We start from the raw sequence: 69,740 nt of genomic DNA on the forward strand, positions 1-69,740 counted from the left end.
TTGCTCCAGAGATTCTGCAAAGGCTCTGCTACTTGACGGTTTTCACTCTCCTTCGATCATAATCACTATCAGCATACAGTCGTTCCTATCTAAAGTAGAAATGAAGTCAGAATACTACCCCTGACTCTGAGTTAAGAACCACCAGCTACTGTTCCAATTATTGATTCCCCTTTCACTCGTAGACTCTTCATCCTTTCTAAACCTATTCCAGTCAGCTTCCCTGACCCTAACCCCCACCTCCACCTAAGCTGCCTGCACTCTAGTCACCAAAACCCTCCGTGGACTGAATCCGTTGATTCATTATCAGTCTTTCCTTCACTTGACCTGTCAGCACCATGTAACGTAGGGCATTACTGCTTCCTCCTTGGTAACTTCTCTCTCTTGGTGTTCAGGATGCTATCTTTTCTGAGTGTTCTTCCTGCCTCACTGGCTGCTCCTCCTAGTTCAGCTTTGCTGGTTTCACCTCTTTTCTCAGTGTCAGGTGACCCAGGGCTCATCCTTGGTCCTCTTTTTCGGTCTGCACTTACTTCATTGGTGATCTCACCCAGGCTCATGCCTTTAAATACCAACTCTGTGTCAATGTCTAAATTTATATCTCCACGCCAGAGCTCTCTCCTGAACTTTAGGCTTGTGCATTCAATAGCTTATGTGATATCTCTACTAGCACGTTCACAGATATCTCAAACTCAACCAGCCCAAGTTGCACTTCGGATATTCCCCTACAAACCCCACGGCCCTCTCCATCTTGGGTAAGGGCAACCCCAATTCTTCCAGTTTCTTAGGCCCAGCATGTTGGAGTAATTCTTGAATCCTCTTTATTTCTGTCACCCCACAAATGATCCTGGAATCACAACAATCCTCCAGTCTCTGCTTTCAAACTATTTCCAGCAATCCAACCCTCCCCACCACCTCCGTTCCTACCACCCTTGTGTGAGCCAGCATCATCTCTCACTGGGATTGCTGCCTCGAAGCTGGCCTCCTTTCTTCTGCTCTTGCGCACTCCTGGTGAGCCTCGACACAGCAGCTAGAGAAGACTTTCAAAGCATAATTGAGGTCCGAAGCCTGCAGTGGCTCCCGGTTTATTTGGAGTCAGAGTCCTCTGAAAGGCCTTCCATCTTTAGGGCCCTGTACTTCTCTGACTTCACTGCCTTTAGTTCTCTCCCTCCCTTTCACTTCCCACGCGGATCTTGCAGTTCCCAGAACACCCTGTCATGCTCCTGCCTGAGAGCCTTTGCACTGTGGGTTCTCTCTGCTTGCATAGCCCTTCCTCCAGATATCTGCATGCATGGTTAACTCTCACCTCTTTCAGATCTTTGCTCAGTTAACATCGGTTCAGCAAGGTCTCCTCTGTGCACGCCCCTCCCCCCACGCTCAAAATCTCCTTCCTTCATCTACTTTCTTTTTGCAATGCAATTTATTACCTTTGGGCATACTCTACAATTTACTTATTCATGTGTTAATTTTTGATGTCTTTCTTCCTCAGCTTAAAAATAAATTTCAAAGGGAAGGATCCTCATCCACTGATTTACCGCAAGCACCTAAAACAGTGTTCAGCACACAGTAGTCATTAAACATTTGTTGCTTACTTCTTAATGAATGGAATATTGAATCAGGTCTTTGGCTTTTCTGCCTTCCAAAGGCTGAGGCTGAAAAGTGATCTTTTTGAACTATAAAGGCCAACGATGAAGTTCAGTGCATCCCTCCCCAATGCATACAGACAGGTCCCTTCCAGTCCCACTGACACATCTCTTGGGGTGAAAAGCCTTGACTACTTCTCTTAACTTGGATCTGCTTTCTTTTTCTCTTTCTAAGGCCAAAATCACCTTCCTGGGACTTTCTATTTTCTTTTTGTCTACGGTTGAAATTGCCCTCATTTATTCCCAGAAATTCCCCCATGTTCTTAATTTCTTTGCTCAAGACTCTTTGGCAACTTAACATCATAACTGGTCTTGTCCTGTAACCTGGAGCAAAAGAGCTGGAGAGGGTGGGTGGAGAGGGCTGGTCCAGGCATCTGTCTATAAGGAGGAGGGTGAAGAAGAGCTGGTTGTATCATGGTCCAGCGGCCCAAGTAGTTGCTCTATCACAGAAGCCACAATTTGCATCTTGTTCCCATGACTTTAAGACAGATTTCATCAAATGTTTTTCTAAAATTCAGATGCATTATACTTAAGGCATTATAAAAAATAAGACGTGAATAAATGAATAATTGATCTATAAACCTGTTTGTTACCTATTAAAAATAAAAATAAAACAGCCAATAAGGTTAGTTTGATATGATTATTTTTCTTGAGAGCCTCCACTGTACTGATTCTGAATGACTGTAACTTTTATTCTGCCACCCCCCCACCCCGGGGTGGGGGTTCTCGTTATACTATGTGGGGTAGGTGACTTCTCAAAAAAGGAACTGTGCTCTCTGGGACTGTTGGAGCTCTAACTTAAGGTCGTGGGCTAAGGATGTCAACAGGACTTCATTAAAAAAAAAAAAAAGTTTTGTATGTTTTCTAAACCAAAACCCTGACACCAGAAAGGTAGCCTGTAAAGATTGATTCCTGAACCTCAGGGATTTGTTGCCATCCCAAGCGCCTTGCCAGACCACGTTTTTACATCTCCACGAGGCAGTCATTTAACTGTAGCTTCTGTTCCCAGGATTTGAGTATTTCATTGTCTGCTTTGGGTTAAAGTCATTACACATTCTGCAAAGGGGTATTTTGAAGGAGTATCTTGCTAACATTTTAAAAACCAAAAGTCTCGACTCCTTAGCAAAACACCTCTCAGGTTAGTGCTATCTTTGTAAGACTCTCTGTGGTATCATTAAAGCCAGATAAAGTGAAATTGTTCCTAAATTGTGGATAGCTCTATTTATAGTTCTGAGCTTCCCAGAAAGTTAAGGATTAATGATTTTTTTTTTTAAAAAAGCTGAGTTGTTTATGTTTTCTTTCATAAATAAAAACAAGGGATACAGGGATGGGCTAAGAATTTCAGAGGTTTTATAGCTCATATTAACAGGTTTTTACTAATATCTGAAAAAAAATGGAGATGCTGGTATTGATTATTAACTTGAGGATCCCCTGATGTGTAATAGATTGTACTACTGCTCAGGAATATCATAAGGAGTGAGGAGTGAGCGTTGGGTATGTGTCAGGGAGAGGTCTCCAAAGGTAAAAAGGGGGCTAACCTCTGACACTTTCCCCATGTCTCATGGGCTAGCTTTTATCCCAATTATGTTAGAATATTTTTATGATAGTCCTAATAACCATCAAGCAATTATATGTCTTTTAAAAAATGGAGAAAAGGTGTTGATTTTATAGTGTGTGACGGGGGAGCTACTTCTCTCTCTGAATGTCTCCAGGAATGTTTCTGGCCCTGCTAGCCTCCCCCCTTGTTTGGTGGTTTTTTTCTCTCCTCGGTTTAACTTTTCATCCCTACTAAATATTTGCCTAATGCTAGTTCAAGGACCCTTCACAGCAAACTCTGCATGTCTTTGTTCTGAGCAGTAAAATCTCATTTTGCTCCTATCAGTTTCACAAGTTCAAAACTATGTACAAGTGTAGGAAGTGGTTTTGAAACATGCAACAGGGGATATTTTCTAGAAACTCGGATGCTCTGAAAAAACATTAGCCTTCCTAGAAAATGTTCCAGATATGCTTTCAGTAAAATCTGAATTTTGTTCTTAGGATGAGTTGGGTGTGTGTGATTGTTAGAAAGCATAGATTTGCCCAAATATTACGCAATATCCTTTGTGACATAATTCTGTACCAGAGTAAGAATTTTATTCGTCCTTTCATAAAATTTGAGGGTTTTATCTGGACCTTTTTTAAGATGAAAAATTGAAAGTGCTGGGAGTCAGGACCAGAATAAGACTTGTGGAAACTAAAGGCAAAAAATATTTTGGTGCTCCTTCCTCTGCACCTTACCACCCCCCATGCTATTCAAACGTGAACCACACTAAGCCATAAAATATGTCTAAAGGAAATTCTACAACGTTCTGACTTTTCATATGATACTTCGCTACTTCAAAATTTTTTTTCTTCAAATCTGAATTGTTTTAAAGCATTGTGTTGGCTTTGCAGGCGCCTTTAATACATGCTTGCTAATGTAGCGCGGTGGGGGTTGTGCTCTACGATGCGCAAGGACTGTGCAACACGCGCCCGGTATTTTTGCACCTGTTTGCATATCACGTGCAGGAAAATTGCAGAAACAGCCAGCGCCTCCCTGAGACTAGGGGGAGGTGGGCGGGGGAGACCCAGGGAGCCTCCCGTGAGCCTTTCGGGAGCCTTCCGGGAGCTGGAAACAGTCTGGGAGGCAGCCCACCCCGCCTCCGTTGCGGGCCCCGCCCCCGCCTACGCTGGGCCCGCGGCGCGAGGGGCGGGGCCGAAGTCCTCAACCAATGAGCGCCTGCGGGCCGGGCGGGACACGGGCCAGTCGCCCGGGAGACCCAGAGCACGGCCCCGCCCCCCGTCCCGAGCCTCTGGCGCTCAGCTGAGTGCAGGCTACAGTGCTAGCTGCGGTCCTAGCGCCCCGCGTGAACGCGCGATGGGCAAGTGGTGCTTCGGGCGAAAGCCGGGCCGCACACTCGGACTCCTGATGCTGGTGATCTTGAGTTTCCTGGTGTTCCGCAGGTGAGAGAGCCCCGCCCGGCACTTGCCGGACTCCAGACACCTCAGCCTTCCACACCCGCAGTTTTCGCCTCCCCTCTCACCTGAGGGAGGCAGCCCCAAGAGTCCGCGTCCCGCGAATTACGAGTCCCCACCGGGAAAGGGTATCCAGCCTCTTCTTTTTTGGGTTGGGCGTCCCTCTCCACACTAGGCGCTTCTGCTCCTGCCTCGAGATCCAGGCTTCCAGGTGACACTAGGCGCGGTCCTCTCAGTCCCCTGGCGTCTGTGCCCTAGAGCTTCCCCACTTGTGATGCCCGGGCTCTGCTTTCCTCGTGGATACTCCTAGCTCTCTGGGAAGGCCAGCAGAGCTAGCCTTCAGGTCTCTTTCAGATGTCCCCCGATCACTGCTCCGCCCCTAGTGCCCCTTGGGGAACCCGCTTCTACTGTTCTCCCGGGTCCCCACATTTCCTACCAAGCCTGCTGGGAGGCTTCTCTATTCACCAGAAGCCAGAGCTCCAGGGATCACAGCTATGGTCTATCTCACTTGCTCAGCGCAGTCATGAGATCGCTGTCCCATGGGTCCTCCAAAATTCTCAATCCTGGATTTATTTGCCCCACTTTAGGATTGATATGTCTTCTCTCTCCAATTTCCCACGTTGGTCAGTCATCAGCTCACTCCTTCCCAGCCCCCTTTTACAAAGGGTTATCTGTGCCGAGTGGTTGTGTTAGTTGTAGAAGGACTTACCCACAGCCTGTGTGGGTGCCCTAGCCCAGAACTTTTGTAAACTCTATTTATAGTATTTTACAGTCCTGACCATGTCTTTCAGGTCGATGGCTGGCACTTTCCATATTCAAAACCTCCAGTGTTGCTGGGAAAGCAGACCAGCAGTACCAAATGCTTTGGCACTGAAAATTAACGTGAAGCAGGTGATGTGGGGGCACACACAAAACCCCTTCAGCTTTATCTTTTGCTTCCTCCAATCCCCTTTGTTAGTTTCTCCGAATTTCCTCTGGGAGGTAGGGATGGTTTTGATGGAGACGAATATCTGAATGTTTTTGCTGCTACAGAACACATTCAGAAACTCTCTTTCCACCTTTTTAAGACTTATACTTTGTTTTACCTCTTCTTGGCTTTGGAGTTGGTGAGGATGTCATAATGTTGTTTGAGAGAAAGAAATGGTGCTCTTCTCATTCTGGGGCCCAGAAAACTTACGAGGCATTTTGTTTTCCGAGTTGTTCCCAAGACTTTTTTCCATCTTGTCAGTGATCTCTAATCCATTCCTCTTTGAAGACTGGTCCTGGCTCTTGTAGGATGCTCAGCCTTCCTCCTGACGCAAGGCTGATGCAAAGCCCAGAGGGATTACTCAAAGCAGAGTAATGCATGCAGCAGGGTATCAAGGAGCCCACACCCCAGAGAGAAAGGCTAGAGGTGTGCAGGTAGCGTGTAGTTTGCCCATTGTTGGAGGTCAAGGATATGATAGTCCCTACAGGGGCATTGAGGGGCAGCTCTGAGGGGCTTGAGTTGGGCCAAGCAGTGCACCCTAATAGTCCACAGGAAAAGGTGTAGGAAGGAGGCTGGGTGTTTGTTGGTGTCTGGCAGGAAAGAAGATGACGTGTCAGGTAGCCGACTGGCTGTGAAGAAGCCTGAGCTTCTCATAGGGGAGTTAACCATGTCCCTACCTGGGTTGGAGTGGCCATAGCAGGAGTCAGTCAGGGGCTTATGGAGGTGCCTGGGAATAGCTATAACTCAAGCCCGAGGAAATGTTTGAAATGCTTAGCAAAGTCGTTGTTATTCCTGATATCCCTCCTTTCTCAGCAAGTCAGATGGAGGCCAGAGAAGCTCTGACCCAAATTCAGGGCCATCTCTTAGGGTCCTTCAGAATATATGTCTTTGGGCATCTTTTAAATTTAATCACCCGCATGGTATTGGGCTTTTTGCCCAATTCCTCCTGTTTGCCATGGCCTGGACACCAAGGATTATCTCTGGAGGGTAGAGGAGAACACACGCTTTGTCACTTCTTCTTCTTCTTTGTCACCTTGCTCTAGCTTTGACTGGATCATTAACTGAGTGGGAGGTGGGGACCCCTCCCAGCTGTTGCTGGGAATGTGGATATGACAGTGGAATATAGGTCACATGGGAATTGGCTACTCAGCTGGCAGCTTTGTGGGGCTGAGCTGTCAGGATCAGCCCTTTTCCTGCACCTCAGAAGGCAGGTATTTGGGTGGGGGAGGGTGCTGCTGGGCTCCAGCTTTTGTTCTTTCCCATGAACTTTATTGGGCTGGTTCATGATCAATCATAGCTGTTTGATTATATCACATCCAAGAAATAGGAGGACCAAGATGACTTTTGAGGATGATTTCAACCTTTGGTATTTTTTTAGCTTGAACAGTGGTCTGAAATTACCTTTACTGCAGTGTAATTGTCACGCGATAAGCCGCACATGTTTAGCTTGTACAGTCTGATAAGTTTTTGTGCACATATCTACCTGTGAAAATACCACCACAATTTGGAGAGGGAAAATATCCATCAGCCCTAGAAATTTCCTTGTGCCCCTGTGCATCTCTCTCTGGCCCTTCTCTGCTCCCCCACTCCTAAGCACACTGATCTGTGGCTTTCTGCCACCATATATTAGTTTGCATTTTCTGGAGTTTTATAGAAATGTAATCCTAAAGCATGTACTCTGTTTTAATTTGGCTTCTTTCACTCAGTAGATTATTTGGAGATCTTTGATGCATATCAGTGTGAACCGTGTCTGAGCTAGTTGCCTTTCCTTGTCTTTCCTCCTCCCACCCCATGGACGCAAGAATGCCTGCTTGATATGATCAAGGCATGGTTTCCACTCAGGACTCTTTTCCTCAATATAAATGCATCACTGAGCAATAATTCAGTTAACTCTGCATCTCTTATACCTGATAGTTTAGCTGGCAAAAGTCAGGAGAAGAAAGTGGCGAGGTAGGCACCCTGCATCATGCCTTCTTAAAGGTAAGTTCATCTGTTTGCCCAGCTCTACGTCACTCAGTGCTCCTACACTGTGGATTCTAGACTCCATACTCTTCCTGAAGGAAAAAAGAGGAGAGCCTATCAAAATCTTCTCTTTATAGAAGGTGGATGACTTAGCAACATGATCTGGTCACTTTTTTTTTTTTTATAATGATTTTTTATTATATTATGTTAGTCACCATACAGTACATCCCCGGTTTTCGATGTAAGGCTCGATGATTCATTAGTTGTGTATAACACCCAGTGCACCATGCAATATGTGCCCTCCTTACTACCCATCACTGGCCTATCCCATTCCCCCACCCCCCTCCCCTCTGTAGCCCTCAGTTTGTTTCTCATAGTTGATCTGGTCACCTTTGATCCAAATCATGGCCAGTCCTGCCTTCCAAGAATGTGTGGACAAATTGTGCCTCTCTTCCTGGGCTTCTGCGAGGTCATTGGTTTTATGAGCTTTGCCTGTTCTGGGACTCTACCCTGCTTGAGGCCTGAGTCATATTCCCTGGAATGTTTGAACACTTCGAACACTGTTCCTTTCATCTTCTAGTAGTGAAGTTTTCAGCATCTGGGAAGTGTCTCTTTCAGCAGGTAGTCATTTCTCTGACACAAGCGGAGAAACATGGCTATCTGGGCAGTGCCTCAGTCAGAGAGAGAGAGGTAGGATGTCTGAGCCACCCTGTGCTGGGAAGATACAGTTGGCATTGAGATTCTTTCACTGCCATACTAGCCAACTGAAGGGTACCAGAGTATCTTAGAGCAAGAGCATGGATATTATTGCTGTATTTGTGATTGAAGGGATTGTGATAACCAGGAGATGCAGGGCAAAAGCTACACAGCCTTGGCAGCAGAAGTATTGGAAGGTTGGCCAAAGAGTTCTCTGTACCTTGGGTCAAGGAAGTAGCAAGTGAAATAAAAGCCCTTAATCTTTGATGAAATGACTCAGAGTTCCATTATATTGCCTTGAATGCTCTTCTAATAAAGATTCAGGAGATGCTGGAGTTTAGAGAGGTCTTTTCAGAACATTTAGCACCTGAAAAAGACTCTGGAGGCCAGCCCCCCTCTCCCTGGTTCCTCCCCCCTCATCCAGCACAGTTCTTCTGGTATAGGGATATTTGCTGCTTCCTCCCCACTCAGTTTTATTTCTTGCTTAAATCTTTTGCTCTGGATATTAAAGGCCCTGTTGAAAAAGAGTCCCTATTGTGTGAGACTTCTGGGAAACAAGGGCAGAGGTGTTTTTAGAGGCTAATGGTAATGAAGCAAATAACTCTTGACTGAGGTTTACTAGATAGAGACTCTTAGTAGATGGTACTCACTGCTTTCATGCTCCCACACTCAGCAAGACAGGTAGTGGCATTTTTCCTTTCAAGAACATGCTGTGTTTTCCTGCAAAGTTTATTTTGTGAGTAGGTAATCTATGTAAAGGATTAAATATTCAAATACTATAAGGAGGAAAATAAAGCCCCCACTCCTGGCCCTTAGGCAGCCCTCTCCACCCGACCAGAGGTGATTACTAATAATGGTTTCTCCCAGGGGCATTCTGTGCATATATAAGAAGGCAGCTATATGTATTACCCCATTTGTCCATTAGGGATATAATTTATTCAAACAATTCCCTATTGATGGGCATTGATTGTTTGCAATCTTTTATTTACTGCAAAGTTGCAACGTATGTTAACTACACTGGAATTAAAATAAAATAATATAAAAACAACAACAAAAAAACCCCCAAAGATGCAATGAATATCTGTTGGGTATATTTCTGTCCCTAGAATTGCTGACCATATGAGATATTCATTTTAAATCTGGATAGACATTTAAAATAAGTAAGTAAAAATAAGATAAGATAAGTAAGATAGCACATTCTATTTCTGTTGGATCAATATGAGGGAGATTCTGAGCTCTATAGTCCAAAGGGGAAATTCTGTTTAATCTGCATATGTATAGCTTCTTTGTGTCTTTAATAACTAGTCTGTCTCTTGTATATCTATGTGCATAAGTCTCATGTGGTGGATTTTAAAAAATATTGAACATATTTATGTTTCCCCTGTTTCATGAAGTCATTTTATTCTCATTCCACAAGCATCTCTAAGAGCAGTCTTGCTATCAGTAGAGTCCTCTGGGTTATCTAACAGAATTTTACCCCTTTCTAGGTTGAGTTTTAACCCTTTTTTATTTATGATGCCACAATGGAAATTTTCCCCCAAATGAAAAATTTCTGTTACATAACATCAGGATATTTTTATTAATATGTGGTTGATTACGACTGTTCGTATATGGTTGAGCAGTTTTATTGCTTCACCAATGGGTCTCAAGGTGTTGGTGTAATAAGTGTTTATTCACATATAAACTCCCTACATATTCAGATGTCGCCCTTTGAACCAGTAGCATGTCCCTGCAACATGTAGGCAGCCAGTTGGCCTGACCTGCTGGAGCCTGGGTGCTAGGCCATTTCCTGGCTTACCAAGAAGCCTTTTCAGAGGGAAGGACAGAGGTACTAAGGTTGCAGTAGTGCCACTGACCTGCAAAATGCTGCAACATGACCTCGCATCTCTGCAAAATGAGTATACTAGATTTTGTAATGGAAGGTTCACGCCCTTTGGAAATATTTAATGCTGTTCCAGCAAAGCAGGAGCCTAAAGCATTGGGCCCAAGCCAAGGATCACATTCAGGGAGCTGGATCAGCTACAAGGACAGAGTTCCATTTTGCTGGGGCTGAAGTTCTTGGGGTTCCAGGATTGATCCAAGAGCCGTTATTCTGGATTAGAGGCATTAAGGGCACTGGCCTGGGCCAAAGAGTGGGCAGCTCCTTCCTTAGGCCCTCAAGCTCCCTGGCTGAGGGAGGAGTGTACAGCCTGAAGACTAGTAAGGCCAAAATATCCTCAAGTGGGCAGTTGAAGGGAATGGGATGCCCAAGGAAATGGGACCTCATGGGAACCTGTAACCCTCTCAGAATCTTGGAGTGAGGACTAGGAATTTGTACTTAGATCCAGGTGAGGAGATTTCTATGCGTGATGATGTCTTTTGGGCAGTTGAACATAACTGCCATCTAAATAATGGTCTCTGGCATGACAACTTGGATGAACAAAGAGGTGAGTGTTTTCTTGATCAGTATCTTTAATGCGATGCCTTGGACTCACGTGCGGGGGAACCTCTGCTTGGGGTGGCCCTAGCAGGATCACAGTGCACCTGGAAATTGGGTTTGTAAGTTATCTCCCAAGTATACGTTATATATAGTGACAAAATCACCAATCCTTAGGGTCAGCGAAGACTTACGCTCTGTGAATTGAAGGACTATTTCTGCAGATTCCTACCTCATGCACTGAGTTTGTCCACACCCTTGGCCAGCCTAAAATGGCAATGGCGTTGCCTGGTCTCTGCTGGAGGCCAGTATGCCTCAGAAGTTGATGTTGTCCCTGCCACACCTGGTTGGGTGGGTACTGGTTTGTCTGAATCTGGTCAGATTGTGTTCTATGACTGGAGGCTGAAGGAAATGGCTGGGACTCCAAGTGAAGCCCCCCAGTCCTGCTATGGCCCCCATTGCTGATCAATATTTGCAGGATTTACAGGTGACATAGGGTTGCCTTCTGGCATGGCAAGAGCCTTTCAGACCTGCCTTGCTGAGCACACTCTGTTCAAGGAGATCATTCAAGTAGGTGACTGGATCTGTCTCTTCTCCCACCCCACCTGGAAGACCGTCTCTGAGAGCTGACAATCAATTCAGGGGCCCATTTCACATGAAAGAGGTTGTAAGCTTGTCACCAGCTCATCTGGCTTTTTTCCCACTCAAGCACATTAACCCAGCACTTTGGACCATGTCCAGTAACATCCGGCCGGTGTGGAGCTGGCACTGTGTCCTTTGTCTTCATGATCCACGATGGTGATAAAGTATAAGAAGGATTCGTTCCTCTACCCCCAACATCTTCCCAGTCACTGCCTGATGGCAGCTCCTCACCGTAGGGAACTCAGGCCCCAAGTCCTCTGCCTGTGGTTTTTGCCTATAGCTTGCACAGCCTATTATCACCTGCCAAAAGGGATGGTAGCGACCAGAAAGTGGAAGTCTTGTTACATGGTGTGAGGCCCTGTCAGAAATCGCGACACATGTGCCTTCTTCCAGGAACCTCACGTGGACAGTGGACAGGGTATGGCTCTGAGCAGAGCAAACCTGAGGACAAGTTAGGTCAGTGACCAAGACCTGCTCTTCAGTTATTTCTCAGACTGAAAACTTACTTAGCCTGCAATGAAACAAAGATACAAAGGCAACAGAATTTCCAGGAAAAAGTAATATACGCTCTAGCTAGAAAGAAGGCAGATGCCCTGGTCTCCTCAAAAAAAGTATCAACAAGGGGCGCCTGGCTGGCTCAGTTGGTGGAGCATGTGACTCTTGAGCTCAGGGTTTTGAGTTCGTGCCTCACAGTGGGCAGAGATTACTTAAAAGAAAGGAAGGAAGGAAGAAAGAAAGAGAGAAAGGAAGAAAGAAAAAAAAGCAAGCAAGCAAGCAAGCAAGCTTTCTGTAATCTAAATAAATAAATAAAAGCTTTCCAATAAAAGCTTTCTACAATCTAAAGAAAAAAAAGTTTCAACATGAATTACTTGCTCCCTGGAAAAGCCACAGAAACCAGGGTTTCCTAAGGATTTGGTTAGCTCCTTGGTAACAGGCCTAATTTGGAAGGAAAGTCTCTCTGACCTGATGTAACCACACAGTTTCCAGTTTCTTTATATTGTTATTACTAAGTTAATTACTCAGGAAGCATGGGGGTTGTTATTAATTTATGATCACTAGTACTAATGACTGTTATCAGTATTAATAACTATTTGCATGGTGCTTTCTCATTTATGAAGCTCTAATGTGTATTATCTCATTTTCTTACAGTGAATTCCTTGGAGAAATACCACATTTATCATCCTCATTTTCTCAATGAATTCATCCTTTTCATTAATAGATTAAAAACTCATTTAGTAACCTACCAGAACACTTTCAGAAAGGAAACAGTTGAATTCTCCAGAATTTGGAATTTGATAATGAGCTAGCTTTGTTGTTTGCAGTGTTAGCTTCATACCTCTTAATAAGCGCTGAGAGGAAATATGTTTTAAAAAATCTAGAAAATGATAGCACATAAAGACAGTAGCAAACAGAAGCTCTATCCAGGAAGAGATTATATATACATATATCAAAGGATGAGATACAGATTAGTGCTTCTCAAACTTTACCTTGGGGTCTGGTTGAAATGCAGATTCTGATTCAGGTCTCAGTTAAGGCCTGAGTTTCCGCATTTGTAGCAAACTCCAGATGAAGAGACTCTGCAGGTGCAGACCACATCTGGAGACATAAGCCCAGAAGGAGGTTTCCTAATGACTAGTTACCAGCTAGGGGACAGATTAGGGAGAGTGTGTTACTAGCAGGGAATGTGTTGGAACAAAGGGTCACAGAGAGTGCTTCCAACCCTGTCTACACCTCTGCACTGAGTGGGTGGGGAGAGGGAGGCTCTCACAGCATTCGGAAGACACCTTAAACAAAAGTTAAGGTCAGTGATGTGAGCTTGGTGAGTTGGAGATTGTTCTTTTGAAGTTCTGGCCAGTGAATAAGGAGTGCTGCCCAGTGGAGTGATTGCTAAATTGTATTTTCACTGTCTTTAAAAATAATGAGATTTTGTGTGTGCTTGTGTGTATTTTCACCACTGGACCGCCAATATACCCCCTGTGTTTAAGAAGAGAACCTGTCCATCAGTTCTTCCTCAGTCTAGCCTGGGGTGAGCCTGGAGGGTGGGGCACCTGAGGGGATGCCTGGGGGTGTCAGGTGGGGAGAGTAAATAAAGCCTAGTGAGTACATGAGGCAGGAAGGCAGTGTGTGTTCTTTGGAGCGGATACGGTGAAAACTAAAGGAGACCAAACTCCACTGTGTGTATGAGAAACTTCAGACACAGCCAGAATACCAGGAGCTTGTGGCCAAAGGAGAGAGTGGGGGTGGGAAGAGCCAGAGCAAGGAGGTGGCTAGGAGGCCCAGACAGTGGTCATGGGGGCCTGAAGCCTCTTTTGAGTATCCAAGGCCTCATCCTTTAGGGCAGAGTTGGCAGTTTCCTGTAAAGAGACACATAGAAGGGGCGCCTGGGTGGCTCAGTCGTTAAGTGTCTGCCTTCGGCTCAGGGCATGATCCCGGAGTCCTGGGATCAAGCCCCGCATCAGGTTCCTCCGCTGGGAGCCTGCTTCTTCCTCTCCCACTCCCCCTGCTTGTGTTCCCTCTCTCACTGGCTGTCTCTATCTCTCTGTCAAATAAATAAATAAAATCTTTAAAAAAAAAAAGGGACACATAGTAAATGTGTTCAGCTTTGCAGACTACACAGTGTCTATCATAGCAACGTCACTGTGCCCCAAAGTAGCCACAGACAGGACTGAAGTGAGTGGGCATGGTGGGGTGTCAGTAAAACTATTTATGGACATTGGAATATGAAGTTGATATACTTTCTTGTGTCCCAAAATCTTGTTTTTTTTTTGGTTTCTTTCCAACCACTTAAAAATGTGAAAGACATTTGTAGCTCGCTGCACAAAGACAGGACGTGGGGTGGCTTTGGCCCACACCGGGGGTTTGCTGACCGCTGGTCAGGGCGCTGGGTTGGTTTGGCCGGATCCCGGCGGATAGACATTTCACTGTAAAATTTTAGAAATTGTAATAAGATGGCACAAAATCTTGCATATAAAATGTGATTAGACAGTAAATTAAATGGTTTAAAGTGGAGAGATTGGGATTATTCCATATTAAGGACATAAAAAAAAACCCACTGAGGCTGTTCTCTCTAATATGCAAAGCATGCAAAAATAAACATTTCAAATAGTGACAAAACTTTTATAGCACATTACAGAATATTCCACTTATATCTGACCCTCACAGCAGTTAGGACAGGCATTCACCCCATTTTACAGAGGAAGAAACTCACGCCCACAGAGCTAGTGTCACTGACCCAAGGTGGCCATGCTACAAGTGTAAGGCCAAGATTCATGTCCAGATCCTCCTCTTACAGACACTGTTCTTGTTTTCGCTTCCCCATATTGGTGGTCCTTTGGAAGAACTGTATTATTATTATTTTTTTAAGTAGGTGCCATGCCCAGTGTGGAGCCCAACATGGGGCTTGAACTCATGACCCAGAGATCTTGATCTCAGGGCCTAACCGACTGAGCCACTCAGGTGCCCCTAGAACTGTATTCTGAAATACAGAATAAGTCACTTGGAACATGGAACTTTTCTCTTTAGAGAAAGAAAGCAGTAGTTAGGTCCCCAGGTTATCCACAAATGACTGTTTTAACTGTAATATAACACAACTGTAGTCCTGCAGAGCAACAGGAGTTCTGGGTCTCGGGGGCTGTGAGAAGTAGGAGGGAGGGGGTCAAATTAATTTTCTTTCCCCATGAGTGGCCGTTGACAGAATTCCCAAGTGGTCAGTGATGTCTGTGGCACTTCTGTCTTCTTGGCCTCCTGCTGTCCCATCTCTGGCCATCAGGGTCCCTGATTTGTCCTATGCCCTCCTGTAAAACCCTCCAGGGGCTCAGCCTCACCCGATCTGTGGGGGAGCTTGTAAAAACTGCCGATCCCAGTGCTCCAGCTCCACCGTCACTAACTGGTCAGGGGTGGGGCCTGCGCATTCCGTTGTTTTAAGCTTCCTGGGTGCTTCAGATACGGGGCCATCTTTGAAAACCACTGTGGCTAAACCCAAACTGCTCTTCTTGTCATGTGGCCAACTTCAGCCAAGTGCTAGGAAGGCTGCTGAGGAAGCGATGTCACACCATTTTGGTCTCCCGCGTCCTGCATCCATTTGGTTAATAAGCCTGTTAAACAGAACTGGTCAATATGTTTGTCCTGCCAGCTCTGATCACAACTGCCCAAGGCCAGACGGTCGTTTCTGGTCTCGAGCAAAACTTCTCAATCTCTCTGTGCTGAAGAATCATTTTCCTTTTCTTCTTTAAGAGTTTTTCCCCCCAGTGTGACTTTATCAAATACATCGAAAACACATTAATAGAAAAAGGAAATGAAGAGGTAAGATTCACAAAGTACATGCCCCAGTCTTTTATGATGAGCTTCAACGGACATAAAATGACCCTCATTGCTCTAAAAGTATCTCAGTTTCCATACCAGTGACAGACTAGTAGCAGGCGGTTAGGGGTGGTGCGTGCCAGTGTCAGGCCCACGCCCCGGAGGGGCCCCAGGCTGGGATGTGTGCTCACAGGGCCTCCTCACCCGTCTGCTTGCTGGTCCTGAGTACATATGCTTTCAGTTTTCAGTGCCTTTGCCCCAACTGCCCTCTCCTCTCTTATATTCTCTGCCTTCAAACCTGTGAAAATGTCATCTTCTGGATGAAGCTTTCTGACTCCATCTGGATGATTGAGATAATTTCTTCATTTGACAATTACATGTGTGTATTTATATTTATATTCATATTTATATTTATTTATTTCAGCTACTGTCCTCTGCCATTGCTAGGCCAGACTACCTAATCTGTGGAGCCCAGCGCATAATGAAAATGTGGGGCCTTTGTCTAAAATGCATTGAGAATTTCAGGATGGAGATAGTGTGTCTGAAACCATGTGTACAGTGTGTGCTCTGATACATTTATATATTGTAATGTGATTGCCATCGTAGCAATATTTATCACATGACATAATTATAATACAATATGGTCTATATTCATTTTACAGTGGATTGGATCTCTATGGCTTATTGGACTACTTGTTGCAAGGGAGCCTTCTGAGCTTGGGGCCCTGGTGGACTGCATGGGTCCCATGGCCCAGAGGCCAGCCCTGGCCTTATCTTTGTGTTTGCCTTACAGCAGCACTCATGACACTGACTTGTAATTATCTGAGTGTGCACTGAGGTGGAGAAGACTGTATGTGTCAGAATGCCTTATAGGGACCGTGAAGTCTGTGGTTTGGAGGAACTTTGGTAGGATGGGAGCCAGCTTTCTGAGGGGCATGCACACCCGCTGTGGATTGTCACTAAATGCCATGAAAAGTATTCCCAGGGACGCCTGGGTGGCTCAGTCGTTAAGCGGCTGCCTTCGGCTCAGGGCATGATCCCGGTGTTCTGGGATCGAGCCCCACATCAGGCTCCTCCGCTGGGAGCCTGCTTCTTCCTCTCCCACTCCTCCTGCTTGTGATCCCTCTCTCGCTGGCTGTCTCTCTCTGTCAAATGAAGAAATAAAATCTTTAAAAAAAAAAAAGTATTCCCATCATTAGCAGGGCTCTGGCTGCTTTACAGTGTCGGGTATGGAAGTTTATGTTCAAAGCTGAAGCACTTGGCATTGTAGGTGGAGGAGAAGCTGGCTGGCATGTAGGAAGGGATGCAGCTGGAGGACAGGGCTGTGGCAGAGATGGAGAGAGAGTGGAAGGCATGGCTTATCCCATGAGCAGAGTGGGAGAGTCAGCAGTGGGATGTGTGACGTGCATGTGCCCTCTGCCCCGGTGACCTCCACTACTGGTCCCCATGGCGACCAAAGCTCTGTGAAGGAGCTGCCCCTTTGAAGGACACAGAGAATTGTCGAGTCCAGAATCAAGATTGAAGCTCTCAGCCTAATTTTGGTTCATGCATCTCTGTTTCTTCTAAGAGACGACAGTCCCCAGTCCGTGTGTATCAATACTGATTGACTGGAGCAATTTGGGCCTTAACCAGAGCATGTCGCTCAGTGGCACAGTTTTAGCCGGTGTTACGAAATGAATGGAAAGACCACGGGCAGTGGTTTAGGGAGCTTTCAAATGCAGAAGAGCCCTGAGGGGCAGTATGCCCTCTAGTGTCAGGAACCGTAATGAAAAGTGGGTGCCGAAAAGGCACCAACTGAAATTTGCTTTCCCCTCAGACTCACTCACGCTGTTGTTTTCTGTCTCCAAACTCCTAAATTTCTTGGCTCCCCCAGCATCTCTTGCTGGGTTTCTCTCACGGCCTTCGGAGATTGGGGAGAAAAGAGAGGGAGGGAATTCTAGTCATGGGATCAGTTTGAGGGATCTCCCCTCGGTCAAGACCTGCTTTTTAGGGACTAACACTTTCCAACAGCCCTCCCAGGTGGGGCTCTCTGTTGTGCTGGATTATCTCTTGAACTTGATCTTTAGAGGATAGTTAAGACTTCGAAAGCTGGTCAGTGAACAGATGCTGATTCTAACCCAGATACCTCCTTCTAGGTATTTGCACCTCAAGCCGGGCAGCTGTGACCATGAGTTGGCTCAGAGGTACTATTTGAAGTAGCTGCTTCTTTGATGTTTAGTCAAATGGCCTGGAAGAGCTGGCCATTGTAGGAAACTGCGTGCCACACCTGCCCTGGGCACCCCGCACCCCTCTGAGAATACCCTTTCCATGCTGTTTGCCCCCACCTCATCCTCTGTCCTATTAGCACACAGTTTCCATATTGACCTTTGTGTTTATCTTGTTCCTGACTATGGCCTCAGCTTGCTCTTCCCCTGTAGTGGGATACAGATGAGTGTACTGAAGAAAGACTCCTCCTAAGGTTTGGCTAAATCGGAGGGTGGGGAGCCTTTTCTGAAGACCTCGGAAGCAGGACCTCTTAGAAATGCAGAGGGCCTGTGGAGGAGGAGAAAAAGCCTCTCTCCTAAGACTCTGTACCCTTGCTCACTGCTGAGGATGAGCCAAGCTTCTCGGCTGCCTTTTCTCTTTGCAGGTTGGATTGGTATAGTCTGATCCCTGCATGGCTAAGACACCGGCAGTCAGGGCTACAGGCCAATGGCCAATATTTCATGCTGGAGGACTCCACTTTCTGGATCTTCGGGGGCTCCATGCACTATTTCCGGGTGCCCAAGGAATACTGGAGGGACCGCTTGCTGAAGATGAAAGCCTGTGGCTTGAATACCCTCACCACGTGAGTGCTGGCCCACCCCACCACTAAACATTGGCATCTGCGGCATCTCTGTCCTGGGCTTCTTCAAGGCAGCCCAGTCTGTAGGTCTCCATTGTGTCAGGATGGCGGAACCCTGCCAGATCCTGAATGTGAGCTCTCCCTGAAGAGAATCTTCAGGCTGACCTTTGGAGGAAAAATATAGGAGGAGCCCACCCCTGTGCAAAGGACTGCCATGTATGACCGCCATGTATGACCTCCTTCCCTCACCTGCACAGCACTCCCCATTAGTGCAGATGAGAAGATGGGATGGGTGTATAAGCTTTAGAGGAATAGAAAGCAATGGCATACAAAGGAATACAGTGAAGGAGGTGAGTATAGGTGTAGGACGTGATTAAATTATCGATTTTTTTTAAACAAGTACTCCACCCCCCAATTTATTCACAAATGAGTGTGATCTCTTTCAAAATAGTTTCCTTGGGAAAGCTATTTTCAGATAAAAATATGTGATTACAGATCAAGGATGTGGATTTTCTTGAGTGGTTCATGAGGTAGCTTTGAAGACAATTTCTAAAAAGAAATACAGGAATGTTCCGGGCCATCATAGCATAGCTGAAACAAATGTATATAATTTTCCAGAAGGATTACTTCAAAGGATCCATATATTAGCATATGTAAATTCTGGTCCAGGGGGTACATTCACACATCACAGGACTCCTGAAGTTCATGGGAATCTTGCAGGCTAAGCATTTTACCTTATAAAAGCTAAGTAATCTGTATTTTCTTAAACACGGAACTTCTGAGTCTGAACTGGAAGCAAGCAAACAGCCTCTCCCTTTACCTGTGCACATTCTTTGCAGTTGGAGAGGGCTCCGCTGGAAGCCGGGGGTGGGCGGGAGTCCAGGAGGGGAGCAGCTGTGTTACTACCATACATCACCCCATACCTCTGCCTCTTGAGTTGGGCCCCTTAAAGAACTGAAAAGATAAGGAAAGAATTCTTTGGAATTTTGGTTACTTCAGTAAAAATAGGACTCACTACTGAGGTTTCCTCTTATCTTACTTTTAACTTTTTCCCTGAGGAAGGTACTTCTTCTTTTCTCTGATGAAGAAGAAGTGGGAGAAATGGGGAGGGAGGGAGGAGGTGGGGGGAGGGCATGCTCAAGCTGACCTGCGGTCACATCTCATGCTTCACCCGCATCTTACTGGCCTTCTCTCCCTTCTCCTGAGATGAGGTATTAGCCCCCCAGGGACTGGCCCTGGGTTCTCTAAGGTGCCCAGATCTCTTTCCTTAGTTCCTGGTTCCAGTCCTGACACCATTAAGACAGTGTACCTAAGAAGTACATCTTCAACCATCATAGTGGGGTTTAGGGATAAAGAAGGTAATCTAGAAGACAAAGTGGAATAAATGAAAAGCTCATTCCTGTAATTATCTTCTATTACAGCTATGTTCCTTGGAACCTCCATGAACCAGAAAGAGGCAAATTTGACTTCTCTGGGAACCTGGACCTGGAGTAAGTGCTGTTCCTGCTACTGTGGTCTGGCCCAAGGTGGGGAGGCAGAGAGGTGGCCCCTTGGGGTTGATCAGGAACAATGGGACCATCTCGGTTCTGCTTTGATAACCTGCTCCAGAGGTTCAGGAGCCTTGTTCTCAGGATCCACATACTGTCCAGCCATGAACCTATTACTTCTGGGGGTCTGGGTCAACCTCTTCTGAGCCCAGACCTCTTCTCTACAGCCAGAAGTACCTAATCCCCAGTATCTGCCCGGCTTTGCAGTGTGGTCCAGTCATCTGGGCTGGGACAGGGGTTGCCTTTCTATGGTAGCAAGGCCGTTGGGGTAGGTTCACTGTTAGGACCCCCTGTACCCTGTCTAATGCCCTTCATCCTTATGCCCCCAGTGGGGCTGTGCAGAAGGTCCTGAGCTGGAAGCAGGTGAGAACCCAGCTCCCAGGGCCTTTGAAGGCAGGGAGGAGAGGAGCTGGGCAGCGTCACCACCTTGTGATGCTGGGCTTGTCTCCATCCTCCCTTCTGTGTCTTGAGAGCTGTTGACACTGACCTCCCTAGGGCCTTTGTGCTGATGGCTGCGGAGATCGGGTTGTGGGTGATTCTGCGTCCAGGCCCCTATATCTGCAGTGAGATTGACCTCGGGGGCCTGCCCAGGTGAGTGGGGCTGTGAGGGGCTCCAGCTGTGACTTGAGCTGTCCTCTGTGCTTGTGCAAAATGGTAATCACAAATGTAGGTTTAATTTTGCTACTAAAGTATATTTTTCATTCTGTACTGAAATTCCTTTTCAGAATAAGTGGTACCCAATGGAGGCCATTTTAAACGATGTCATTTTATTTTGATAAAGTATAAGAGTAACAAATAATTGTTTTGTTTTATGTGTTATCTTCAAATCTCAGGCTTTAATGAATTATGTTAGGGTGTGTAGTCTCCACTAAAGTCAGTAGTGTTTTCTGGGGTTGGAGTAGAAATCTGGACGGTAATCACCTGGTACCACATTCATTCCTTGTCCTCATCATTACTTCCATTAATTTTCAACAAAAAGACTTTCTTGTTAATAGGCATAATCTTTCCCATCCTCAGGGTGTTCCAGATGGTTAAATTCACTTTCTCCCTACCCCATGCCGCCCCAAGAGGGAAGAAGGCTGGTCCTGTTTGCCTTGTGGTCTCCTTCGGGAATGGCCTCTCCCCACAGCACAGCCACCAGCCCAGGCCTTGTTTTCTCTTTTGTCTCCAGCACGACCCAGCCCTTCCCTAGGGACCCCAAGCAGGCTCTGTCTCCATCTCCTTGCTCCCTAGGATCACTTCTCTGTCTCTGTGCCCTTGACAAGGCTGTGCACACAGCCAGAGTGCCCTCCCCCTGCACCTAGGGATTAGAAATCTGCATGTCAGCGATGTCCTCAGGCTCAGCTGGTGCTGCCAGGAGGAGGACGGGATTTAAGTGTCAGCTCAGAAGCAGCGGGACCTCCAGCACTCAGCCCTCCTCCTGGGCAGCACTGTCCATTCAGGTCCTGGCACGTGGGCACACCCCAGAGAGGCCCAAACCAGCAGAGACCCAGTGTGAATGAGAAGCTAGACCCTTCTAGGCGAGATGGAGGTGGAAGTATCAGTCGAGAGGAAGCTGCTCTCTCCTCATACATTTCTACCTAACAGAAATTGATAATTTTCTGACCCTGTTCAGGACTTCCAAATTAGGACAAGAAGCATCAGAGCCTTTGTAAGAAAGTATAAGTGTTTTCTCAGAATTTCAAGGGAGAAGGGAAAGTTCCTGACTCCAGCTCTGGAAGGAATGATCTGTGTACGCCTGGGGAATGTGATCACAGTGGACAGGTTGTGGGAAACATTCACATTCTTGCTCACCAGCAACTCCCCTTAGCTGAGCTCTGAAGAGCTGGGGAGGCTGATGCTAATGAGCTCCCAGGTCAGCCAGAGAGCAGTGCGGAGAAGTGGGATTAGCCTCTCATGGCCTCTGTGTCGGGCCTGGTTTTCTGGGTGACACTGGAAGCTTGCATCTGGCCCCAGTGATTCCTTAACCCCTTTGGCTTCCCCCTTTGTAAGGAGATTTTAGAGTAAATGCTTCAACACTGGGCCTTGAGTTCAGTGAAAAGATTTTCTCACTCTGACCTAGAGCCACAAAGCTGGAAATAAAATCTGTTGCAGTGCTGCTTGTCTTTTCATAGGGAAGCAGTGCAGCGTGCAGGGCTGGAGCTGTGGCAGTGTTTGTCCCTGGATCTGTTTGCACAATCTCTTGCCTTCCTGGCTGAGTGGAGGTAGTGGGGTGGGAATGGTCTCACTCTTCCCAGGACTCTGAAGCTGCTTCTTTTCTCCCCACCATCATCCTGCCCAGAGCAAACCCACAAACAGTGCAACTAATTCCCACCCCCCCTTTTATTCAAGCTGGTTACTCCAAGACTCTGGCATGAGGCTGAGAACAACTTACAAGGGCTTCACCGAAGCAGTGGACCTTTATTTTGATCACCTGATGTCCAGGGTGGTGCCACTCCAGGTAAAAGCAAGGAACCGCCTCTTTGATCTTCAGCTATCTTCCTACTGCGAGTAAATAGTCCTAGGTGAGCTCTCAGACCAGGGGCTCACAGTTCCTTTCAACACAGACAGGAATGCAGTCTTCCCCACTGCCTGAGATCTAGAATTGGAGGGGTTTGTAATAGTTGTCTTTTAAAAGATGTATTTCAGTGTTGGCTTAGGTGGTCCAGGCATAAGGACCTACATTCATCCACACAGTGTCAGAGCTGCCACATGTGATGTCTTGGTAACTGAAAAACCCACCGACTGGTGTCCCAATAGCGTACTTACTGGCTCATCCTACATGGAGAGGAACATAAATGGATGGGCCCTTACCTGTAAGACAGCAGGACTTTTTGTAGTTATAAAATTGATGACTTTTGAAGGTACATCTTTTTGCTACCTACCAAAAAGGTGCTGTATAGTACACATTTTATTCAAAATATAGCTGATCAAAATCAATTTTGGGGAGAAATTATCTTATTGTATGTAATACTTGGAAGCAATAAAAAGGCAGGAATGGGAATAATTAATCCAATAGCTTATATAAAAATTAGAAGAGTCATGCTGAGAAATTAGTACATTTATAAAAAGTTAGTACATCTATAAAAATTGCTCTTGAGTCAATGGTTTGGAATGTTCACAGCACACATAGATCAAAGGAATTACTTGACCATTTGTAGGGTAGACAAATAAAACACTCAGTTAAATCTGAATTTCAGATAAACAAGGAATATGTTTTTTAGTATAAATATGTCCTAAATATTGCACAGGACATACCTACATTAAAAATGTTCATAATTTATATAAAAATTATATAATATATATAATATATATAATAATAATTATATAAAAATTAATTCATTGTAAATTCAAGTTTAACCGGCTTTCTTGTATTTTTATTTCTTAAACCTAGAAGCCCTAATCATGAAAGAAGTAAGAGGCCAGGAAATTATTAGCCTAGACTTTTGCAAGGAAGGTGGGATTACTGAGATGATTCAGCAGGTTGTAGTAGATTGGGTGCTGTAGGTAGAGGTGGGGGTTGTAGGGAAGGTCGTACCAGGAATATGCCTCAGAACCACTCTCAAGTATGGAAATAGTGTACCAGAAATTAAAAAAAAAATTCTGGGTATAACATAATTATTTTGTTTTTTATTGTGGCAAAATATACATAACATAAAATTTACTACTCTTCCCATTTTTAAGTGTAGAGTTCACTGGCATTACATATATTCACATGGTTGTGCAAACATTACCACCATCCATTTCCTGAACTTCTTCATCTTCCCAAACTGAAACTCTGTATCCATTAAACATTAACTTCCTATCTCCCCTCTCCATAACCTCTGGCAACCACCATTTTACTTTCTGTTCCTATGATATTGACCATTCTAGATACTTCATATAAGTAGAATCTTACAATATTTGTCCTGTTATGACTGGCTTCTTTCATTTAGCATGTCTTCAAGGTTCATTCGTGTTGTAGCACGTGTAGCAGGTGTCAGGATTTCCTTCCTTTTAAAGACTGAATAATAATCCTTTGTATGTCTGTATTGCATCTTGTTCATCAATTCATTCATCAATGGACACCTAGGTTGCTTCTGCCTATTGTGAATAATGCTGCTATGCTAGGTAATCTTAGTACAGGTTTGTCAATTTTGTTCATCTTTCCAAAGAACTAACTCTCGGTTTTGTTGATTTTTCTCTGTTTTTTTATTATCTATTTTTATCTCTGTTCTAATCTTTATTATTTCCTTCCTTCTGCTACCTTTGAGTTTAGTTTGTTTCTTTTCTCTAGTTCCCTAAGGTGAAAAGTTAGGTGTTGATTTAAGACCTTTCTTCCTTTTTAATATGTTTACAGCTATAAATTTCCCTCTTAACACTGCTTTTGCTGCATCCCATAAATTTATGTTGAATTTTTATTTTCATTGTCTCAAGGTATTTCCTGATTTCCCTGTTATTTCTTGTTTGAATCATTAGTCGTTTTTAAGAGTGTGTTGTTTAATTTCCACATATTTCTGGAATTTGAAATGTGAATTTTTCAGTGTTCCTTCTTTTGGTTTCTAGTTTCATTCTATTGTGACTGGAAAAGATACATTGTATGATTTCGGTCTTTTAAAATTATTAAAACTTGCATTGTGGCCTAACATATGATCTATCCTGGAGATTGTTCCATGTGTACACATTTGAGAAAAATGTGTATTGTGTTAGTGGATGGACTGTTCTATATATAGGTTCACTTGTTAGGTTAGGTTGATCTGTAGTGTTGTACAAGTCCAAATCTAGGTCTTTTCATTGGGGAATTTAATCCATTTACATTTAAAGGAATTACTGATAGGGAGGTATTTACTTTGGTCATTTTGTTATTTGTTTTCTCTATGTTTTGTAGCTTTTTCCTCCCTTATTTCCTCCATTACTACTTTCCTTTATATTTAGTTGATTTTTTTTATAGTGACAAGTTTTAATTCCCTTTTAATTTCTTTTAGTGTATATTCTGTAGCTATTTTCATTGTGGTTACCATGGAGATTACAAGTACTGTCCTAAAGTTATGACATTCTATTTTATATTGGTGCCAACTAAACTTCAGTCACACACAAAAACTACTCCTTTACCGCTCTACCTCCCTGTATGTTACTGATGTCACAAGTCAAATCTTTATATGTTGTGTACTCACTAATATAGATTAGTAATTATTTTTATGCATTTGTCTTTTGAATCCTGTAAAAAAGAAGTAGATTTATAAACTAAAATTAGAACAATACTGGTTTTTACATTTTTCTTTTTTTTTTTAATTAGTTTCAAGAGGTAGAATTTAGTGATTCATCACTTGCATATAACACCCAGTGCTCATTACATCAAGTGCCCTCCTTAATGCCCATCACCCAATTACCCCTTTCCCCCACCCACCTCCCTTCCAGCAACCCTCAGTTTGTTTCCTAGAGTACAGCATCTCTTATGGTTTGTTTCCCTCTCAATTTTCATCTTATTTTATTTTTCCTTCCCTTTCCCTATGTTCATTTGTTTTGTTTCTTAAATTCCACATATCAGTGAATCATATGGTATTTGTCTTTCTCTGACTTATTTTGCTCAGCATAATACCCTCTAGTTATATCCACATTGTTGCAAATGGCAAGATTTCATTCTTTTGGACATTTACCTTTAGTGGAGAACTTTGTATTTTCCTATGGCTTCAAGTCACTGTCTAGCATCTTTTCATTTCAACTTGAGGGACTCTATGTAGCATTTCTCATAAGTCAAGTCTAGTGGTATCAAACTCCCTCAACTTTTATTTGTCTGAGAATGTCTTAATTCTCCCTCATTTTTTGAAGGACAGTTATGCTGGATGTAGAATTCTTGGTTGATAGTTTTGTTTTTTTTCTTCCTTCAGCACTTTGAATGTATCATCCTTCTGTCACTGCCCTGCAAGATTTCTGGTGAGATATCCACTGACAGTCTTATTGGGGATCATTTATACATGTCAAGTTACTTTTCTCTTGCTCCTGTCAAGAATCTCTTTTTGTCTTTGGCTCTGACAGTTTGGTTGTAATGTGTCTTGGTTTGGTCTCTTGGTTAATGCTACTTGGACTTCACTGAAGATTCTTGGATTTGTATATCCATGTCTCCTCAAATTTGAGAGGTTTCCAGCCATTAATTTTTCAAATAATCTCTCCGCCCCTTTTCTTTCTTCTTTTTGGGATTTCTGCAATGACTATATTTGTCTGCTTACTGATGTGTATGTCCCTCAGGTTCTATTCGCTTTTCCCCATTCTCTGTCTCTTTCTGCTCTACAGACCGAATAATTTAAAATGACTTGTCTTCAAGTTATCCCATTCTTTCTTCTTCCTGTTGGAATTTGCTGTTGAATTTATATGGTGAATTTTTCTATTCGGATATTGTATTTTTCAGCTACAGAAATCCTGTTTAGTTTTTTTATACTTTCTATCTCTTTATTGATATTTTCACTTTGCTGATATGGCCTCTTCCTGATTTCTTTGTCCATGTTTTCTTTAGCTCTTTGAGTGTGTGTGTGTGTGTGTGTGTGTGTGTGTGTGTGTGTGTGTGTATGGCAGTTGTTAAAAATTTTTTGTGTAGTAAGTCCAGTGTGTGTTCTTTAGAGCTGTTTCTAGAGATTTAATTTGTCCTTTTGAATGAGCTGTGTTACCCTCTTACTTTGCCTTGTGTTTGTTGTTGAAAACTGGGCATTTGAAACAACAGTCACCTCTCTCAGTTTTTGCAGACTGGTGGGGAACACCTTCCTTATTTGGTGGGCTCCTAGGCATTAAGATCAGCATGGGGAGATGGCTTTAGATCTTCTTAGATGTTTTTTAGGCATGCATCTAGTCTGGCCTGAGTGTGTGCCACCCTTTTTTTCCTCCCAACTTTCCATTGCTGCTTTTACAAGTCTTAATTTCTAAGAGTCTCACCCCAGCTTCTTTTTGTGGCCTTAGATGTTCTATCATATTCCTCTGCCTATAACACTTTGCACCCTGGCATACATGGGTCTGTAGACCCCCTGAAATTTTCACATGCTGTGGTCTTCATTGCCTTATGTAGCTTACAACCTGAGATCCAAGCTATGCCATTTCCTGTCTGAGCTCCAAGTCAGATGAGACAGAAACTAGTCTACTGGGCAGCCTACAGACAGTCCAGAATATTGCAAACAAGTTCCATTTTGCTCCTTCTGTCTTGAGGGAGGGAACTGGGAGTTGGGTTGCTTTTTTCTGACTATGCCATGCTATGCCAAGGAGGGGGAGCGGCAAGGGTGAGCAAAAACACCATGAGATTTCTTATCATTTTATACATGAGTTTTTCTTGATTTGCTTAAACATTTAACTGGTTTCCAGAGCTCTTATAAAGTTATTTTAGTCAGTTTGTAATTGTTTATTTGATGTTTCTGTAAGGGAACAAGGACCTGGAGCTCCCTACCTACTCTGTGTCTTACTGACATTGTTCTCAATTATATAATCAAATCTTTTGAGACTTTTGCTTTCAAATGGAATATTTTGCTAATTGGTGATAAGTGTGGGGAAATTAGTACAGTTTCCACTACAAACTCAGCTTTTGATTATTTCTTTCTTTCCCCAGTACAAACATGGAGGCCCCATCATTGCTGTGCAGGTGGAGAATGAATATGGTTCCTATAACAGAGACCCCGCCTATATGCCTTATATCAAGAAAGTAAGAGTCAGCTTGGTTTATTTCTTTACATTCTTTCCTCTGAAATGTAGTATGGGCTATGATGTGACATGTTGGTCTAATTCTTTTCTCATATTAATACCACATTTCCTAGCACCATTTATTAATTAGTGAATCCTTTCACCATACTTTTATTTCAGTGGGGTCATCACTTATTTACCCTTTATCGATAGAGTCTAATTGGGGGTTGCAGTACACACATGATACTGCAGTGGCTGAGAATAAAGGGATGGGCTTCATTGAATGTAATGATTAGTGAAGTCTCTCTATAGAGGCTGCTATTATTCTAGCATCTGAAACAGGGGTTCCCAGCTTCATCTGAACATTCACTTTAAAAATCCCTATGCCCAGGCCACATACCATACTAATCAAAAAAGAATCTCTGGGGCAGTCCTCAGACATCTGATTCCAATGTGTGGGTTAATTTGAGAACCACTGATCTAATGTATGGCAGGCAGATCAGGGCAGGGCAGGCCTAGATGACACTTAAAAGAACGGGGCTATACTCAGATCTGGTTTCTATGCATTTTTCTAAACCTCCATTTTCTCTTCTTTGGAGTGGGACTAATGAGAGAATTTGCCTCTCTGAATTGTGCGTATGTGTGAGATCACTTGGCTCAGGACTGTTCTAGGCATATAGTAAGTAGTCAATAAATAAGACTTTGATAGATTATTGGCAGTGGTTTTAGAGTACTTAGCAGGACGGGCCATGGTGTGGGTTGAGGAAATGTTAAGTGGGCTCAGGGAATCCACCTAATTAAAGCTGCTTTAGCTTTAACCCTTGATGTCAGCATCTCTTCTGCTGTCATAGGCAGATTCATTTTCCATCCGGAAATTACCTCAGTCCTTGCACACAGGTGGACCAAGCTCAAGCACTCCAGCTTATAGGTTCTCATCTAGTCTTCCCCCTTCTTATCATCTGCAGAAAGCCCCGTGTAGGGAGCAAGCCTATCTCTAGGAAGAGGCATTCCCAAAGCTGGGAAGGGGAAAGTTGCGTCCTGATAGTCAAGCCCATCTGCAGCCTGTTTAGACCATACCTTGAGCTCCCTCTTAGCCTTTGAATGAGCTAGAAAAATCCCAGCCAGGGCCCAGGGTAGGAGAACTTCTCCCACTATAACTCCTTCCCTTAGACTGTCTCTTGAATGCTGGGGCTTCTCCAGCAGGTGTTTACTGAGTCCTGAGCTGTAGAGAAGGAGAGCTCTGCTGATGGGTGGAGAGGAGAATGCAGCCCCTTCAGGGGCTTCTCCAGCTCAGTCAGCACTTCCTTGGTGTCTGGGGAAGGTATCCATATGTGAGACAGATGAACAAAGAGAAGCTGCAGCACCCACCCACTGTCATCCTGAGCTCTTGGAAGGATCCCCTCCTGAGCTGCCATGCAGCTTCTCCTGGGTGTTGCGGACATACGGGCACCATCAGCATAGGATGACCTTGGGTAAATCACCTCACCTTTTTGAGCCTTATCTTCATCATGTGCTCCATGGAGACAAGAATGCCTTTCTCTAAGGCTGCTCTGGGAATGAAGTGAGATTACAGAAACAAGACCCCTCACTCTGCTTGGCAGATTGCTGGTGCTTAGGAAATAGTAATTACCCCTTACAGTGTGCGGTCAATAAATTAATGCCTGTGAAAGGTCAAGTAACTAGTACAGCTGTAAAAGAAGGTTACAGCCTCCCAACCCCCACGATACTGTATGCATAAGGTAAGAACTGAGGCAAAGCCTGTTACATACCGGCGAATGACTGGCTGGACAGTTGCGAGGTGCTGGGTCCTTTTAACGTGACATCTCACCTTGCTTAATGGATTGAACTTCTGCAGCTTCTGTTGTCTCTAAGAATTAGGGCCCCCTTTGCTGTTTCCTTACTGGCATCGGGCTTTAGACATGAACATTGTGTATCCACTTGATTATCTCTCTGTCTAACCTATTTCCCAAAGGATTTGGTTGAAATAAGCAGTCTTGTCAAAATACCTGCAGGGAAAATTAGAGGAAAGTCCCCCTGGCTGGGGTTTCTCATCCAAAAGAGCCCACAGCCCCAGAGCAGAGCCTTCCAAGCTGGACAGACTCTGGATTCAGTGCCATACCATCTAATTTGCTCTGTATCCCTTAACACTTTATCCAACCTCTCTGAGACTCTTCCTCTGTACAGTTATTCATTGTGAAGAGTGAACAGGACAGTCTATGTAAAGTATTTAGCAGGAGGCCTGGCATGACTGTAAGTGGCTCATAAGTGGTAGCAGTTATTCTGAGTAGTAAGATAGTCATTGCCTCTCAGCACAGTGTGTGCTCCTTCCACTTCTTCATCTGATTGACGACTTTCGAGGAGCTCTTCCTGTTCTACTGGGCACACGCAGCGTGTCATGGGCGTGTGACTGTGTCGAACAGAGCCCACCCTGGCCCAGTGGGGGGAAGGGATGGGTTGCTTGCTTCTGGTGTGGGGGGAGCTGGAGGGTTGGGAGGGCCTGACCCGCTCGTGGAGCCCCTAGCAAGCCGGCCTCTGAGTAGGCCCATCTGGGAACAGCGCACTAGCCAGATCTGGCACCTCACCAGATCTGAGGCAGCTAAGGGTCCGCCAGAGTCTGACAGCCCTGCCCCTGCTTCAGCTGGACTTCAGCGATAGGAGCTTTGTTGAACATGTTAGGCACAGACAGGATAGGTTTCTGTCCACCTTCTGCAGAGAAGTAAATGCTCTATTTTGAATCTTTCCCACTTTCTTTTCTGCTGCCACCTTCCCAGCTCTGAGAAACGACAGACTGACCTGTTTCCTTTTCCTCCACAGGCCTTGGAGGACCGAGGTATCGTGGAATTGCTCTTGACTTCAGACAACAAGGACGGCCTGCAAAAGGGAGTCATGGATGGAGGTGCCTGCCTGGAAGCCGTGCGGGGGTAGGGTGGGAGACAGCACCCTGGCCTCACTCTGCATGCTTCCCCAAATGGCGTGGGCCGCAAGTGGCCTTTCCCTGATGTCTGAGCTTCTCCCATGTGCATGGCATTGGGCCCAAAGCTCTGGGGCTCAGAGGGTTGGAGGATCTGTGGCAGACGGATCTCTGGTCTCCACTTCTGCTGAGCACTCACTCAGGACACTAATAGCGCTCTGCAGACTGCAAGATGGGAATGGTGAGTTGGTCATTCTAGAAGGAAGGTCTCCGAATGTCTGCAGAGAGGGCAGAGCAGATGAAGCATTATGGGGTGTCCTGTGAGGGTGGCTTACTCAAACCCTGCCCAAATCATGGAGATGGCTGACCACTGTCCAGGGGGTATGTAGCCCCCATCATAATGGCAGCTGGCTGGGCAGCGAGTGTACAGTAGGTCACCGTGGCGGCTCTCCATCCAGCGGCATCGGTTCCCCTTACTCTGCGTCTCTTCCTGTTCCCGTAGAGGTGCTGGCCCAGCTTCACCCTGTGCACTAAGCCCCTGGTCCCTCAGCTACTCAAGCGCATTGCTGCAGCAACTCCCACTCTGCCCTGGGTCATCAGATTTTCTCTCTCTATTGGGTCATTCCCATCTGCATATAAACACGTTGTTATTTCTCTCTTCTAAAACAAATCTCTTGACTCATTTCCCTATCCAGAGGCTGCTGTGTTTCTCTGCTCCCCTTTTAAGAGATTTCCCCATGTCCATGCTCAGTGACTGCCCCAGTCCTTTTCCTCTCCATCTCTCTTAAACCCTCGCCATTCCACTGCCACTGCTCTTTTCAGGGTTGCCAGTGACCTCCATGTTACAAATTTAAATGCTCATCCTTGTCACCTCTGACCTCTCTGATTTTGTCAGCAATCATCAATCTCTTTCCCTTGAAATGTTTTCTTCCCTTGGTGTCTGAGACCCAATTTCCTGGTTTTTCTCCGACCTCACAGGCTGCTCCTGCTTGGTATCTCCTGCCAGTCACTTCTCTGTCCCTGCGTTCTGATGTTTAAATCCGTTACGTTCTGATGTTTAAATCCGTTACTTCTCACTCCTTGGAATGAATGTTCCTCCCCCCCATACACTCACCACTCTGGTGATGTCATCCAGGTGACTTTAAGTCTGACCTGTGTGTTGATGAGTGTGAGATGCATGTCTCCATGAGCGACCTTCCTGAACTCCTGCCTCACATGGGCCTCTGCCTACTGGGCTCAGCGCCCGGGAAGCTGCCGGTCTCAATGGAACCTGTGACGAACTCAACTTGTCTGTTTCCCTCCCACAGCCTGCCCCGCTTTCGGTCTTATTTTTCTCAGTAAATTGCAACTCCATTTCTCCCAGTTGCCCAGGCCCTAAACATTGTAGCACTCTCAGGCCTCTCCTTGTGTATGCCTGACACACAGCAAATCCTTTTTTTCTTTAGCTTTAGCTTCAAATGTATCCAGATCCAAGAAAGTTTTACCACGTCCGCTATTACCATCACTCTGACGTGTGTGGTTGCAACAGCACTGAACTGATCTCCTTTCTTCACTGTTGATTCCCACACAACTTTTTCTCAACATAGCAGCATTTGCAAATGTCATTTGGATCGCCTCAGGCCTCACCTTAACTCCAGGTACACTCTGCCTTCCTCAGACTCAAGCACAAGTTATGAGAAAGGCCTCGAAGGGCCTCCTTTGACTTGTGACCTCTGTGACCTGGCTAGGTGTCTCCTGGCTCTCTGCCCCCGCCATCCTGTTCCACCCTCCTCCTGGCCGTCTGTTTCTGGAACATACTGGACACCCCCAGCCTTCCTGCAAAGAACTTTATGGCTGTTCCCTTTCCTCCAGCTTTTCTCCCAGGTCACCTCAAAGCACCCACTTGAAATGCAGCTCCTCCTGGAGCTCACCCAGCCCTTCGGCCCTGCTTTATTTTTGCCTGCTAACGTTCTGGGTAGTTCTTTGTATTCTTTACCTGTTTGCAGCTGTAAGTTCTGCCAGGGCCTGGTTTCTGTCTTGTTTGGCTGTGCTCTTGTGCCTGGACACGGTTCATGCTCCCCAAGGATGATGGTGGTTGAAGAGCCTCCTATGAGCTGCCAGATGCCTCTTGTGGGCTCTCTCACCTGCTTGCCTCCGCTGCAGCACGCCGGGCTTCCCGTTCCTTCTGCGTCGCCCTCCCCTCTACTAGACTGAACAGATAGGGCCTTTCATCTCCGCAGCCCTAGGCCAGCTCCGGCCTGCAGGGGGCACTCAGGATGTGACTTGGATGAATGGGCAAAAGAAGGCCCTTTTCCCAGACCGAGTTCCTCGAGGGCCAGCCGCGATCCCGCCACGTCCACGCGATGGCACTGTCTCCTTGTGGCTGCTTCCAAGGCCTCCGCCGGCCCATCACTTCCGGTGAGGCCGGCAGGGTCTGGGGTCAGTGCCATCAAGACCCCTTGGAGGCTGGTGCACGGGTTTAGCGCGTCAGCACCGTGCTGAGCAAGGCCTCGGAGGCACGGAGGGAGTCAACGACGCCCGCTGCGGGACTCCAGGCCCTCCTCCACGGCCCGCTCCGCCCCTCGCCACACCCCCGCCCCGCCCCCGCCGTGCCCCTCCCCCGCCGTGCCCCTCCCCCTGTCTGTCTCCGGGCCTCCGCCCTCTCAGTGCCGCCTCCCCACCGCCTTCGCCCCTGTGCCACTCCCTCCGTACCCCCTCCTCTCTGCCCCCGCCTCCGCCCCTCCCTCCCGGTGCCCTGCACCCCAGCTCTGACCTCCGGAGCTCTGCCTGCTGTCGGAAGGACGTTTCTCAAGTACTTAAAAATGTAATTACAGTTAGGCGTTCACAGGTGTAGAGTAAGATCACAGAAATGCGTGACCCTGGCCCGTGGCATCCCGGCGGCGTGGCTCCCTGGCGATTCTGGCTGGTTTCGTGGTGCCCGCCTTACCCGCGTGGAGACGCCCCTCCTGCCCGCCGCGGTGCGGTGCGAGAGATAGTCGGGGCAGTATTTGTGAAGTGACTCGCTTTCGGGGGGCTTAGTTTTCACTTCCAGTGTGTTTATCCCGTTTATTTTTCTTCTCTTTCAAGTCTCTTTTCTCTCCCCTTCCTCTTTTATTGCTATTTTTAAAAAAATTGACTTGACACACAAGTGGTTGACACACGTTACATGAATTTTAGGTGTTCCCCCCTTTTCTCTTTTAAACAAACCCTTTACCAAAGATTTTCCAAACTCCTGTCACACGTGTGTTTCAAATACCTGAACGCATCAGATTCTGTGTCAAGTCCACGGGCTGAGACCCCACCGCCCCTGATCTGATGGAAGCCGGCTACGGGCTTTACCCGAGGCTGAGCTCTGGGTCTCCCGCCCAATCCGCTCTCCGCACTGTGCCCAGATTTCTAACACCCACCCTCACTGCTGAGGTACAAGGACAGTCTGGTTCCTGATCCTTTTATATGTTCTGTGTTTTTTCCCCTTCCCATTTCTAGAAAATTACAGGATTTTCCCTTTATCCTTGGTATTCTGGTGTTTCACAATGATGTTCTTTGGTGTGGGATTTTTTCCTTCTTTGGAACTTTTGTGCATCATCTGAGTGGAAACAGTTGTGGTTGCTGTCAGTGGGACATCCAGTCAGTGCATTTTTTTAAATACGCTTTCCCTTCTTTTTTCTGATCTTTTGGTCACTCCTGTTATTTGTAGATTGGACTCTCATATCTATTCTCTAAGTTGCTGATCTTTTTGATGTATCTCTGCCCTTTGGTTCCACTTTCTGGGTGACTTCCTCAATTTCTGTCTTGTAATCCTTCTCTTATTTCCTTGGTCTTGTTTTCTTGCATATATTTCTTTTCTCATGGCATACTTTTTAAATGGACACCATCTTTCTTACTTTGCTCTGAGGATATTTTACTTTTTTTTCTTTTTCTTTTTTTAATATTTACCAGTTTTGCTCAATCTTCCATGTGAGGGGATTTTCTCCATTGCCTGGCTCTTGACTGAGCAGTTTTAAGAGGAGGCACTAAATGGCCAGTTGGGAGCTGAGTGCCAGGAGGGGCTGGGGCACGTGTGCTTCCGTGTGCGGTGATTGGGTTGGCATGTACTGTTTCCAGGAGGGAAACCAAAATGTGGGTGGTAGGAGGTACTGTCTTTAGCTCTGTTAAGTGTTTCCAGAGACGAATCCTCTGGTCTGGTGCTGCAGATATCCTGGGAGCAGGCAGGAGGAATGGGCAGGAGGAATCCCTTGGCTGAGATGGCCCTAACTGACCTGCTGCAGTTCACACTCTGCTGTGCTGATCCCCCCTAGCCTGGAGACACTCGGACTCAGCTTTCCCAGAGAGCGTGGTCCTCTAGGGTGGGGCACCAGTGGGGAAGAGGCTTGAGGAGTGTGAGAGGCAGGGGACGGAAGTGTGCTCCCCAATGCACAGTGCCTGGGACGTTAGACAAGGACTGGGGCTGGAGGTGGGGAGCTGGTTGAAGCTTCTTCCACTCTCCTAGGCTGTTGACTGACCAGCTGCCCTTTGCAGCCTCCGGAGATTTTCTTGAAACTTCCTCTCTGCTTTGTCTCCTCTCTGGGTCTTGTTCTTTATGGCCTTCCACCTTTGGATTTCTTTTTATATTAGCGAAGAGTCAGGAAGGCTAGGAATAGATGCCGTGTTTTTAGCCACGCTAATCCTATTCACTTCTGAGATTTCTTCCTGCTCAGTTTCAGACAGGCCTCCTGCCTTCAAGGTTTCTCCTTTAGGTGAGGAGGGGTCTGGATGTAGCGTCTTTATCCAGTGGCTTGCTGGAGGATGGTGACATCACAGGGCAATGGGTCAGTGTCAGATGGGCCTGGGGTTGCAGCCCTACTCTGCTGCTCACCAGTTGTGTGACCTTGAAGCAAGTTGTTTAACCTCCTGGAGCCTCAGCTATTGTTTGTTTGTTTTTAATCACTGGTAATCAGTGGCTTATGTCCAACAGACGAGTGCCAGGGTGGCCAGCTTGGCAGGCTGGCTCAGTCTCTGTTCATGCCTTCCCTGCTCAGGCCAAGCCCAGTGCATATGAGGCCTACTGTCCAAGCAGACAACAGGCAGGCAAGGAGCCTCAGAGCCAAGTTCTGCAGCTGGGGTAGGCCAAAGGGTCCATGACCATAGGCCAAATGTAGCACATCTTTCTTGGGCATACCTTTCACTGATGCCATTTAAAATATAAAATATAATTTTAAATTAAAAAATGGACACATTATGGAATGTAATAGAAAATTAGCCCTCATTTAAGAAATAAAAGGGGAATCTTTATTTAGATCATTACTTTGCACTAGATGCTTGAGGTGCAAAACAAAGATCAGACTCTGGGCTTCTGTGAAGGAATAATTACCAGAAATGTATACTCTGCTTGTAAAAATTACATTAATCAAGAACAGATGCCAAGTGAGTGATTGCCCTGTAAGCTCTGTGCTGTGTGGTGGAGTTTCTGAGAGGAGCAAGATAAATCTCCTGACATCAGAGGACCTAAACTCTCATTGGAGGTGGGAAGCAATGTCAAGATTAATTTATTTTGCTGGTCAATTGGGAAAGGTCTGGGTTAGTTCAGAAAGTCTCCCTGGCTTTAAGACAATGCTTTGTTTCTCTTTCTCCTTTCTATTCACAGTGCTGGCCACCATCAACTTGCAGTCACAACATGAGCTGCAGTTATTAACCAACTTTCTGTTAAGTGTGCAGGTAAGTCTGGCCCAGGGGCAGCTGCTTGTTCTGCTTGGCATGAGTGTAGAAAGTCCTAGAGTCAAGTGGAGCCTCTGTCAGGAAGTGTGCAGTGCTGTGAGGTACCTGCAGCTATACCCAGGGCTCCGGGATGGGGAGAGAAGGACTCTGGGCTCACTCAGCCTTTCATCTCACAGCCGTTCTTCTGCACTGAGGCGTTCAACCCCCGTGGCCCCCGTGTTGCCCCGCCCCCAAGCAGGGAAGCAGTGTAGAAGCATAGCTGTTTCTCCAAGGTGGTGTTGTATAGACTGATGCATGGATGTGGTTTCCTGCCTCTTGAGAAGGGGGCCCTTTTTGGAGGCCTAGGCTTGGTGTGTTCACAGAGGCCCTGGACTAGAATTCTGTGGACTCCAGTAGCTCCAGATATGCTCGTTTTGGGATTAAGAGGAGAAATGCTTTCCTGGCCTGTACCGTGTGTTTCTGACCTTAACCCGTAAGGGCCCTCTGGGCCTAGAAAGATTATTGTCATCAGCAAGATGGGAAGCCTGGGCCATTCCAGGTCAGAGGAGAGAGGAATTTCTGCATATAAGTTCACATCCTTCAGGTTGATGGGAATTTACAGTTAAATCCTATTCTGATTGATTTTTCTTTTCTAGAGTTCACGTGTCTCTCCCAAGGAGGCAGATAGGATCTGGCCACAGTAGTGGCAGCCCATGCGCAGAGCTGGGGCCCCATCTCTCACTGTGTCTTACTGACGGGTGTGAATGCCCCAAACTGTCACCACCTATTAGATGTAAGCATTGATGCCCGGGGCCTAGCGTGGAGCTATTGGAGCATTAGTGTCACCGTGACTAGGCCTGCAGGGATGCTGGGGCTGCTCTCCATTCCACCTGTTCATTGCTTAGAGCAGAAGTAGGTCCAAAGGCACAGCCACATGAAGTCACCAGGGGAGTGTAAAGCTGTGGAAGATGAGGGCCACCTGTGTGTATGATGGGGCTCCTACCTGAGTTTAGAGGGACAAGCCGAATGCGCAGGGAAGGTGACCAGGAAGAGATGGGGCAGGATGGGACCTGATGCCACCAGACTTTGTTAGGCTGATCAAGGGAGAGATAGTAGGTCCCGGGGGGGCCCAGGTCCAGCCCCTTTCTCCTTTCCTTCCTTCCTCCTGGGCTGACTCAGTGCCTGCTCTGTGTGTGGAATGTGGCTAGGCCCTGTCACCCTGTGGTGACTAAGATGGCCGGTCTTTGCCCTCATGAGGTTTGTGACCTACCTGGGGAGATAAACAAAAAAAAAAAAAAAAAAATAACTGCCCGGCAACTTAATAGGATCGTACCTGAGGGCTGGCTAAGGCAGACCTAGGATGCTGTGAGCTGTCTCTCTGCCCACCTGGTAGTGTGACCTCTCTGTGAAGATTCCTCTTCTGTGAAGGGGGATGACAGTACTCCGTCATGGGGTTGTTTGAGGAGCAAATGAAGTAATATTTGGAAAACACCCGGGAAAGCAAGGCTTCATGTTGACTGCTTTAGGATCATCCTTCGATCGGGGCCCTACACCTGTGCACCCAGACCGGGTCATCCTGCCTGACAGACTGGCACCGTTCATGGCCGTTTCATTTGCAGTTCAGTGATGTCTGATTTTCTCAAGGAAGGGGACTTAGATCAGAGTCTGCTTTGAATGCTCAAACTGGACAGGCTCAGCTCTGCTAAACTTGGGGTGTCCACCAGCACCTCGCTGGACCCCATGTGCATGCCCAATGATGAAGATAATTAACGTGTTTCTTGAGCACTTCCCAAGTGCTAGGCACCATGTGCGAAAGGTTTTACGTGCATTATCTCATTTAATTCTCTAGTAACCAGGTCCGCTGGCTACTGTGGTTACTGTTGTACAGTTCAGGAGACAGATTTGAGAACAAATAGAGCACCCGGTCAGTGGCAGGTAAAAGGGTACAGCACAGTCTGACTGAGGCAAAGCTCTAGCTCTTAACCACATCATGAAGGACAGTGACCTGGGCCGTTGTTGAGCACCCCCATACCTTGGCCCTGGCACTCTCAAGTCAGAGACCCCTCCTGGCCCTGGAGATCATTGACATGTGGCACATAGAATCTATTTCTCCCTTAGTGACTTAAACATGCTACAGTGTATCCTCTTCTTGGGAGGTAGACAGCTGTTAAAAAAAAAAACCAAACCACCAGTCTTGCTAAAAAAAATTATCGTGACTACTTTGGCTTTTCCTCTGGCGTGGTTGGTATCTTCTATTCAGTGGATAAGAAATCTACCCCATCACTCTGGACCAGATTTTGTTGCTGTGTATGTGTTGCCCTCTAAATGTAAGGCCATCACTAACAGAGAAAGTACTTGATGAATGAGGATGGCTCTCTGGTGCGGAACCTGAAACACGAGCATATTAGTCCATATATCTCCCCCCGATGCCCTGGTGCTTCTGCAAACACGGCACAGTAGAGCATGGTTCTGGGAATGATTTCTGCATCCTTGGGGTAGTCCCGCACCAAAGTCAGTATTCTGAAGTAATATTAGAGACTTAACTGTCATCGAATGTCCTAGCCAACGTCTGAAGCCAGACACCGTGGCTGCAGGGCCTGCACTGTGAATAGCTGTGCTAAGTAACTTCCTGATTTTCTTGTCCAGTTTTCTAAACATATGTTTAAGCTAGACCTCAAAGAGGGGCCCACCCTACAGCCCTCTGACTCTTCTAGCTAAAGGGAAACAGCAACTGAGGGGTCTGCCTCCACGGGGTGCCTGTCAGAGGTGGAATTATCCTGATAGAACATTCTCCTTCCCTGAGAGAGGAGAGGCAAAGCTTGGCTTGACCCAGAAAGCAAACCCATATAGGAAAAGACTCCCAGAGCACATGCTGCATTTGGATGCTGACTTCCTTTGAACACATCCCTGTGTTTTCTTGCTTTCTCTGTATGCAACATTAAAACCACGCCAAGGCATCAGGGTGTCCTGCATCAACTTTGGTAGTTCATTCTGCTTTCCACTGCAGTGTGGAGGCCACATGTGGAGGGTAAGCTGGTGCAGGTGCATTTGGTCCTCACCTGCACACTGCTTTTGATGGCCTTAACGGCAAGGAGTGTGTGGCCAGGGAAGCGTTGGGAGGGAGAAGGGCTGGGATTTCCCTGAAGGAAGAACTCCCCTCTGCCTCTTTGGGCCAGCTAACTTCTCATTTTGTGGTGCCCAGAGGGTTCAGCCCAAGATGGTGATGGAGTACTGGACAGGGTGGTTTGACTCATGGGGAGGCCCACACAACATCCTGGATTCTTCTGGTGAGTGCTTTGCGGTACCTACACCCAACCCGTGTATTGACCTATGAAGTAAAAATCAGTTCCAAATAACCTGCTAATTGATGTCAATGAGCTGTAGGGTGCAAGGCTCCTGGGATTATCTGCATGTCATAGTCAGCTCTTGATACCCCACAGTCATGTGTCTAGACATTTGAAGTGAATGGTAGGACTCTTAACCCTGCTTTATTATGTTTTTATAATTAGATAAGCAATGTCTACCTATTGCAAACATCCAGCAAATACAGAAAATGTAGAAAGAAGAAATAAAAACCCCAGAGCCCAGAGAAAACACATACAGGTGACTTTGGAACAATGTGGCAGTTAGGGGTGCTGACCCCTCTGCACACTTGAAGTCTGGGTATAACTTTTGACTCCCCCCCCAACTTAATGACTAATAGCCTACTATTGACCAGAAACCTACCGATAGCATACAATTGATTAACACAGATTCTGTATGTTGTCCATATCATATTCTGTGTTATTACGATAAAGCCAGCTAGAGAAAAGACAGTGTTATGAAGAAAATCCCAAGCAAGAGAAATACTTCACAGCACTGCACTGTAAGAAATCATGTGTAAATGGAGCCATGCAGCTCAAACCCGTGTCGTTCAGGGGTCAGCTGTACATCGTGCAGACAGTTCTGCACCTCTGTCTGCAGCCCTGTACGCACACACAGAGATAGGGACACTCGCGGTCGTATCTGCTCTTTGTTACCTGCTTGGGCCTGATTGACACAAGTGAACGGCCTTCTATACTATTAGAGATTCCATCACTGTATTAAAGAATGCAAAGAACCCTGTTGTATTGGTGATTAAACCACAATTTATTTAGCCGTTCTCTTATTGATGAACATTTAGGTTGTTTCTAGTGGTTTTTGTTCATCGAACACCATTGCAGTGAACATCCTAGAACATTCAGTTTTGCATACCTGGCATATTATTTCCCTAGGATAAGTTCCTAGCAATAGAATTGCTACATTAATTCCATTTTGATATATATGTACTAAACTGCTCTCTGGGAAGATTATAGCAATTCTTCCTATTATTAAATGAGAATACCTATTTCCCACAGATTCATCAACACTGGGTATTAAAATAATTTTTAATAATTGTCAATCTGATTGCCAATGTATATGTATGTGTGTGTGTATATATATGTATATTAATACTTTATATTTCTCCTTTGATGCTAACTTTTCACATCTTTGGCTAATTCTCTAATAGAGGTGGGACTGGGGAGGTGGTCAGAAATTACATCTCCAATTAAGAGTCCAGTCTTTTGCCTCTTACCATGTATGAGTAATGGTTGAGAAGGATGGAGGCGGGAGGCTGCCATTGTTCAGATCACAGTCGTTGGACACTTGGCCATGATGGAACCAACAGCTGGAAGGCTGCAGCTCGGGGGCTGTGGTGCTGGCCCTTTTCTCTTCATACCTCTCATCTTCTGTGATTGTGATTCTAGTGGAAGCTGAAGGGCAGAGCTATGGAGTTGAATTTGATGGGGTTGAGGGGGATCAGGAAAGCTGAGAGGCCAACAGGACTTGTGGCTTGTCTCAAACTCTGACTCGCTCTGCACATCCCCTTTCTCCTCTCCTCCTGCAGAGGTTCTAAAAACAGTGTCTGCCATCCTCGATGCTGGCTCCTCCATCAACCTCTACATGTTCCATGGAGGTACCAACTTTGGCTTCATAAATGGGGCCATGCATTTTCATGAATATAAATCTGATGTCACCAGCTATGGCAAGTATTCCCCAACAGCGACCCTCCCTGGAACACCCCACATTTGCATGTCTGGGGCTTTTTATGCTGAGTCCTTTTGGGGCAGTGTCTGGCACCTTTAATGCATTTGGCTCTAGAGTGCCTGGGGAAGGGATGGTTTTGCCTGGATTATCACTTCTAAACTTCTAGAGCAGTAGGAGACTAAAGCCCACTGACATGCGCATGAGCCTTTGGAAGTCACTGGAGGAAGTGAGAGGTACAGCCAGGATGAGGGAAGGTCCTTTGATGGGGGCAGCCTCTTCTCCCTACTTAGGCCCTTGAGATGTGTGACCCCTGACCCCCTTTGGGTGGAGAGTCCCCTAAAGGTAGGCAAGATGCAGGAAATGAAGGGTCATGCTATGGCCATGGCACTTTTGGTGGTACTTTATAGTATCTAGTATTTCTTGCATTCTGACTGATGGCTCACACCAAAAGTGTTCTGCTTCCCAAATTGCTGGGATGAGGACCCTGCCGCCACACCCCAGCTTCTCCCTTCTCTTTTTGCTGCTGTGACCGGTGACAGTGTCCTGGTGTCTTGCAGACTATGATGCAGTGCTGACAGAGGCCGGGGATTACACAGCCAAGTACTTCAAGCTCCGAGGTTTCTTTGGCTCTCTTTCAGGTACCCGGCAGACAGCAGACTCAAGCACCAACTTTTTGGGCCCTTGCTTTTGCTCTGAGACCCTTAAAGAGTTACTTCTTCACTACCCCATCTCAACCCCAGTTGACCTGTGTGCAAGAATGTCTCTAGACAAGGACAGGGAAGTTTGAGAGACTGTTTTCATTGTAGTTTGTCACCAGCTTTACCTCTCTATGGGCGTTAAGACTTCTGAGGATATGAGAAAGTCAAGTCCACTACACCCCCTGCCCCCATGTTGCCTTCCTAGCGGGGCCAGGCAGCCTAAGAATGTTTCCCTCTTGGCTCTGGGATAAAGGAGCACATTGGGCTGAGAACAGGAGCCAGGGGCTGGGGAGACTGGAGGTGGCAGTGACTTTTTGGGTTCTCTTGGGATGGCCCTGTTGTCTGTGTTGCAGGTGTCCCTCTTCCTCCCCAACCTGACCTTCTTCCCAAGACTGCATATGAGCCCTTGAGACCAAATTTATACCTGTCACTGTGGGATGCCCTGCAGTACATGGAGGAGGTGAGTGCCTTGAGGCGGGGAAGCTGGGGCAGTCGCTAGGTGGGCCAGTGGGGCTGTGGAGGGAGAAAAACCAGTGCTTGATAGCTAGAGGTCCACTCCCTGACTGTAGAGCTCAGAGGAAAAAGAATAAATTGGTGCTAGAGTGTGAAGTGGAAAGGAGCAAAAAGAACTTGAAGAAAAACTGGGTAACACAGTAGGCAGTCTCTCTCTCCAGCCTTGGTGGACAGGGAGGAGGGTGAAGAGGCAAGTGAATGGACTGTATCCCCCTCGGAGAAGAGGTTGCATCACTGGAGCTGACCCAGTGGAGTGCTGTGATGCAGAAATGAAGGTGGATTGAAAGGCTACAGGTCTGGTACATCTCCGGACTTCGTTCCATTGTTATCACATACCTGCCATCCCTGTGACCCTGGACAGCCATAGGGCCAATGAGAGGAGAAGTCAAAATCAGAATTTTGGAGCTTGGAGGGCCAATTGGCCGGATTGGCTCCCCATGTTTATATAATGAGAGGTCAAACTAGACAAAAAGGTTAGAGGGCCTCTTCCCCCAACCCCCCAGTCCCAGGTGGGGATCTCTCTGCTAACCTGCACTCCCCCAGAAGGCTCAAGATGAGGTTGCTGCCTCTTTTCTCTTCTGCCTAGCCTATATCTTCCCCTACTCTTCTCTATACAGCCAGTCAATTCTGAAAAACCAGTCAATATGGAGAACCTGCCAATAAACAATGGAAATGGACAGTCCTTTGGGTACACTCTGTACGAGACCACCATTGCTTCATCGGGCATCCTCAGTGGTCTTGTGCGTGACCGCGGACAGGTAGGGGTGATTTCTCTTTTTAAAAAATTTTTTAAATTTAAATTCAAATTAATTAACGTATACTGTATTATTAGTTTCAGAGGTAGAGTTTAGTGATTCAACAGTTGCATACAATACCCAGTGCTCATAACTTCAAGTGCCCTCGTTAATGCCCATCACCCAGTGACCCCATCCTCCACCCACCTTCCCTCTGGCAACCCTCAGTTTGTTTCCTGTAGTTAAGAGTCTCGTATGGTTTGTCTCCCTCTCTGTTTTCATCTTACTTTATTTTTCTTTCCCTTCCCTTATGTTCATCAGTTTTGTTTCTTAAATTCCATATATGAGTGAAATTGTATGGTATTTGTCTTTCTCTAACTGACTTATTTCGCTTGGCATAATACACTCTCGCTCCATCCACATCGTTGCAAACAGCAAGATTTCATTCTTCCTTCATGGCTGAGTAATACTCCATTGTACATATATAACACATCTTCTTTATCCACTCATCTGTTGATGGACATCTGGGTTCTTTCCATACTTTGGCTATTGTGGACATTGCTGCAATAAACATTGGAATGCATGTGCTCCTTCGAATCACTATGTTTATATCCTTTGGATAAAATACCTAGTGGTGCAATTGCTGGGTCATAGGGTAGCTCTATTTTTAACTTTTTGAAGACCCTCCATACTGTTTTCCAGAGGGGCTGCACCAGTTTGCATTCCCAGCAACAGTGTAAGATGGTTCCCCTTTCTCCACATCCTCACCAACATCTATTGTTTCCTGACTTGTTAATTTTAGCCATTCTGACCAGTGTGAGGTGGTGTCTCATTGTGGTTTTGATCTGTATTTCCTTGATGTTGAGCATTTTTCATGTGTCTGTTGGCCATTTGTATGTCTTCTTTAGAGAAATGTCTGTTCATGTGTTCTGCCCATTTCTTGACCAGATTTTTTTGTTTTTCGGGTGTTGAATTTGGTAAGTTCTTTATAGATTTTGGATACTAGCCCTTTATCTGATAAGACATTCGCAAATATCTTCTCCCATTCCATAGGCTGCCTTTTAGTTTTGTTGACTGTTTTCCTTGCTGTGCAAAAGCTTTTTAGCTTGATGAACTCCTATTAGTTCATTTTTGCTTTTGTTTCTCTTGCTTTTGGAGATGTGTCTAGCAAGAAATTGCTGTGGCCGAGGTCAAGAGGTTGCTGCCTGCGTTCATCTCGAGGATTTTGATGGATTCCTGTCTTACATTAGATCTTTTATCCATTTTGAATTTATGTTTGTGTATGGTGTAAGAAAGTGGTCCTGTTTCATTCTTCTGCATGTGGTTATCAAAGTTTTCCAACCCCATTTATTGAAGAGACTGTCTTTTTTTTTTTTTTTCCCATTGGATATTCTTTCCTGCTTTGTCAAAGATTAGTTGACCTTAGAGTTGAGAGTCCATTTCTGGGTTCTCTATTCTGTTCCATTGATCTATGTGTCTGTTTTGTGCCAATACCATACTGTCTTGATGATTACAGCTTTGTAATACAACTTGAAGTCTGGAATTGTGATGTCATCAGCTTTGGTTTTCTTTTTCAACATTACTTTGGCTATTTGGGGACTTTTCTGATTCCATACAAATTTTAGGGTTGTTTGTTCCAGCTCTGTGAAAAATGCTGATGGTGTTTTGATAGGGATTATATTGTTTTGGGTAGCATATACATTTTAACAATATTTGTTCTTCCAAGCCATGAGCATGGAATGTTTTTCCATTTCTTTATGTCTTCCTCAATTTCTTTCATAAGTGTTCTATAGGTTTCAGAGTATAGATCCTTTATCTCTTTGGTTAGGTTTATTCCTAGATATCTTATTGTTTTTGGTGTAATTGTAAACGGGATCAATTCTTTGGTTTCTCTTTCTTCTGTCTTATGGTTAGTGTATAGAAATGTAACTGACTTCTGTGCATTTATTTTATATCCTGTCACTTTGCTGAATTTATTTATTTATTTATTTATTTATTTATTTATTTGACAGAGAGAGACAGCCAGTGAGAAAGGGAACACAAGCAGGGGGAGTGGGAGAGGAAGAAGCAGGCTCCCAGCAGAGCAGGAAGCCTAATGCGGGGCTCGATCTCAGGACCCTGGGATCAGGGCCTGAGCCGAAGGCATACTCTTAACGACTGAGCCACCCAGGCACCCCCACTTTGCTGAATTCTTGTGTCAGTTCTAGCAATTTTGGGGTAGAGTCTTTTGGGTTCTGTACATAGAATATCATGTCATCTGTAAAGAGTGAAAGTTTGACTTCTTTGCTGATTTGGATGCCTTTTATTTCTTATTGTCTGATTGCTGAAGCTAGGACTTCTAGCACTATGTTGAACAGCGGTGGTTTGTGTGGACATTCCTGTCGTGTTCCTGACCTTAGGTGAAAAGCTCTCAGTTTTTCCGCATTGAGGATGATATTCGCTGTGGGTTTTTTGTATATGTATATTCAGGTATATTCCCTCTATCCCTACACTTGGAGAGTTTTAATCAAGAAAGGATGCTGTATTTTGTCGAAGGCTTTTTCTGCATCAGTTGAAAGGATCCTATGGTCGTTGTCCTTTCTTTTATTAATGTTATGTATCACACTGATTGATTCATGGATGTTGAACCACCCTTGCAGCCCAGGAATAAATCCCACTTGGTCGTGGTGAATAATCCTTTGAATGTTCTGTTGGATCCTATTAGCTAGTAGCTTGGTGAGAATTTTTTTTTATCCATGTTCATCAGGGATATTTGTCTGTAATTTTCCTTTTTGGTGGGGTCTTTGTTTGGTTTTGGAAAGAAAGTAATGCTGGCCTCATAGAATTGAGTTTGGAAGTTTTCCTTCCATTTCTATTTTTGAAACAGTTTCAGAAGAATAGGTATTAATTCTTCTTTAAATGTTTGGTAGAATTCCACTGGGAAGCCATCGGTCCCTGGACTCTTGTTTGTTGGGAGATTTTTGATTACTGATTCAGTTTCTTTGCTGGTTATGCATCTGTTCAGGTTTTCTATTTATTTCTGTTTATATGTTTCTAGGAATGCATCCATTTCTTCCAGATTGCTTAATTTGTTGGCATATAATTGCTTATAATATGTCTCATAATTGTGTGTATTTCTTCAGTGTTGGTTGTGATTTCTCTCCTCTGTCATTCATGTTTTTATTTATTTGGGTCCTTTCTCTTTTATTTTTGATAAATCTGGCAAGGGGTTTATCGATCTTACTGATTCTTTCAACAAACCCGCTCCTACTTTCCTTGATCTGTTCTACTTAATTTATTTATTTATTTATTTATTTATTTATTTATTTATTTATTTTTGGATTTCTATACCATTGATTTCTGCTCTAATCTTGGGGCATCTTCTCTTATTTCTTGTGACCTTGTAGTCATCAAGCCCTACCATATGCATCTGACTCTCTCCTCAGTGCTCACATATCTGCCTGTTACCAGTGTGTAGAAATGGCCCATCGCCATCAGCTCTGCTGTCCTTTTCAGCTGCAATCATGGGCATTTGTTTTTCCTCTATGCCTGGCTTACCCCCATTTTCACTGCACACACATAATGTTACCCATTTCTTTGCTTATCAGAGATGCCTCTAATGCCTCCCTCCTGTCGACCATGGATGCTTTCTGTCTATTCATTTGGCAGGTATTTGTGAACACAGTGTCTGTAGGATTCTTGGACTATGAAAGGAAGAAGATTGTTATTCCCTTGATCCAGGTTTGTTATCCTAGGGAGCTGGGTGATGGCTAGCATCAGCTGCTTCCTGAGCAGATTTGGTGGGAGTGAAAGAGGAAGACCTGGAAGACAGGAGGCTCCTTAACCACAGAGCTGCTGATGGAAAAAGGGGCAAAACATTGCTATCTGATCAGCGGGTACTCTTTCACCCCCATTCTCAGAGTTCAGGGAAGAATTGGGGTTCCACAAAGAAACTCTGAGGTGCAGCTGTGATCTTATGGCTGGGTAATCAGGTGGTCATCATCGACCACTATGTTCCTGGCAGGGTTACACCAGGCTGAGGATCTTGGTGGAGAATCGCGGGCGAGTCAACTACGGGGATAACATTGATGACCAGCGCAAAGGTGGGTCATAGCATGTGCTGAGAGAAGAGCTTCTAGGGCTCAGCAATGCCTGGCTATCTTTTCTTCAAACCAGTGCACCAGCTGGTCATGGAGGCTGACTGTAGTGAGGTGGAGTCATGGTGGCCCATTGGAGGGAATTGGATTGTGGAAACCCATTGAAGGGAGGTGGGTCATGGAGGCCCACTGGAAGGAGGTGGTTTGTGGAGGCCCATTGGAGGGAGGTAGGTGATGGAAACCCATTGGAGGGAGGTGGATCATGGAGACCCGTTAGAGAGAGGTGGGTTGCAGAGGCCCATTGGAAGGAGTTAACTCATGGAACCCCATTGGAGAGAGGGGAAGTGTGCCTTCCGAAAGGCCCACTTGGGTTCTGACCTCTTTCTTTTGCATGTTGTCCACATGTCCATGGTGAACACACAGGGAACGCTGAGCCAGCCTCTCCAGATCTCCCTGGGTTGCAGTCTGCTTTAGCAGGGGCTATCTGCTGGGGCTGGGCTGGGGGTGGTGAGGCTTAAGGAAGGGGATTCCCAGGAAGCCAAAAATGGCATAGGACCCCTGCCTCCTTGGGTCTCCACTCTGAATTTTTCTTTTCTTTTCTTTTCTTTTGTTTTCTTTTCTTTTCTTTTGTTTTCTTTTCTTTTCTTTCTTTTCTTTTCTTCCTTTTCTCTTCTTTTCTTTTTTCTTTTTTTAAGAGTTTTTATTTATTTATTTTAGAGGGAGAGAGAGCGAGCACGCACAAATGTGAATGGGGGGAGAGGCAGAAAGGGAGGGAAAGGGAGAGAATCTCAAGCAGACTCTGTGCTGAGCATGGAGCCCAACACAGGGATTGATCTCAAGACCCTGAAATTATGACATGAACTGAAACCAAGAGTTGGACACTTAACTGGCTAAGCCACCCAGGTGCCCCAGAATTTCTTTTCTTGATCCACTGTGGAAACCCACCGATGATCTCATTTGTGGTAGGGAGGAGGAAGTACATACAGGAAAAAAAGGCTCTTGATGGAATCCTCCCCTAGGAATATTCCACCAACTCATTTTATTTTTCCTGGCCTTCTAAACCTTCTGTGCTTAAATTGGCCTCTTCCTTTTCATCTATCAAAATGTAGGTGGTTTCATGTAAGTTATAACACAAGAATTTAGAGAAATAAATCCTGCTATGGTAAGGGATACTGGTGACCTCCCAACTCTCTCATGGGTGTTTGCCTTTGTAATGAGGAAACTTGTGCACCCCTTCCTTTCCTGCCTGGGAAGTGCTGTGGCCCAGCCATTGGGGGTTTCTTGGGTCTTGGGGTTTGGCCCTCTCCAGATAGGCCTCATGGTAGCTTCTAGCACTGTCCAGGCTTACCTTCCTTTTCCCCTAAATAATCCCCCAGTGTTCCTCTCTGGATCTTGGCTTCTTCCCTAAGGAGCTCCATCTCCAGGCCCGTCTTCACTTCCTTTGCTTTCCTGTGGTCAGAAAGGGATTGCCAGGTTCACCCTATTCCCAGTCTTTGCCTCCCTAGGTTCCTGAGTAAAATGTGCTCTGGACTGTCACTGTGGAGTACTTCTCCCCTGTAAGTCAAAGACCTCCCCTTCCCCCACACCTGCACCTGCAAATTAAGAGTCTGCACTTCCCATCCTATTCACATTCCCTCTCTAGCAACTCAGCAGCTCCATGATTGTGAGGACCGTGGGAGCTGCTCCAGGACTAACATTGCTGGCCCCTTCCCCAAGCCACTAGCTATTCACCGTGCAAGTGTGTGTGGGTCCTCGGACTTGGATCTCCAAGTCATATTGCCATCTGTTCACATTTTAAATACTTAATATATCTTTAATCCTAGGTTATGTAGAAGATTTCTGGCTGAGTTATTAAGTCTGTTTAGTCTGGGACCCCACTGAATCTGACCTTGAAGCTAAGTTAGAACTGCTGTGACCACTTGATTATCTGCCCTTTGAGCCTCGTTTTATTGTGTTGTAATTCTTATCCCCAAAAGGGAGCTTCCCCTTCAGAGAGAGGCCAGAGATTGTTCTCACCCAGTGACATTCTCAGCTCTCATTGCCCTTGGGTGTATTCTTCCACACAAATCCTAGGGAGGTCCTGGCAAACACCACTATGACTCATTCTTTTCTCCTCTGGGATTTCTAGAGAAGGTTTTATGCCATATGGAGAGCTCTGTAGGGAGTATATACTTCTGGAGGAATCCTCACTGGAACTTTTCAGAAATTCTCCATGTATGTGCAGAGCCTTAGCTGGGTCAGCTGTGCCCCTGCCTTTGGCCTCATTCATGTTTCCTTGCCTCCTTCCCATAGGTTTAATTGGAAATATCTATCTGAATGATTCTCCCCTGAAAAAATTCAGAATCTACAGTCTGGATATGAAAAAGAGCTTTTTTCAGAGGTGAGTCCCCACCCCATGAAGTTTGTGAACCCATGGATAACATGCAGTAAGAGGCAGGAAGGCCCAGAGAACTGCTCTGCCCTAGCCCCTCTCACTCAAGTGTAAACAGACCCAGAACCCAGAGCAACTTGCCCAAGTTAGGGGCAGTACCAGCGCTAGAGACTAGGGAATTTCCATGATACCCTGGTTAACAGGTTAGGGGGGGACTTGGAATGCCTTTGTAATTAGATTCGGGACAGGGTCCAAATCTGAGAAAGTGCCCTCCTTTCTTTCTTGTCTTCCATTCTGTTCATAGGTTCAGCGTCGACAAATGGAGCCCTATCCCTGAAGAACCTATGTTCCCTGCTTTCTTTTTGGGTGCCTTGTCAATTTCCCTTTCCCCTTTTGACACCTTCATGAAGCTGGAGGTTTGTAGTCCCCTCCCTGCCTGGGTTCTCTAGTCTTCCCTCAGAGAGCGCTGAGCCCAAGCCCTGTACCTGTCCTTGCTGGAGCCCTCTATACCACCTGTACCCAGAGATTCTCTGTGTTGCCTTCTCTGAAAGGCCCCTGGGACTTCCCTGGGGTGGGGGAGTAGACTCAGAGCAGAAGAACTACCTGGTGGTGCTTCTCAGGGTCCAGGTCTGCTCTTGGGTACCTTGCTGGAGAGGCTTAGAGCTAGTGGATACAGGCGATAGAACACACATATGTTAACCTCATGGCTGTTGAAATATTCATTCACGCTGATATCTTGGATGCTGAGAGAAGAGCGCATGGCATGTGTCTGTCTCTGTCTTCCCATGTGACTTTATACTCGGTGGCTTTCGTGGTCAACTAATCCCTTTCCCACTCTGATTAAAGGGCTGGGAGAAGGGGGTTGTATTCGTCAATGGCCAAAACCTTGGACGCTACTGGAACATTGGACCCCAGGAGACTCTCTACCTCCCAGGTGCCTGGTTGGACCAAGGCATCAACCAGGTGGGAGCACTGGCAGCTTCTTCCCTTCCCCAGCCCTCCCCGGTATCATAGTATTTCCCTGGGGGCCTGAGTCTCAGTCTATTTAGGTTGGTTAGGGTAGGAGAGGGGGCAGAAGGTTTAGCCAGCCCCTTCTGTATTCCTCCTTGGTGCTGATGAGTTGTGGGTCCCTGTTCCTTCCAGTGTGGTTCTCAATCCCTTCCCCTATCTGGCTCCAAGACAAACCTCTGCTGCTGTCACACACCAGCCCTTCTCTCCCCCAGGTTATTGTTTTCGAGGAGAAGATGGCAGGCCCTGTGATACAGTTCACTGAGACACCCCACCTAGGCAGGAGCCAGTACCTTGATTGAGCGGCGCCGTCCTGCGCCCCCTGGTGGCAGGAAGCAGGAGAGCACCACCATCCTCCCAGCTGACCAGAGGCTGGTGCTCTGCTCCCTCACACACTCCCATGCAGGAGAGTTTCTTTAAGTAGCATCCTCAGGCAGCCACGTGGCTACAGCAAGGCCCACCAATCAGTTCAAGACCCTAAATTTGGAAGAACTAAGGAAGAAAAGTGGAATAGGAAGGAGGGACCCCCTTCTTACCTAAGTGGCTTCGTGACTGGGCTTTGTTGCGGGCACCTTTCCTACTTCCATTCTTTTCTGGGAGACGACAGAGGGATGCCTCTCTAGGGTAGGAATGTCTAATCAGATGTCCACGTGATGATTCCTGGGGCCCTAAGTTGGGCGTGACTTCTAGACACAAGTTTGCTCCTATGATGTTCTCACCTGTGCTCAGCCACGCCACTCCTGGCCCCTTTTCATCTGAAACAGAAGGTTTGTCACCATTTGTAGAGGATAGGGAAGCTGGTGGATGTCTCACCTGAATCATCTTTGTTCTTCTCAACCCTCCCCAAGCCTTCTCTGGGATTCTGGAAGAAATTCTGTTTGAGAGACACACACGTCTTCTCCTTCTCATTTCCACTCTAATTACATCTGACAGGATGACAAGCCAAGCTTAGGAGAAACAGAAATACTCAGCCACTTACTTTCCTGAATTAGAGAGTATTTCCAGTTTTACTCAGTGAGAAGAAGCATCAGCTGAGGAGGGAATGCAGAGCCTAGTAGGAACCACACCCTGATCTGTAGGCCCAGCTCCAGGGGCCAGGGCAGGTAGTCTCCCCGGAATGCTGGTGTAGCCACGGGGCCCACAGGCCTATCCCAGATCCACCTCCAGCTCAGTCTCTCTCCCTCAGCTTCCTGTAACTAAGCAGCAGGGAGGAGAGGCAGCCTTGCTTTGCAATTGTCTGGCCAAGTTTGAGGCGCTTGTTCTGGGGTTTGAATCCACTGGGTTAGCTCTGGTTCACTGTCCTGAATTGCAATAAAGCAAGAGAGTTGAAGCAAACCCTTTTTGGTGATACTTTTCTGATCTGTCTGTGCCCCTGTTTATCACAGGCAAAGGCATTGTGGGGTCAGGCACCCATTTAGCCCATCTGGCACTCAAGGCCTAGACACTGACTTTACCCGGTTAGGGGATGATCCAGCCCCTGGCTCCTTACCACCTTCCTCCTGACCTTCATTCTGCCTGAAATGTCATCGTGGATCGGAAGTGCCCTTGGGGAGGAGAAGTCATATACAGATCCGTTCTGGTGCTGGTGGGCAGGTGGTAAGAATGGGCTGGACAGCCAAGAGCTCTCGCTGTGAGTTAGCGGGTGAGTTTTCCTCACATATAACATCTGGGCTATACTGCCACAAACGAATTATCTTCAATAATAATCAAAGTTAGATAGCCAACACCTCCTCGGGACAGTGCCCACACCAGGAGCCCATAAAGACCTTTGGGGAATAGCAGGCCATGAGGCTCCCAGCAGCCCCATGGCTCACATCTTGAGCTTGGCTAAGGAAGGGGGCATTTGTAGTGTGAAGCCACTGGGCCCAAGAGCTGAGCCTAGGTCAGGGACAGTTACAAGGGGCTGGGCCCAATGCTCCACTATTGGCAGAGAAATGGAGCTTATTAAAGTGAATTTCATGGACAATGGTTGGGGAGCCAGAGACAGGTAAAGTCCCCAGTCTTGCTCAAATTCATCTGCTATTCCTGAACTGCCTTGGAATGGAAAGCACAGAGCTAACACACAGGTGAGACCAGGGCTTGGGCATGGCCAGCACTGGGGAGCAGTGTCCTTGCACCTTACTTCACAACTGAGCATGATTTTACAAAGGTGTATGTAAAAGTTGGCTTCTGTTGGAAAATGTGATAGCGAACCAGTGTTTAAATGAATCTTACAGTGACCCTCCTGTAAAGTGAAGAAACCCCTTGAATTGCTTTTATCCAAATCTGTGCAGGGCTGCATTGGTCCTCCTGTACCAGCTTACTGTTCTTGACCTTCTTATCTGCCAGCTCACCCCGCAGCTTCTCTCTGTCGAAGCCCCTTGGCAGAGCTCATCTTCCAGAGTTTATTCATGGCTTGTCCAGACCTTCCTTACCGGATGGCCTCATTACAGAGTTTTTAGAAGACTCCTCATAACCCCCATCTCTAACTACTAAAGGTCTCCAGGCCTGCTCCTTGGGCCTTTTCTTCTCTCTGTCCACACTCAGTGGGTGGCCTCACTGGCTGGGGGTTTGTAAAGGGCCTCAACATGTGTGCTCACTGATGTTTCTCTCCATCCAACTCCAGGCTCACTCGCTGTCCACTCACCTTCTCTCCTGCGTGTGACACCAAACTCTGATGACTCCCCTGTGATCCCTCCTGCACTCCGCCCCGTAGCAGGAAATGGCAATTCTATTCTGTGTCTCAGATTAGTGTTGGCTCCTCTCTTTCATACTGCATAGCCACTCCATCAGGTGATTCTCCTGGCTGTACCTCAGACACGTCCAGAACAAGACCCTCTGCCCCACTCTCTGCCCCAAGGTTTACTCTTCTGACTCACCATCATCTCTGGCCGGGATCACGGGATCACGGCAGGAGTGGCCTCCCCTAGCCTGCCCTGCCCTCTGTTTATTGTCAGCTCAGGAAGGGGAGCGATTTCTTTACAGCCAGTTAGATCATGTTGGTCATTTGCTCCAAACGCTTCAATGGCTCCAGTTCCCTTTTCACTCGGGGGAGAAGCCAAAAGCTTCGCCCTGGTTCCCGGGGCCAACATCTTCTGCAGCCTCCACCAACCGCGTTCATCCCACCCCCATCCTACCCCCTCCCATCCTGCCAGTCAGTTGCAGGCACACTGGCCTTTTTGCTGATCTTTAAACATGCCAAGTACTCTCCGCATGGGAGCGAGATCTTTTCTGGAAAGCTCTGGCCCAGGTTAACTGCATGTCTGCACACTGCTGCTCTGCTTTGTCCCCTTATCAGAGAGGCTCTTCTCATGACCCTAGAGAGCACAGATCAGCTCCTCGGCTACACTCTAAAATGACACCCCCATCCGGTCTCATACTTCTCCTTAAACGGATCACATCTGAAATCCCGTAGATTGTTCTAGTGTCCACCTGTCTCGTTTCCCAAGGAGGGAAGCTCCATGAAGACAAGAGCTCTGGTTTTTCACTGCTCTGTGCTAGCTTCTAGAATAATGCCTGCCAAATGAATACCTGCTGGATGGTTGAAACAGGATATGAGAATAAAGTAAGGCAGGGCTGCGGGGGATTAGGGCTGTTAAAAACCATGTTTGACTTTTAATTTTGGAAACAAATTAAATACAGTTAAATTAAAACAGACCAGATGGTGCAGCTGCATGGGCTCACCCTCACCCCAGGCTCTGTTCTCGGGGCTCTGAGCCCCCAGCCTCACTCCTTTGTGGTGGGGGGCAGGAACAGACTGGGTCTGGGAAACAAATTGTAGTCATGGACCCAACTCTGATTTGGAAAAAAACTCATTCCCAACAAAGATGAAAGCTGCAGTCCACCAGGGTTATAATTATAAATAAATACACATGCAGCTAAGAGAGGCTTTTAGGTGAAAACGACGGAAATAGCATCTGTCAAAAAAACAAAAACAAAAACAGAGAGAGGATATCCCATTTTGTTGTTCATTATCAATTTCCTGAAAAATGAGCCCTGGGTTTTTGGCTAAGAAGGTGGCCTAAGACCAGCCAGGCTGACCTGAGCATTCAGGGCTGGTTTTGGTGAGTGAGGCAGTGCCGTGCCTGGGCATGAATTCACTCGTTGGGCGGGTGCCCTGCGCACTCCTCCTCCCTCCCCTCCCACGCCACCCCATTTGGCTCCAAGGGGTTGATTCCAGAGCCACTACTGAAAGTGTTAAGAGGCTGGGGAACGTCCTGCAAGGTGGCTCAGGGTTCTCAGGGACAAGATCCCATCAGATGGTTTCACGAATGCTGTGGGAAGTTAAATCCATTTCAAAATCGGCAGCCAATGCTATTTTTTGAATGTTAGGTTGCTGGACTGAATCCTTCCCACCCACCCAGGAGTGGGTTCTCGGCAGTCCTCAGAAGGGTCCTGTGAGTTTAAACGGAGTGGGGGCAGTTAGCATTAAAAAATAAACACCTCTTCAGTAGGCTCAGGCCTTTCCTTTTCCTCCACTTGGGAGGAAAATTGTGCTTCCAACTTTCAGGAGCATGAGTGAGAGAATCAGAAGAGGGCTGTCCCTGTCTGTGGCCCCTCCTGGTGCAGGGGGGCACATGCACACTGTTCTTTCTGGGGGAGGGGCGGGGAGGGCACAAGACACAGGCTTATTCCTCGTGCTCCCAACTCAGGAACAAGGGATGTTTTCGTTCCCATTTTGTGTCTAAAATAGAATGATTTCCAAAGTAGTGTGTGCTCAGCTCTCCTTTCCCCTCGAGGTCCAAATGATCTTTGTCCCTTTTCCACAAATCTCTCTGTTAACTCAAAGCTCCCACACCCCCCAGCCAGGGGCAGGAAGGAGTACGGATCTGCCCCTGCCTCTCTCCTCTTTCCACCTTGCCCACCCCTGGCTCACTTCAGCCCCTGAGGTCTGTGGTTCTCAAGAGCTCCGGGAAGAGGGCTCCTGGCCTCCCCAGTCCCAGCCCAGGCAAGGGGCCCTGGAGCCCCGCGGGCAATGGGGAGGCAGTGTGTAGACAGGGGCCTGCATGGTCTTAGTCCAGGTCAGTCCATGACCTGTGCTGGCTCAAGGGCCCACCTCCTTCTCTGTGCCTGAAGGAGCAGGCTTGAGGGATGTGGGGCCAGAGTAAGGGGCTCCACTCCTACCACAGCCTGAGGTATGGGGGAGCCTGATGGCAGGCCCAGGCTCCCCGCATGCAGGGTGGTTGCTTGTTGGGATCAGCCTTATGCTCTGGAAATAGGAACCAGAGGAAAGCCAGAGAGGTATGTCTACTTGAGAGCAGCTCTCCGAGGGGGGGGTGTTCCTGATGCCTGGGCAGGGGGCTGCTCTCCGGTCTTCAGAATTCCCTGGCCGGATGGCCTGTGCGGTCATGCTGGGCCCCAGGAGCAGGGAGCCCGGGAAGGCCACACTGCGCTTGACAGCCGGGGTCTTTTCACCTCTCTTCCAGCCTGGCATCGCTCCAGGGCTTCAGTGCCCACTGCGTCTGCTCCCGCAGGCCCCGTCAGTGCAGGAAGCGCTGGGGAGGCATGCTGGGGCACTAGCTCGCTGGCTGGCATGGCTTGGCTAGCAGCTGGGCCCCTGGTCGTGCTGGATGGAAGAGAACAACAGGTCTGGGATTTCTGTGCTTTAGGTTCTCCGTCCTTTGTCCTGGCATCAAGCTGGGCTCTCTCTGAAGCCCCCAGAATAGAAAGGAGGGTGATGGTGATTCCTTAGGAGTTTGCCTCGGAGGGACCATCAGCCATGGGGAGAGGATGGAAGGCCAGGAACAGGGTCTGAGAAGGAGGCTCCTGTGAAGGGGAGAGGAGGGATATGGGTGAAGTGTTAAGGGGGAAGGCAGGTGAGGACCAGCCAGTTTAGCCAAACTGCCCAATCCTGAGCCCCCATCAGAGTTCACCCAGGAGCTCTGTAGAGCCCAACCCCTAGGGTCCTCTGTGGATCCCTTATTGAGTGGTGGGTGGGTTCTTCCAGCGACCAGGTGAGGAGGCAGGGAGCGGGGCTCTGTACTGATGCATTTTCAGCACACCGGTCAAGTTGATTTTTTGGTTCAGGGCACAAAGCAGGCAGGCTGACACCCTGTGTCTCCTGTGGGCAGAGCAGTGGCAGACATGATAGGGAAGCTGAAGCTTAACTCTGGGGCCAGAGCACAGATGTGTATCCCACCGTCTGAGCTCCCACCTCTGTGATGAGATTCCAGAAAAGCCCATAGAAAGTTCCTGACTTGGACAATCAGCTGGCCCAATTCACTTCATTTAGCTTTTCTGAACACCATTTCTTTACCCCTAAAAGGTGGCTAGATCATGTGGCCTAATTTAATAGAAAGTTTTAAAGAATCAAATAAAAATAGCAACACTTATGTAAGACTCCTTGTGTACCAAAGATTGTTCCTGGTGCCCTCCAAGACCCGTTTTACAGATCAAGAAACTGAGACCCAGAGAAAGAAAGTAAAGCCAAAGGGTGAAAAGTGCTAGGCCTGGAGGCCGAGCTAGGCTCTGGGGTCCACGCTTCACCCCTGCGCTACACGGTTACTACTGAGAGACACATGGACGTGCTTGAGGCGTTGGAACCAGCGAGGGAGGGGTCCCTGTCACAGCAGCATGGCTGAAGCCGCAGGGGAGGACAGAGCCTAGGAGAGAAAGTCTACATAGCAATGCCTTGCAACGGGACCGGTGTCACGGCCAAGATAATAGCAGTAATGACAGGAGGTTGTCATTAGGCCGGGTCTAGAAGGTGAGGCCTTCAAAGGAGCTGGTGGCAAGAAGGACCCAGCTGTGTGGAGGAAGTTGGCTCCCGTTAACTTCCAGGGGCACAGTGGGACAGGGACTTCAGCTATGCCCCTTCCACTCTTGCCCCCTTTTGCCCTGTCCTCCCACAATTAAAAACCAAGAGGAAAAGCCTCAGCAGATTTATTCCGCATCCAAACTTGATGTGCCCCTGCCTCGTGTGTGGCTTACCCTCATCCCGGCCTTACCTGTATCCTGGGGCTCAGATCTCCACAGTGGGGTCAGTGAAGCCTTTTTTCCCCTCGTTCACCAGCACCGGCTTCTCTGTCCGTGTGTGCCAGACCAGGATCTGTGTGTCCAGAAACATGGAACAACATGGGGTAGGCCCCCCCTGACCTCAGTCTGCCACCTCCCTGTTCACTCCCACGCTCTGCAAGCGCTTTTCCTGCCCCTCCTGTCCTGTCCTTGTTCCATCAAGATTTTCTCCATTGTTATTTCTACCTACCCCCCCATTCTTGCTGTTTGTCCATATAATGCTTTCAAAATATCAAAACGTGTAGCTACAGAAAATAGACAAGTCAGTTCCAAGATCTCGTCTTGCTTGTTGTCTTCCCCTGTGTTTCTTCATAGGTCTGTCTCTCTAGAGAGGCAGGAATTTCTTCAGGAGGCTTTGGCTCAGCCAAGCGATACTTCAGGCCCTAGCTGGAGAAGTCCAAACTAGAAGCAGGGTGTGTGTGTCCACGTGCATGCATGCGTGTGCCCACGTGTGCGTGTGCACGCACCCTGGCAGGCGCGTGTTCGTACGTATGTGTACACGCACGTATGGCAGGGCCGTCGTGGAGGCTCACTGGTTTTGGGAGGGAAGGCAATCCTGGGCCCTGCTCACTGACCCCCACCCTCTCTACTTCCCTGCCTGACTTTAGTGCGACGGCCTCTGCCAGGATAAACCGCCTTCCTGGGAGCGTGTTCTAGGAAGGCATGGCTCTAGGCCGGTCCCTTGCAGGGCTGTTTTGAGGTCTTTATTTCCTTCCCTCTGGTCTGCAGGAGGGTTTGGATGGGCTGGGAAAAGCTTGCATTACAGCTGTCAGTTCTGCTGAGGGTTTACCTTGGTGCAGTTGGCTGCCTTGGGCTCCAGGTCATTGAGGGTAACAAGTTCTCGGAGGAGGCTGCTTTCCTGGTAGCCTCCCTTCACACCGCGCAGCTTGAAGTAGGCCTGGCTACGCTGTAGAATGAGCCTCAGGTTGACGGCAAATCCAGCCATGTCTATTGCAAATGGTCGGTGCGGGTCGAACACTGTCTTCCAGCCGACCACCTTTCCCGCCCCGTTGACCCGTGGGGCCTCGTACCGAAGGCCACCAACGAAGGCAACGGGCCACACAGACACCCTCCTGGTGCTGCGCATCTACAAGAGGGGATCCAGAGTCAGGACACGTGGGACTGCTGGTAGGGAGTGGAGCCTGTCCCCAGAGAAGGGGAAATGGGTAACTAATGCAGACAGGCCATGGGAAGCCGTACCAGGGGATCCAGCCCAGCCCCGTCTCCAGATGCAAGCTCCACGGTGGGCATCTGCAGAGTAACCTGCCTCACTGTGGACAAGGCCTGACCTCTCACCCAGCTGACATGCTTCTCCACAACACTTGCAGCCCAGCTTTCTCTCCTGCAACACCTCCATCTTCCCAATTTCGAGTCTAAAATGACTCCTTCCCCTGCCCCAGACTCCCATGACTCCCAAACCCCAAAGACAAACTGTTCCACATAGAATGACCCCACTCAAGGCCTTCATTGACACAATGCCTCTAACGCCCAAGACACTGGTCTAAGAGCTCTGCCATCAACTTGCTTCCCTTTAACCACTGGTGACTGATGAAACTTGCAGCGAGTGTTTTTCCATCCCTTCCCTGGTTCTCTGCAGTCTACGTTGACCCCAGTTGGCACCCGCCCCCGCCACCCAACCCTATGGTTTCTCTATGTGCCCGTTCCAAAGGGCCCCTCGGCAGGAGTCCCGGGGACCCACACCAGAGGCCCTGCGCCGGCATCCTCCCGCCCCTTCCCCGCCTCCTGCCCTGTCCCACACCTCCTCAAAGAGCTCCAGACTGTAGGTGTTGTCGTCGTCCGCAAAGTACACCACGCCTGGCTGGCTGGAGTTGCGCGGGAAAGTCTCGCGCAGCCAGCGCAGGGCCAGGTTGCGCTGCATGGTGCCCCGCGGGATGCGCGGGTCACGGGCGTCGCCGCGCAGCTTGTAGTTGCGGGGCGTCTCCACGTGCAGATGTGTGTAGTTGAGGCCGGTGTCGCGCAGCAGGCGCGCGGTGAGCGGCGTCCGGCGCGGCGCGTCCTCCACCACCAGCCAGTGCAGGTTGGGCACGTGCAGCAGTGTGTTGGCCATGCGCGTCAGCTCGGCCTTCTGCACCGGGCGGCTGTAGGTGGGCGTCACCACGTGGATGGTGGGCAGCGTGTCCGACCACGGCGGGGGCCGCGTGTACACGTACTCCGTGCGCACCACCTCCACGATGTCGCGGTCCGACATGCAGTACTCCCTGGGGTCGGCGCCCGGGGGCGCGTCGCGCCGGGGGTCACTGCCGTCATCTGTAGGGTTGGGAGACACACGGTGTGGGGACGGGCCGCGCAGGCCTGGCTCCGGCCGCAGGGACTGGGCAGGAGGCCACCCACCCTTCTAAGACAAACCTCTCCCCCGCTCCTCCTGCAGGGCTGTCATCGGAAACCTGCCTGGGGCTCCGGCTTTTAAGCTAAGGGAGAAAGCTGCATCCCTGGAATTCTCTCGGGCATTTTCCTAGTTCTGACTCCCAAAATGACACAGAAATAACCTCTTCCTCCTTCTCACAGCTGACAGCGCTGTAGCTATTTGAGTGTGGCTGGCCAAATTCCAAGGCTGCCTTCTCACTTCCTAAATGTGTTGGGTTTTATATGACAAAGTGTCCTGATGCTTCCCACCTCAGTGCCCTCCCCATCTGGCCAGAGCTGACTGCACTCACCATCCCCCCCCGCCCCCCAGGACTGGGGCTGCATAGCACCGTGGCACTGCCACCTGCAGTGGTGTAGATGCCATGGTGCCCCAGGGCAGTGTTAGCACTTTCCTAGCCACAGCACACTGTGGGCCCCACGGAGTCTGAGGTTGGCTCTCCCGACTGTTCACAAATTTCTAACAAGGGGGGCCTCTCCGTGCCTCGTCTTATGAACCTTGGTGCAGAATTTCATACTTAACTATCACATTTTCTTCCCGGGTTATGCCTACGGTTGTCCAGATAATTTTGAATCCTGAACCCATTGTTTGTACTTTTAGATGTTCTTAAATTTTAGCCTACTTTTACAAAAGACAGAGTGGAAAGCCGTTCTAGCGCTTTTGCTGCTTCGATGTCCATCTCCTGATCTGTACTCTCTGGACTCATTCAACCATCTGGGAGACTAACTGTACCACTGACCCCAACTGTGCTAACATCCAGCTAGTGTTTATGCGTTGCTCCCCAAGGACACCATAAGGGACAGTGCATGGAACATTGCAGAGCCCTGGCCTCTAGGGAAACGCTCACAGCCATGGGGAGCCCATTCCTTCCTGAAGGCAATGTGTTTCGGTTGGGGCAGCTCTAACCAAGCTTTTTCTAGATCCTGGACGTTTTCCTCATTACTGACTCTAGTAGTTCTGTCAAGAGGAGAAATCAGGGCCATTGGTATTCTTGTTTTTAATAAGCCCTTCCTCTCCAAGTTATGTCTTTCTGTTTGAACAACTGTGTGGTCCTCACTGCGCTTACAGCATCTCAGCAGGAGGTGATAACAGTCAGAGGACATACTTCCGAATCTGAACGGCTCAGACCCTCCCTAGTTGTATCACTTAGTAACGATTGCCTTGGGCAAGTTGCTTGGCTTCTATGCCTCAGTGTTAGCAACTGCAATATGGAGCTAATGGTAGCATCTACTTTACTGAGTTCCTATGTGGAGTGAGTCAATACATGTAAAGGACTCAGAACACTGCTGGGCATGTTACCATTTCCTCGCGTATAAAGGGAGGACAGCTGTCAGCCCTGCGTCTGCACGGCTTCATGCAGCCAGAGAAGGGATGAAGGAAGCATTCTCACCGTTGGGTAGAAGTATGGCCCTGGGGAGGATGCTGGGAATCAGCCATTCTGTCACCTCCCCTCCTTCCCATCGCTGTCCTTAGCAGACAGGGTGTGTGTGGTGCTCGTATGAGGTGTGCTGCTGGGCTCTGGGAGGAGGCACAGAGGAACCCAGAAGAAGACCAGCTCTGGGCTCTGAGGGAGTTCACACAGGCCAACGGCATAATAAGACATACAGCGATGGAGCCTGACGGGGGCGGGAGACACCATGCCCCCAGGGGTGTGAATGCACACGTAGGAAGACTAGCTCAGCCTCTATCGATCAAAGACGACTTTTTGGAGGGGTTTTGGGGTCAAACTGGGAAAACAGAACAAAGTTGAGGAAAGAGAGCTGGGTGATGGGGATTCTGACCAAGATACATGTAAGGGTTTATTTATCCTGCAGCCAGCGAAGCTGGGGCCTGGGAAGAAAGATTCAGAGCCATCTTCCCCACCTTTCTTCCATTCAAACCCTCCCAAACAGGCGGGTCTGGGGCCTGGGAAGGTTCTCCATGCCTTCTGACCTGGCCACAGAGTGAGCTTAGCCCTTTTTGCTGGCTTCAGGGCTTCTGCAACCTCTGAGTCACACAGGCCTCCCGGCCACCCTGACATGATTTCACTGCAGCTCTCATTCAGCCCCTCCTGGCATACTCTGAGGAGACAGAATGCCAGCTCCCTGTCCTCAGGCCGTAGCATCAGTGCTTAGCAACACATTCTGACACCTCTGACCCTAGCGCTCTGCCAAGAATGGAATCCACATGGTATCACGTCACTCTGTGTATGGTAGCTTTAGCCCTTTTGGAATGATGTAGTTGTAGGATAACGATTCCAAAATGAAGAGCACCAAAGACAGATGTTGGAGGACAAATGTCAGGAGAGGCTCTACGCGCCCAGCACTGGGCAGTGGGAATTCCTTGATCTTCAGCTTGGAGGAGCCACATGTGGATTTGCAGGCCCTACCCCTGACCTACCCTCTCCTTCTCTGGGATGGGCCTGGGTGCGTTTGTATTGTATCCTGTAACATGATGCACATTTCAGCAGGACAGCTGCTGCCTCAGAGTACTGAGTCTGTGCGTGCATGGAGGACACTGGAGGACAGAAGAGTGTGAGATGAGAGACCAAGGAACGAGGGGGCAGGCCAGATGTGGGGCACATTGAAGGGGCCAGGGTATAGGGGGCCCAGTGTGAGAAGGAAAGGCAGTCTGGTGGAGGGGAAAACTCTAGACTCAGAGCCAGGAGAACCTGGTTCCAGCCTGTTCATCCACGAGTGCTTTGTGGGACATTTTCTCTATCCAGGCCTATTTTCACTAGGTAGGACTGACTAGGTCAGGGTTGCCTAAGCAGGAAAAAAGGAGCAAACAATATACTCTCCCTGAACAGTTTTAAAACACAGGCCAGAAACCCTGTCCATCCATCCTTTGCTACCCACAGCAGAGAGCAACCAATCCTTACACAATCTGAGACTCGATGCAGAGGTGTGCATGTGTGTCTCTGCACATGTGTGTCTCTGTGCACGTGTTTCTGCGTGTGTGTTTCTGCATGTGTGTCTCTGTGCATGTGTTTCTGCGTGTGTGTTTCTGCATGTGTATGTGCGTCTCTGTGCATGTGTGTCTCTGCATGTGTTTTTGCATGTGTGTTTCTGCATGTGTGTCTCTGTGCATGTGTGTCTCTGCATGTGCATCTCTGTGCATGTGTGTCTCTGCACATGTGTTTCTGCATGTGTGTCTGCATGTGCATCTCTGTGCATGTGTGTCTCTGCATGTGTTTTTGCATGTGTTTCTGCATGTGTGTCTCTGTGCATGTGTGTCTCTGCACGTGTTTCTGCATGTGTGTCTCTGCATGTGCATCTCTGTGCATGTGTGTCTCTGCGCATGTGTTTCTGCATGTGTGTCTCAACACGTGTGTTTCTGCATGTGTGTCTCTGAGCATGTGTGTGGGTTTCTGTGCATACATGTGTGTGGTGACAGTTATCAGACTCCTGAAGGGACCAAGACGTCCATAAAGGTAAGGTCCTTGGCCTGGACCATCCTATGGCTCCGCCCAGCTGTCTAATAAACCAAAACATGAACTCCATCAATGCTGGCTGTGGTCATTCTCATTACCTCATTACAGAAGCCTGGCTGGGGCTGGGGCCAGAGGCTGGGGGGCTCACCCTTGTGCGTGGTGAGCAGAGGCGCGATGGTGCTCTGGTGCCACACGGTGACAAGCAGTGTCCAGGGCAGTACGATGAGGACAATCGCAAGAATGTCCCGTCTTTTCGGCATCTCCAAGGCTGGCTGGGCCCACAGCTCCTCGTTCCCTGAGTGGTGGCAAGGTCAGGAGAAGGGTGGCCCCAGGGGCGACGGCAGCAGACAGTGGCGAGCACAGGGGAGAAAAGAACAGGAATGGGCCGGGCAGGCCAGGCACAGGGAGAGCAGAGAAGCCGAATGTTGGCTAGCAGGTCTTACCAGCACTCACAACCCACCCATTGCGGAAGCAGGTTTGCAGAGTCTGGCCAGACCGGAGACTGAGAAGGGGTGGCTGTCCAAGGGCACGATCAGGAACCCTGTGAAGTGGACACCTGCAAGAGAGAGCAGAACAGGATGGCCAGAGACCTGGGGCCTGGCTGTGGGGCTCACAGCGTTGGGGTTTTCACAGTAGAGCCTGGACTGCCATGTCCCTGAGGACTGCTCCAGCTTGCTTCCTGAGTGAAACGAGCCTCTGTCCCCCATAGGCATGGGGACGCAGAGTTGCCCAGTTACATAATTCAGCAGGGCACAGAAGTCAAGGGCATGACCTTCAGACACACGTCTTGTTTTAAGCCCCAGTTCTGCCACCAACAAGCCATATGCCCTTTGCCAAGTTATGGCTGCTTTCTGTGCCTCTCTGTTTTCTCATCTGTGAAATGGGGTACGATCACTACCGACTTCACAAGGTTTCGAGAATTAAATCAGTTCATACTCACGAAGGCCACAGAGTGGTACCTGGTGTGTGTGTGTGTGTGTGTGTGTGCGCGTGTGTGTGTAGTGAGTACTCAAGACATGTTGGCTATTCTGATGTCCACGTGTCCAGATGGTTTCTTTCATAGCCTAGATAAAGGGGTCAACATTGGGGTGAGGGCCAACAAGAGAAGTTTTGGGGGATAGGCCCTGGGAGGAAACGCAGCAAGTGCCTTCCCTTTGTCAATGTCAATTGGGAATTTTTGTGAATTTTACATGGCTTAGGTATCAGCAAGCTGAGGGGGTGTCCCTGGGGGCTGCCATATGCTGAGGAGACAGCACTCATACTGGCAACAACAGGGGTTCCAGGAGAGATACCCCTTCTTTTTTTAATTTATTTATTTTTTATTTAATTAATTAAATTAATTAATAATTAATTTTGAGATACCCCTTCTGTGATCAGGGTGAGCCCACTTGAATTTCTCCTCAGTTCTGCAGAGGGTCTGTCAGCAGCATCCTTCTCTGGGCCTTGCTGTCTGGTGTGACAAGGAGAGCAAGCACAGAGCCCTCCATGACCACCATGGAAACCATCACATGCTATTCTATGCCTTCCTTTCGCCTTCTGTGCTGAGCCCTGTGCAAGATGCAGGATCCGGGCAGCCCCTGGCTGGTCCCGGCTGGCTCACCGCCTCTAGTACCTCATGCCATGCAGTGATAGAGAGAGGCCAGCCACCCTGGCCAGCCCCAGGTAGCACATGTCCTTCACCTCTGGCAGTGTGAAGAGCCAAGGTCAAGGAGAACGTCTGTCCCCACACCTCCCCCACCCCAGCTTGGGAGACGGTGTGTTTTCCCCTCCTTGTCTGGTCCTCTCTCCAAAGAGTTTTGTCACCTTGTGGAAGAACCAGGTGTGTCTTCCAGTAAAGAGCACTGTGGTTTCCAGGTCGGCCAGCATGTCCCAGCCAGCCACCTACCTACAGGAGGCCTGCTTTGCCTCACCGTCTCCTCGCAGGCAAGTGGTAAACAGGCTGCCCCCGCCTTCCTCAGGGAAATGGAAGGTCCACCAGGCTGAAATGTTACAGGCAAACGATGTGGACACAGAGCAGGGAGAATAATTCTAAAACTCCTCTTTCATGGCCTCTCCAGGCAACAGAGCCCAGTGTCCGGCCCCAGGAGCCGTGTCTGGCTCTTGTGTGTTAAGGATGATGAAGTGGAGGGACCTCTCGCCACCCCCAGCCCCAGCCTGACACCCCCCGCCCCTCCAAGCCCACTGACGAGGCTACAAAGGGCTGAGTTAAGGCCTTGGTTTGGAGGGGTGATCGTAGGCCACATTTAATGGAGGACAGGGGAGCTTCTAGGAGGCCTGGCTGGGAGAGGAGATGTCCTTTGGATTCTTAGTGACTCAAAAAGGAGCTTTTCCAAATGTCCTTCATCTTGGGGAGGGTTAAGTGCAGGGTGGAGAAAGCAGCAGAGAGGCAAGCTCCAGGCCAGTCTGCTGCACGCACGTCCAGCCTGCTCACTGTGCACTTGCCTGCTTTTACACTTTTTCCTCTGGGCAGCCTCTTATCCCAGCCTCCTACCTCTGGCACCGGCTCAACCTCCCGCTTGTCTGCTTGGGCTGTTGTTAGTAGTAACAAGGTGTTAGGCGCAGAAATGACACTGAACACTTCACAGTCAATCCTCATAACGCCTTTGGCCGCATGTGCTGTTGTAACCCCATTTCACGAGGAAGTCATCGAGGCCAGAGAGGATCAGTGCTTGTCCAAGGCTGCAATGAAGTCATGGTGGAGCCAGACAGAAGTCCTGACCCTTTGGCTCTATGCTGTCAGCGGGAGCGTGGGAAGAGAGGTTCCAGGTCCCAGAACCTCGAACCCGGCTCAGGTGCAGGGTGAGCGCAGATCTGCACACGGACCCTGGCCTAGAGCTCCTTCAGAGCCAACCTTCTTCATGAATGGGGTCCCAGCACCTCCCTGAAGGTGGGAGCGGGAAGTGGGTTCTGGGCGGGGGGAAGAATGTAGGCAAGGGTGCAAGGGGGCTCTGGAGAGAGGGTTCTGATCCCATCTAGTCTTTTTGGTCAAAACATCTATGAAAGGAAAAGGAGGAGGGGATGAGGGAGAAAAGCTCTAAAAATAAACTTAGCAATAAACCCAGTTGTGCATTAATTACTCTGGAAGCCATTACGGCTTGAAAACCCCATAACTTTAATGGAGGCTATTATAAGCATAGTAGCAAAATCGTGGAGCTAATTACCCGGCAGTTATTAAGCCGCACAGACAGAGTCCCCAGCCTTGGAGAAAGCTGGCTGGCCAGCAGGGGGCAGGTTTGTGCGAAATGGGACCTGGGGCAGGGGAGGGTCCTGGGAGCTGCACCTACCCCTACCCCAGACCTGGGCTCCAGGATGAGATGGGAGGGCAAGGATGACCACCTCGCCGCAGCCTGCTGTTCGGCTTGCCCCTTGGAGGGAGGGCACTAGCTTGCCTGTGGCTGCAGCCTCAGACCCCAGAATTACTGGGGGCCCTCACTGGCCAGGGCAGAAGGACCACACACAGATGGAGCAGGGGCTTGGCCACACCACAGGCCGGCAGAGGGGAGGAGGCAAGGTCAGGAAGAAGGGGATGTCTGAGGAAGCGCTGGGTGGAGGCTGTGAGGGGTGGCTGACAGGAAACTGCAGGGCCTGCTGGGGCCTGACACTCGACACTCATGTCTGTGACCAGCCTCAACTGTCCTTCAGTAAGTGCAGACATGAGGGGGCCCTTCCACCCCCCTGGTGCTCACAGAAGCCTCCACTGGACACAGACGAAGGCCGTGCTGTGGGGCCGAGTGGGGATGGTCATTCGGCCATAGGAGCAGAGCGCCGGGAGGCTGTGTGAGGGAGACAGGGCGGTAGTGGCCTGGGCAGTGTTCTGCGCAGTGGACAGCGTCCCCCTTCACTGGGGGACCAGTCCCATTCCTTGCCCACCTTGGTCTCCACCTTCATCTTAAAATACAGAGTCTGGATTGGAAGAGTTCTAATGAATTTTCAGTTCTGCCACTTGAAGCAACCTGAGGTTGAGACGTTCAGGCCTCTGTGACAATGAAGAAATGTCCTATGTGAGAAAAGTGGGGTCAGGAGGGCATTCAAGGCAGGAAGACAAACCGACAACTTTGCATGGAACTTAGCCATGATTTAAGGACCAATTAGCTATGGAGATCAGCCATGTCTGGGAAGACGTAGTTACAGGAATTTGTCTCTCGGTTTAAGGGAGTCATGGTCTGTGTGTGAGACCCAGGGGCATGTGGGATCCTGAAGGAAGTGCCCAAGAATGGGGCAGAGACAGGCTGGACGGGAGCTGCTGGGCCTGGGAGGCAGAGCTGGACGATTTCAAATGCATGGAAAGGCTTCCCCCTGAGCCTACAGGTGTTCAAGTGAAAACCTCATCAATGCCCCTCGTCCCTGAAGACGGGGGTTATTTAATTACATTCCACAAATATTAACTCAGCATGTGTAGTGGGCAGGCACTGTGTTAGGTTCTATGGACCATGCAGCAGCATGGGAGAGGGCCGCGGGGGCTCCTGCCCGCTCCAGCCCAGAGGGAGGGAGGGACTTGACACAGGTGTCTGTGAGGCTCCCACAACATCGCTCAGGGTGACGTGTGATGAGCGCTCCTGCTGCAAAGAGTGCGTGTGTGTGCGTGTGCACACACGTGTGTGTGTGCGTGTGTGCGTGTGTCTGATGGAGGTTAGTTACGAACACGCTCAGAAACCATCCAAGCCACTTGTCTCCGGAGGATGATAAAGCCGTGTTACCCGGGAAGATGGTTGGCTGGTCAAAGGAATCGGTTGAAGTGAAGGGTCCTAAACGCACACGTATGATACATATTTCAACTTAAGTAACTTTGAAGGGCCAAGAGCTCAATAGGTGAGGTTTTCCCAGGCCTGCGCCATACGCAGTCATTTCCCCCAAATCCAGACCACTCCGCACTGCTAGCCCGCCGCACTTCTGCTGTGCTGACACAGGGCCCAGGCCTTTTCTAGGGCCCACAGACAGCTGGGGTGAGCTCCCTGGTGCCTTTCCCACATCAGGCACACCACGGCCTGTGGCCTCCCGTGCTGGTCCACGACCTGAAGGACACCTGGTGAGCAAGTCAAGCGCTGTATCCTTTACGATTTTTTAGGACATTTCCCACCCCTCTTCACCTAATTTGGAGAACTTTGTCCCTAGACTCATCCTAATGGAGTTTTTTGAGAGCATTCAACTTAGTGTTCATAGAGACCACACATTTCTTTCTTTCCTGCTCATGGTTCATTGTTCCTGTAACATCCCGTGATGGGGATAGCAAGCGTGACTGTCGTAGACAGGCTGGGAACAAACATCACGGCCCCTCTGCAAGCGTGCAGCTCGGCTGGTACGAGCAGGAGTGGGCCGCCAGAGGGAAGGGCCAGCATCACGTGTGCGCAGGCAGCCATTGGTGTGCTGTACAGATGGGGTGGGGGACATCAGTAATGTGCTAAGTCCGTCGAGGAAAGGCTGGTTAAGAGAGCTTCTGCTGTACATGTGAAGGGGAAAAGCTGTCCTCTGTCATCGGGGAGCCTGAGACCCCTGGGGCAGATGAGGCAGATGCTGACGCCTCCTCATGCAGAAGCAGAAAAAGCTCTGCTGATTCGGGGCCCAGAAGGACGGGGTGGGTGGGTGGAGGGAGCTGGGGCAGCCAGAGCGGCTAGGGAAGGCACCAGACCTTGGAGCACGGGAGCAGCAACGTGGCAACGGGAGGCAGCAAGAGGGGAGATTTTAAAAGACGATAGTGGGAGGGATGCTGGTCAAGGCTCCAGCTTTACCCTTTAGCCCCAGACAGCGGCCCTCTCAAAGAGAGGCACAGACTTTGTCCCAGAGACCCGCAGGAGCCCCTAATGGGATCAAGGGATTAGTATTGATTCTGCTGCCGCTGCTCAGGAAAAGCCCAATGCCAGAGCTAATCAGCGCCTGGGCCAGTCACTCCATACTTCATTAACCCGGCCCCAGTCTTCTGCTACCCCTGGCTCCCCCACCCTCCATCCCCCAACCTGGCCCTGGCTTCCAGCCGCCAGCTCCTGCTGGGGAGGGGAGAGCACAGGCATCGGCCTCTCCCTACCCACTGCTCCCCAGGACACTCAAGGGGGGAGTGACCAGGGAGACACAGTGCCCAGGCTTCCTGCTCCTCTTCCTCCTCCCTTGCCCCCATGACCTCAGAAAACGTGCAGTGAGGTCCTGTGGGACGCCTGGTTGGGAATGCAAGGCTTCCCTGAAACAGCCCAATGCTGGGCCCACAGAATTCAGCTTCCTTTCATCTTTACGATAGCCCTGTGAGGCAGGCAGGAAAACCATATCCGCATTTTATCTTCAAGGGAACTGAGGTTTCGACGGGCTGTGTGACCAGCCCAGGGCTCAGAGTCGGCTGCTGGCAGAGCTCACGCTCAG

General features: G+C 48.1%; 2 protein-coding genes and 1 long non-coding RNA gene across 5 annotated transcripts; 1 reads left to right on the forward strand and 2 right to left on the reverse strand.

Annotated features, from left to right (window-relative positions):
• The first annotated feature begins 4,463 nt into the window (after positions 1-4,463).
• On the forward strand, positions 4,464-51,942 carry LOC113259842 (beta-galactosidase-1-like protein 2). Of its 3 annotated transcripts, XM_048217496.2 has the most exons (19): positions 4,464-4,619; positions 18,243-18,440; positions 19,859-19,927; positions 20,480-20,575; positions 22,316-22,424; positions 27,528-27,620; positions 30,413-30,494; positions 36,112-36,182; positions 39,364-39,448; positions 41,068-41,205; positions 41,765-41,845; positions 42,259-42,365; positions 43,036-43,176; positions 46,801-46,872; positions 47,156-47,234; positions 49,521-49,608; positions 49,904-50,015; positions 50,446-50,562; positions 50,823-51,942. In XM_048217496.2, the coding sequence occupies exons 1-19, from the start codon at positions 4,534-4,536 to the stop codon at positions 50,907-50,909; spliced, it is 1,911 nt and encodes a 636-aa protein (XP_048073453.1). In that variant the 5' UTR covers positions 4,464-4,533; the 3' UTR covers positions 50,910-51,942. The 3 variants fall into 3 exon arrangements, with proteins under 3 accessions (XP_048073453.1, XP_057172858.1, XP_057172857.1); XM_057316875.1 differs by lacking the exon at positions 20,480-20,575 and having other exon boundaries at positions 4,466-4,619; XM_057316874.1 differs by lacking the exon at positions 46,801-46,872 and having other exon boundaries at positions 4,479-4,619.
• Positions 26,444-33,033, reverse strand: LOC130544580 (uncharacterized). Its single transcript, XR_008960981.1, has 2 exons — positions 32,485-33,033; positions 26,444-30,787 (listed from the first exon to the last, which is right to left on the reverse strand). It is a non-coding gene; the product is annotated as an uncharacterized LOC130544580 (long non-coding RNA).
• Positions 51,943-57,547: 5,605 nt separating the features above from the next.
• B3GAT1 (beta-1,3-glucuronyltransferase 1) lies at positions 57,548-63,731 on the reverse strand. The gene is made up of 4 exons (XM_026505364.3): positions 63,544-63,731; positions 59,360-59,868; positions 58,391-58,687; positions 57,548-57,634 (listed from the first exon to the last, which is right to left on the reverse strand). Exons 1-4 carry the CDS (start codon positions 63,653-63,655, stop codon positions 57,548-57,550), a joined length of 1,005 nt encoding a protein of 334 aa, XP_026361149.2. The 5' UTR covers positions 63,656-63,731.
• Between the last annotated feature and the right edge of the window lie 6,009 nt (positions 63,732-69,740).

This window comes from Ursus arctos, unplaced genomic scaffold (assembly GCF_023065955.2).
Source record: "Ursus arctos isolate Adak ecotype North America unplaced genomic scaffold, UrsArc2.0 scaffold_22, whole genome shotgun sequence".
Classification (NCBI taxonomy): Eukaryota; Metazoa; Chordata; class Mammalia; order Carnivora; family Ursidae; genus Ursus; species Ursus arctos.

What these genes read in the sequence shown, in the direction of transcription:
- LOC113259842 (XM_048217496.2), top strand. Translation starts at nt 4,534, where the DNA reads ATGGGCAAGTGGTGCTTCGGGCGAAAGCCGGGCCGCACACTCGGACTC. An exon ending in CCCTGCAGTACATGGAGGAG is followed by an intron (nt 42,366 to 43,035) that starts GTGAGTGCCTTG and finishes TTCTCTATACAG; the next exon opens with CCAGTCAATTCTGAAAAACC. An exon ending in TGGACCAAGGCATCAACCAG is followed by an intron (nt 50,563 to 50,822) that starts GTGGGAGCACTG and finishes TCTCTCCCCCAG; the next exon opens with GTTATTGTTTTCGAGGAGAA.
- B3GAT1 (XM_026505364.3), bottom strand. Translation starts at nt 63,655, where the DNA reads ATGCCGAAAAGACGGGACATTCTTGCGATTGTCCTCATCGTACTGCCC. An exon ending in TCTGCTCACCACGCACAAGG is followed by an intron (nt 59,869 to 63,543) that starts GTGAGCCCCCCA and finishes CCAACCCTACAG; the next exon opens with ATGACGGCAGTGACCCCCGG. An exon ending in AGGCAGCCAACTGCACCAAG is followed by an intron (nt 57,635 to 58,390) that starts GTAAACCCTCAG and finishes CTGGACACACAG; the next exon opens with ATCCTGGTCTGGCACACACG.